Source organism: Cervus elaphus, chromosome X (assembly GCF_910594005.1).
Source record: "Cervus elaphus chromosome X, mCerEla1.1, whole genome shotgun sequence".
Lineage (NCBI taxonomy): Eukaryota > Metazoa > Chordata > Mammalia > Artiodactyla > Cervidae > Cervus > Cervus elaphus.
Window position 1 is genome coordinate 36,641,527 of NC_057848.1, and position 72,089 is coordinate 36,713,615.

The 72,089-nt window shown below is 37.2% G+C and overlaps 1 pseudogene; it reads left to right on the forward strand.

The window, feature by feature from the left end:
* Positions 1–5,384: 5,384 nt before the first annotated feature.
* Positions 5,385–56,476, forward strand: LOC122689468 (annotated as a pseudogene).
* The last annotated feature ends 15,613 nt before the right edge of the window (positions 56,477–72,089 follow it).

Sequence of the window (72,089 nt, forward strand, 5' to 3'; positions counted from 1 at the left end):
GATTTCTTTCAGTTTTTGCAGGATATTCAGGTATTAAAAGGAAGGGGGGGAGGAAAAAGACCAAAAAAAAAAAAAAAGTGTGACTTTTTTTCTCTTTGTTTCTAGTCGCCTTTCCATCTTTGAAAGATTTTTCTCCCTTTTTGAAAATCCAGGACATAAATGTTGTTTACTTAAGGTGATGTGAGCAGTTTGATGGTGCATTTTCTTTAAAGGGCTATGCCACAATTCTGCATTTTGTCAGAAGCACATTATTTTATTTGTCAAAAGCTTATTTTCTCTCTGTTAGGAAAAGACAGGTAAAGGATTTCTCTCCTATGTGCTCAACATGTGTGGCCTGTTGTGTTTTGTTTAGCTGTGTGGAGAGTTTGCAATGAGATTCTTTGAAACCATTGTTAATTGTACAATAAATTGGAGTAAAGGAGAGTCTATACCTCTGATCAATGATATAATTGACGTAGGAAAACTTAAAATGGAGAATAAAGCAAAGAAAAAGTACTGAGACCTATACCAGATTTAGAAGCTCCTTTAAGCTTCCTTGGAACATCTGGTCTTTTAGTTTGAGGATAAGCACAGTGCATAATGTAGATTATCGTGGGGCATTTTGCAGAGTCAGTGCTGTGCTGTGGGAATAATGTCAACATGAAGGACATTGAGGTCAGAAATTAGCCTGGTTCAAGGACATTTTGCTACAAAAAGATTTTTACTTGTTAAAAAATGAGCTGAGGGTTATTTGTAAACTCAATAATAATTTAGAGTCAACAAATATTTTTTGAGTATCTAGGAAGTGCTAACATGAGCTAGATACTGCCAGAGATATGAAACTAAACAGTTCATTATCTAATATGGATTTAAAAATGTAAAATAAAAATGAACCAAGACCAGCATGTCCTCTTGGAAACTGAGTTTGGCGTTAAAGTGACATTTTGTACTGCTGGACTCAACAACTGTAGTTGGATTCACTGCTACTCTATCTACAGGATCCCCACCCCCCCATTCAAAAACCAAGATTCTGAGATACACTCAGGGTACCTAGAACATATCCAAAAGACACTTGTGAAAGCACGGTGTTGTTCAGTCGCTCAGTCATGTCTGACTCTTTGTGACCCCATGGACTGCAGCATGTCAGGCTTCATTGTCCTTCACTATCTTCCAGAGCTTGCTCAAACTCATGTCCATTGAGTTGGTGATGTCATACAACGATTTTGTCCTCTGTTCCCTTCTCCTCCTGCCTTCAGTCTTTCCCAGCCTCAGGATCTTTTCTAATGAGTCGGCTCTTTGCATCAGGGATTGGAGCTTCAGCATGAAGCACAGTAGCCTTGCTGTTTTATCTCAGAAAATGTGAGAGCACATTTTGCATTCTACTCTTCATTTATGTGTGTTTATATATGAAATGTTTCCAATTAGTTAAGATAAAAAATTATTCACAAAGATGTTGTAAGTTTGTCCTGTGGCATCATGTATCTCCTAGTGTAATTCAGGGAACTCTATGCATAATTTAGTTTGAAACACGTAATTCTTCAGTTAAACCTCAAATTACAGAGTAGACATGCTCACACACACACATAATTAGCTATACTTTGTTTTACAGCATACTATTTCCCTGTTATTTTTCATTATAGAATTTGAGATCACTTCATTTGAAATAATTGTAAAATCATAGCATATATCTTTAGCAGCCTAATAAATAGAATAGAGAGGAACAATGAGCATGTTCATTGTATAGAGCTGTTTATGTTGTCAGTGGTAGCTACTTAAGAACGATCTGTTGCTGTGACTAGAAGTATGAACATATGAAAATATTCACTTATCTGGTTCCTGGGTAGAGAATGTGAAACAATTTGCAAAAATTAAAAAATATTTATGAAATGCAAACATTCTTATTGTTGTATATGATGGAAATAACAAAGTACAATTTCTTTGCTAATGACTTGGAAATAATGATGATATTTAATAGCCAACCCAGTTGAACTCACATGGAATTAATGTGAATACCCATCTAGTAGATGATGAATCACAATGTTATATGGTTAAACCAATAAGGAAGTCCCCAAAACTCCTAATCAAAATAATCTGGGAACAATTACAAGAATACAGAACTTGAATGTGACTGTAATTTAAGTAACAGAAAACTAATCAACTTTATTATATACTATTTGGAAAGAAGACTGCATATAAAAGGGCATGAATTACCCTAGAAAAGTTATTCTAAAAAGTGGTTGACAACCTCCTGTCTGATTTGCAAGGAGTCCTAATGGGCCAAGAGATGATACATAATGAAATTTTGTTTTTCAGTTCTTATAGATCAATATCATGCAATTTCAAAAGCTTTATTTTTTATATATGCTCTATATAGTTTTATGTATTTTTTTTTAAGAATTCAATAGTATGAGTTAGAATATCTGGACAAATTAGCATAGTACTAAAGTTGGGTATTTTAATTTAGTATTGTGCTAAGAAGTTCTTAGAGTACCTAAATATATCACATGGCCATTATGAAATGCTTGGCAATTGTGCAAAGCCTTCAGTGAAGTCCTTAAAAGTTTTAGGAAGGATGCTCCATTTCTCTGCATCAATCAGTGCTTTCTCATTTTAGTAATGGAGTTAAATTGCTATTATCATTAATTTTACATTTGTTTATCGTTTTCTTCTTTGGTCATGGTTTTAATGTTATTTTCTTTCTAATTCCTTGTTATCACTGAAGTTACCCCCTCCCTTCCCCCCCCCCCCCAAATGAGAATGCATGCACCTTTGGATAAGTCAGCCTGGGGGGCAGATTAAGAGTTGGAGTAACACTGGTCATAAGGACAAACAGGGGAGCCTAAAGAGCCAGTAAGTCAGCATTGTCCAGAGGTTAAATTTGCAGAGCATTGTTTATAGTCAGTAGAGAAATTCATTCTGTGTTGGAGCACGGATGATAGACTGGACTTTGTTGTGGCCTATGTGAAGCAGTCCTCCATTTTACCAGGTTTCCCTGGTAGCTCAGTTGGTAAAAAAAATCCACCTGCAATGCAGGAGACCCCAGTTTGATTCCTGGGTTGGGAAGATCCCCTGGAGAAGGGATAGGCTACCCACTCCAGTATTCTTGGGCTTCTTTGATGGCTCAGCTGGTAAAGAATCTGCCTGCAATGCAGGAGACTTGGGTTTGATCCCTGGGTTGGGAAGATCCCCTGGAGAAGGGAATGGCTACCCACTCCAGTATTCTGGCCTGGAGAATTCCATGGACTGTATAGTCCATGGGGTTGCAAATAGTTGGATACGACTGAGCAACTTTCACTTTCACTTTGTTGTGATTCCGTGTTTACTAAGTAACACCCTAATTACTCTTCATTTCCTGGAGTTTTGAAATTCCAGGAAGGGGTATCCTGGTAGAGGCACAAGTATTACAGCAATTGGAAAAGATTGTCTATTGTTACTTTTCGTATGAATCTGACTACTAGTTTGACAGGGATTCCCAAGTGGTGCTAGTGATAAAAAAAACCACCTGCCAAAGCAGGAAATGCCAGAGATGCGAATTTGATCCCTGAGATCCCCTGGAGAAGGGCTTGGCAGCCCACTCCAGTATTCTTGCCTATAGAATCCCATGGATAGAGGAGCCTGGCTTGCTAAAGTCTGTGGGGTTGCAAGAGTAGGACACGACTGAAGTGAGTTACCATGCATGCACTGGTTTGACAAGGGTCAGATCCTAAACAGAAGTAAAGTCACTACAAATGGTGCCATTTGCCAAACAGTCATCTTAACAATTTCTGTTGATATCTGGACATATTGCCATCTATTATCAACTATTATCAACCTATAGGAATTTTCACTTACTATCAACCATGGTGAAATTATGAATGCTAATATAATTTTTAAAAATATTCTTATAAAAAGGAACTACCAGTGCAACAATCTTTCTTTGTATGTTCCCGCTGGTATCATTTAGTTTGCAAATTGTTCCTCAAAACTACTCCAGCCATTGATCTAAATCTACTCTAGAAATGCTAAATCCTGCCCTAAACACTAAACCACTTGGAGTTTGTTCTGATTGCCTAATATAGTAGAGGTTAAGGATTTCCTTTTTTTTAAATGTTTTCTCTTTCACCAAGAAGTCAGTTGAAAAAGTCAATGCTTCTTTCTGCTTTCTGGCAGCATTCACCAAAATACAATTCTAGCATTATTAGTATAAGTATTCTGATATTTCTTATGACTTAGCAGCAATATTTCATACCAAATCAATGTAGTCCTGAAGTTATAAGAATTGACCACTCACCACAGGGTGACTGACTTCCAGTTTCAACTTTCTTTGATGATGGAGGCAGTTTCAGAATTTGAAAGTTGCTCACTCTCCATTTAACATTATAGCTAAGTAGAATTACAATCACCTTGAAATAAAGTCCTATCAGAGACAAGTTTTTTAATGGAGCACCTATCTTTTGGAATTATTGATCACATTGATTACATTATCCTTAGGAATTCCTTCCATTTCGCATTTGTGGTCCTTCTTTTAGCACTTTGGATAGCATTTTGGAAGATGAAATACAATAATAATAGAAGGGTTATTTTCTAGAATGTGGTGGCATTTGTCATGTTTTACATTCATAAACCATAGCACCATTCATTTGTCATATTACCCATTTAAAAATGAACTCATTTCTTTACAGCTTTATGCCAAAGTTAAAATGTCAGCTACACATTAATATCTAAAAGTTTAAAATGAAATTTGGTGGTGGTGACAGGAACTCTAAAGATATTGGTTCTGCTCAGGTCATTCTTCAAAGGTGTATTCCTTTAACTGCACTGAAAAAACCATCTTCTAAGAGGATGGGGATTTAGTAATTCTAGTCTGTATGAAATTAGTTCACTACTCATGATTTATTACCTCAAATATTTGTTTTCTACTCTTCTTTCACCTTTTATTCACACTGTAAGGCACTCTGGTCCTTTTCCAGGGCATGTTTTCTAAAAAAGTATTGAAATGTGTATAGTTTGTTTAGGAAAGTGCTGTGTTCTCCCTTCTTCTAATATCCTGAATGATTCATTTGAGGGCCTTCCAAGTTGACAAAAGAAACAAAGTTTTAAAAAAAGAGGATGTACAAGATTTGTCACAAAATTTGTACATCATTGAGAATAATCCTTTTTTTTTTCTTCTTCTTTTGGCTCTTCTCAGTGTGTATGTAAAGATTTGCACTAATTCATCAAACACTGGGTATCTTCTCTATTCATAGTACACAGTAAGGTGAACCAGATAGAAATAAGTTTCAAGGTGAAATAATAGTTTCAAGGTGAAATCCTCTTTTAAATAACAATTTGGTAAAGGCAGTAATTACTAAGAGTGTAGCTATATGGAATGACATCAGATGGTGAGTAATAAAGGATATAGATGGCATTGAATTGGGCCTTGAAGGATGGGTGGACTTCAGATAGATGGAAAAGATGATGGAGAACATTCAAAATATGATTATATGAGCAATTATGCAGACAGAGGTGTAAGCACTCAATGGCCAGTGAACACATCTGCCCGAATGCAGCAAGGAGTTCACTCTGGGAAGTAAGAAAGAATAAAACTGGAGACAGAGACTGGATAATATAGAGGTATTTTTTAAATACAAAGATGAGGATGTCCTCACTAAGACTGGCTGGACCATGGGAGTTTTATGTCCTTAACAAGTGGGGAATGGAATTGGTCTTGCAGCTTAAAATCTGGTAGAGCTTGTCTAAGAAAACCTGAGCCTCTACCTGCCTACTGAGCAGATTTGTGAAATCTTGGATACTGCCTTGGTTCTCTCATTTGATCTGTAATTTCTCTTGTTAGATTAGAGTTCTATTGTTAATCATTGTCTCTTTGGCTGACCCCTTCCTTTTAGGTGGGCTTCCCTGATAGCTCAATTGGTAAAGAATCCGCCTGCAATGCAGGAGACCCCAATTCGATTCCTGGGTCGGGAAGATCTCCTGGAGAAGGGATAGGCTACCCACTCCAGTATTCTTGGGCTTTCCTGGTGGCTCAGCTGGTAAAGAATCTGCCTGCAATGCAGAAGGCCTGGGTTTGATCACTGGGTTGGAAAGATTTCCTGGAGAAGGGAAAGGCTACTCACTCCAGTATTCTGGCCTGCAGAATTCCATAGTCCACGGGGTTGCAGAGAGTCAGACACGACTGAGTGACTTTCACTTTCACTTTCCTTTTTACAGACTGTGTCTAGCGTTTTGTGTTCCCAGACTAGTATATCATGTTCTAAACTTAGAACTATGGTAAGGAAACCCATCTGATTCTAAAAATCACCACTACTTTGAAATTACTGCTGCCATACCACAACCACTATATCAAATAATTCCTAAGTATCACTAATACAGGTTACACCCAAGATTGCTTTGCCCCTTTTGTGTTGTAACTTTAACATACTCCTCCCTCCAACCTCTATTTCCTCACAGAGCCTTATAGCCTGTTTCCTGCTCCTTCCTCTTCACTATGGGTTTGATGCTGTCCCAGTGTGTCTCACAACTGAGGCAAAACATGATCAAGTCCTCTGTCTTATAAAGACCTCTGGTTTAGAGACAACAGAACAAAGTCATAGAATGGCAGATGTGTGGAAAACCTTAGAGTTAGGCCAGCAAATCTAAACCCTTCATTTTACATAGAAGAACATCTAAGACTCAGAAGAGTTTAATTGACTTGTCCACTTTCTGTTTATGTCTCCAGATGTTTGTAAAGAGCAAATAAGCAATGGGGTTAGCAGAATATCCCTCTTATATGTCTTTGATACATGGAAGAAATTTGTCCCTATCTTCCACCAAAGGTGTTTCACATTTTCACCACTGTCCTCAACTACCTCCTTTCTAGCTGGTGACCATGTCTCCTACATCACAGAGAAAATATATGTGACTCAGTAAGTGTCAGAGGTTGATAAATGTCAGCTACGATTACTTCTCTTGTTTCTTCTAGTCTTAGTAGCCAGGCCTTTGGATCTCTCAGAGATTTCTATCCCATTTACCACTGATCTACATAATGTAAAGCTCTTCAGTTCACTTCAGTTGCTCAGTCGTGTCCAACTCTTTGAGAACCCATGGACTGCAGCACTCCAGGCTTCCCTGTAAATCACCAGTTCCTGGAGGCTGCTCAAGCTGATGTTCATTGACTTGGTGATGGCATCCAATCATCTCATCCTCTGTTGTTCTATTCTCCTGCCCTCAATCTTCCCCAGCATCAGGGTCTTCTCTAATGAGTCAGCTCTTTGCATCAGGTGGCCAAAGTATTGGGGTTTCAGCTTCAGTATCAGTCCTTCCAGTGAATATTCAGGACTGATTTCCCTTAGGATGGACTGGTTGGATCTTCTTGCTGTCCAAGGGACTCTCATGAGTCTTCACCAACACCACAGTTCAAAAGCATCATTTCTTCAGCGCTCAGCTTTCTTTTTGGTCCAACTCCCACATCCATTGGAGAAAGAAATGGCAACCCACTCCAGTATTTTTGCCTGGAAAATCCCATGGGCGGAGGAGCCTTGTAGGCTGCTGTCTATGGGGTTGCACAGGGTCAGACACAACTGAAGCGACTTAGCAGCAGCAGCAGCCCACATCCAAACATGACTACTGGAAGAACCAAATCTTTGACTAGACAGACCTTTATCGGCAAAGTAATGTCTCTGCTTTTTAATATGCTGTCTAGATGTGTCATAGCTTTTCTTTCAAGGAGCAAATGTCTTTGAATTTCATGGCTGCAGTCACCATCTGCAGTGATTTTGGAGTCCAAGAAAATAAAGTCCATCACTCTTTCCATTGTTTCCCCATCTATCTGCCATGAAATGATGGGACCAGATGCCATGATCTTAGTTTTTTGAATGTTGAGTTCTAAGCCAACTTTTTCACTGTCCTCTTTCACTTTCATCAAGAGTCTCTCTAGTTCCTCTTCACTTTCTGCCATAAGGATGGCGTCATCTGCATATCTGAGTTTATTGTTATTTCCCCCGGCAATCTTGATTCCAGCTTGTGCTTCTTCCAGCCCAGCGTTTCTCATGATGTACTCTGCATCTAAGTTAAATAAGCAGGGTGACAAAATACAGCCTTGTCATACTCCTTTCTCAGTTTGGAACTAGTCTGTTGTTCCATGTCCAGTTCTAACTGTTGCTTCTTGACCTGCATACAGATTTCTCGGGAGGCAGGTCAGGTCGTCTGGTATTCCCATCTCTTTAAGAATGTTTCACAGTTTGTTGTAATCTACATAGTCAAAGGGTTTGGTGTAGTCAATAAAGCAGAAGTAGATGTATTTCTGAAATTCTCTTGCTTTTCTCTATGATCCAGTGGATGTTGGCAGTTTGATCTCTGGTTCCTCTGCCTTTTCTAAATCCAGTTTGAATATCTGGAAGTTCTCAGATCACATACTATTTAAGCCTAGCTTGGGGAATTTTGAGGATCTCTTTGCTGGCATGTGAGATGAGAGCAATTGTGCAGTAGTTTGAACATTTTTTGGCATTGCCTTTCTTTGGGATTAGAAAAAAACTGACCTTTTCCAGTCCTCTGGCCGCTGCTGAGTTTTCCAAATTCGCTGGCATATTGAGTGCAGCACTTTGGCAGCATCATCTTTTAGGATTTGAAATAACTCAGCTGGAATTCCATCACCTCCACTAGCTTTGTTTTGTAGTGATGCCTCCTAAGGCCCACTTTATTTTCCCATTCCAGGATGTCTGGCTCTAGGTGAGTGATCACACCATCATGGTTGTCTGTGTCATTAAAATCTTTTTTGTATAGTTCTGTGTATTCTTGCTGCCACTTCTTAATGTCTTCTGCTTCCGTTAGGTCCATATCATTTCTGGCATCTATTGTGCCCATCTTTGCATGAAATATTCCCTTGATATCTCCAATTTTCTTGAAGAGATCTCTAGTCTTTCCCATTCTATTGTTTTCTTTATTTCTTTGCATTGTTCACTTAGGAAGGCTTTCTTATCTCTCCATGCTATCCTTTGGAACTCTGCATTCAGATGGATGTATCTTTTCTCCTTTGCTTTTCGTTTCTCTTCCTTTCTCAGCTATTTGTAAGGCCTCCTCAGACAATCATTTTGCCTTTTTGCATTTCTTTTTCTTGAGGATGGTTTTATTCACTGCCTCCTGTACATTGTCAGAAACCTCTGTTCATAGTTCTTCAGGTACTCTGTCTATCAGAACTAATCCCTTAAATCTATTTGTCACTTCCACTGTATAATCATAAGGAATTTGATTTAGATCATACCTGGATGGTCTAGTGGTTTTCCCTACTTTCTGCAATTTAAGTTTGAATTGTGCAATAAGGAGTTCATGATCTGAGCCACAGTCAACTCTCTGTCTTGTTTTTGCTGACTGTATAGAGTTTCTCTAAAGCTGTGCCTATCCTTAAAATTGAGGAGAACATTTTCTTGTCACTAATCCATTTACCTCTTTTCTGGATTCTAGTCCTCATAGTTTCAGGGACCTCTACTCTTTTAATATATTTTAATATTTATTAAATGTAGCTACTCCATTTCCATTCTGGTCTTTTAGTATATATACATATACATATTCAAGCTGCTCTCATTTTTAAAAATTCCTATTATTCTGTCCCTTCTTCCCTTGGATGACAGCCTTCTAATAAGTATAGTCTACTCTAACATATCTGTTTTCATCTCTAATTTTTTTCCATTACTTCTGTTTGGATTATATCTCTTGAACTCCACTGGCTGTTCTTGCCAAGATTCCCGGTGGCTTCTTCATTGCTATGTTACAGTCCATGAAACTCTTCTCCCTTGACATTTTGATGTCAAACTCTCCTACCTTTTGAAATGTTTCACTTTTTATCTCCTCTGTGATATGCCTTCCTGCCTCTCAATATAAATCTTACATGTTAGCTTTGCCATATGCTATTTCAGTTCAGTTCAGTCACTCAGTCATGTCTGACTCTTTACGACCCCATGGGCTGCAGCATGCCAGGCTTCCCTGTCCATCACCAACTCCTGGAGCTTACTCAAACTCATGTCCATTGAGTTGGTGATGCCATTCAACCATCTCATCCTCTGTCATCCCCTTCTCCTTCTGCCTTCAATCTTTCCTACCATCAGAGTCTTTTCCAATGAGTTTGTTCTTCGAATCAGGTGGCCAAAGTATTGGACTTTCATCTTCAGCTTCAGTCTTTCCAATGAATATTCAAGACTGATTTCCTTTAGAATGGACTGGTTGGATCTCCTTGCTGTCAAAGGGGCTCTCAAGAGTCTTCTCCAACACCACACTTCAAAAGCATCATTTTTTTTGGTGCTCAGCTTTCTTTATAGACCAACTCCCACATCCATACATGACTACTGGAAAAACCATAGCTTTGACTAGATGGATCTTTGTTGGCAAAGTAATATCTCTGCTTTTTAATATGCTGTCTAGGTTGACTATAGACTTAAATTTTCTTTTACTCTGCGCACTTTCTTTGGGTGATCTCATCAGTTACTATGGCTTCACATATCACAGTAAGTGGATGATTCCCACATGTTTCCTTTCATTGTGAAAATGTCACTTGGTCTTCAAAATTACCTATCATAACATCTACACAACTGGACTAAGTATATTGACTCAATATCTTAAAACTTTCCCTCCAAACCTTTTCATCATCACATGTTCCCTTTCTTATTATCTGCTACGATTCATGTATTTGCTGAAGACAAAAATCTAGAAGTTACCCCTAAATCTTGTCTATTAGTATACCTTTTATCCAATTACTCACCAGACTTCCTGTTTCTTCTACCATATTAATATAGTTTCTTTTTCTTTTCCCATTTTCACTGCCTTAGTTCTGTCCCGCATCATTTCATTCCTATATTATGAGGATATTTATTCAAAAAAATGTTTACTGACAGCCTACTATGTGTCAGCCACTGTTTTAAGTGCTGGCAGTATAATAATAAACAGACTAATCCCCATTCTCACCAGACTTACTTTCTACTGGAAGACAATATACAAGTGAATAAATAATAGAATTTTTGACAAGTGTTATTAAGAAAGTAGGGGCTTCCCCAGTGGCTCAGTGGTAAAGCGTTACCTTGCTAATGCAGGAGACACAGGAGACGGGGGTTCAATCCCTGGGTTGGGACAATCCCCTGGAGAATGGAATGGCAGCACACTCCAGTATTCTTGCCTTGAGAATCACATGGACAGAGGAGCCTGGTGGGCTACAGCCCATAGAGTTGCAAAGAGTTGCACGCGACTGAAGCAACTTAGTATATACTCACATTAAGAAAGTAATGCAAGAGAATCAGGATTGGGTGAGCATGTGTGTGTGTATTTCAGACAGAGTTGCCAGGTGGGACACTTACTAGGAATTGTAATTTGAATGGAAATCTGAATGATGACAAGGAAGCAGTCAAGTGAATGGAGGAAGAACTGTCTTGAAAGAAACAAGTGTAACCCTGAATGAAGAATGACGTTAATGATTTCCACGTAGAACAAAAGGGTCACTGTGACAGAAGCTTAGTAGAGAAAAGTGAGAGGACATGAAGTTAGAAGCCCAGATAAGATCACATAGGCCCTTTTGGGCTGTGCTACTGAGCTTGTATTTCTAGTCTAGGTTTAATGGAAATACAAATCAAGGAATTATTGTGATCTGATATATATATATATTTGTTTCTGTGTAGGGAACAGGCTAGTATAGAGGAGAAAGTATAGATGTGGGGAGATTGGATAGGAAGCTAATGCAGGTGTCCAGGTGAAAGATGACTAGAATGATAGAAACTGGAATGGTAAGAAATAGATTTCAGATATATTTTAGAGTTGGAGCTGACAGAAGTTGCTGATGAAGAGATGAGGAAAAAAGAAATCAGAATGTTTCTTCATAACTGGCCTTTCTTCTTCCAGTTTTACTTCCTTAAAATCCATTCTCATAAATAGTGTCAGTGTTGTTTTTGTAATAGTTTCATTATCATAATATTCTATCTGTGTGGTTATCAAACATGTGTGCTATTTGCCTCCAGGACATGTTTGGCCATGTCTAGAGACAGTTTATGGGCTTCCCTTGTGGTTCAGCTGGTAAAGAATATGCCTGCAATGCGGGAGACCTGGGTTCGATCCCTGGATTGGGAAGATCCCCTGGAGAAGGGAATGGCTACCCACTCCAGTATTCTTGCCTGGAGAACACCATGGACTATAGTCCATGGGCTGTTGCAACTTGGAAGAGGGGTTGTTACTGGAGGAGTGGGTAGAGAGAAGCCATGGATGCTGCTAAACATTTTTCAAAGCATAAATCATCCCCCCACAACAAAGAATTATTTGGCTTAAAAGACCAAAAGTGATGAGGTTGATAAATCTTGCTCCACTCAATTAGTGCCACCTCCTCTGAAAAGCCTATCCCAGTTTAATAATATGGTAATAAAGGCTAACATTATTTGAACACATACTGTGTTTTCCTCTAGCATCAAGAGTACACATTAGTAAATCTGGAATTGTTATTACCCCATTTCACAGATAGGGAAACTGAGGCTTAGACTGATGGAAAATTTGCCTAAAAACACAATGTTAGACAATGTTAGATAGAGCTGAGATTTGAACCCAGATGTATTTTTCTGAAAAGTTCTTAAAACTATACAATATTATCTCATTCCCAAGACTTAAGTGGAAGAATTCCTTCACGGTGAATGGTTTGATTTTAGAGCTAATTGCATTGTATTTTAACTGTTCGTTTGCCTGTCCCCGACCCTGTCCCAGACACTAAACAACATGTTCCTTGAGGGGAGGCATTATGCCTTTTGCCTATGTGTCTGTGTTACTTAGAGCAGTGTCTGGCACACTATAAATCTTCAATAAATGTTTACTGAATGAATACTTACATTCTAGAAATGTGTGCACAGTTTATTATTTCCCAAGAGTGATTCCCCAGTTAAATTCACAGATTCATTTAACAAGTTTTACAGATGGGGATTAATCTCTAAGGGAGATAGCAACTGGCAAAATTTACGTTTGTAATCTCCATTGAGATTCTGTTGGTGGTAGGGTGGTGGGAGTAGAGGAGATACACAGTTGTTTTGCATTTTATTTTCTTTTTTTTTTCTTTTTTTTTTTAATTATTATTATTTTTTTATTAGTTGGAGGCTAATTACTTCACAACATTTCAGTGGGTTTTGTCATACATTGATATGAATCAGCCATAGATTTACACTTATTCCCCATCCCGATCCCCCCTCCCATCTCCCTCTCCACCCGATTCCTCTGGGTCTTCCCAGTGCACCAGGCCCAAGCACTTGTCTCATGCATCCCACCTGGGCTGGTGATCTGTTTCACCATAGATAGTATACATGCTGTTCTTTTGAAACATCCCACCCTCACCTTCTCCCACAGAGTTCAAAAGTCTGTTCTGTATTTCTGTGTCTCTTTTTCTGTTTTGCATATAGGGTTATTGTTACCATCTTTCTAAATTCCATATATATGTGTTAGTATGCTGTAATGTTCTTTATCTTTCTGGCTTACTTCACTCTGTATAATGGGCTCCAGTTTCATCCATCTCATTAGGACTGGTTCAAATGAATTCTTTTTAACAGCTGAGTAATATTCCATGGTGTATATGTACCACAGCTTCCTTATCCATTCATCTGCTGATGGGCATCTAGGTTAAAGTGTGACTTCAGAGAACTGACAACTTCCTTTTTTTGTTGCAGAAATTTAGCAGCATTATATTTCCTAAATGGTTCTCTAAGAAAAAACTGACTTCCATCTTTGACCCAAGGTTCACTTAAATAAGAAAATACATGAAGGAGCAATTAGGACTAAGTTCATATTTTCAGAAGAATGATTTTGGCTTCATAAAATTAGAGACAGATATGGGAAGCTAGATATAGTTGATAGAATACTACTATACTAACCACAAGTATACAAAATTAAAGAATACTTGTGTGGATTTATTTTAGAACTAGGTTTGTCGAATAGTGCACAACTGTGCTGATTAAATATGTCTGTTTTTCTAATCCTTGCCTAATTCTGCCCTGGCAGGTTCCAGAGATTGTTGATTTTAAGAAAGAAATGCAGAAGCTATTGTAACTTTCTTCCTGGGCCATAGGCTCTCTGGACCCAGAGTATAATGCAGGTTGTCTTTCTTGGCTTGGCTACAGACAAAGACTGTATCCTTTGAACAAAGTTTGGGTAGACTCCTCTGAGGCCTCTTTATGACAAAGCCTCACCTTTGAACTTTGTCCTTGGCCTATTTATTTCAGTATTAGGAAAAACCCTGCTGGGTCAGTTTAATGAAATTCACCCAAGCTTGACAGAGCAAATTCCTCATTCTCCCATCCTCAATATGTTATCATACTGGTCAACCTTCAGCAAAAATCGTTTCTTGTCAGTTGAACCAAAATCCTCCTACCTCAGAGGTTTCCTCTCATTAATTTTCCGTTCACTGACTCCCCCCCTACTCTTTGTCTATCAATTCCTACTTGCCCTTGTAGGAGGTGATCTCAATCTCTCTCCTCTGCTGTAAAAACCCCATCATAGTAGCCCCCCCCCAATAAAAATCTGCCTTACCATTTTTAACAAGTGTCATGAATAATTTTTTATTTAGCACTATGATACCCAATTTTGAGGATTTAGATGATTAGGTGATCTTACTAAACAAGATTATAGATCCACAAATAAATAACCATTATTCTAGCTACCTAATGTAACTTTTCTAAATAGCTAGTAATAGTGATAACCTGGGATTTGTAAAGTAAGAAAACACTACAGAGGAAGGAAGAGGGCAGATCTAGGACAGTAAGGAGAACTTTAGGGAGGGGCAGACAATTATGATCACAATCTCAGAGGTATAAACAACAATCATAGAGGAGAAAGTAAAGCCACTGTTGGAAATATCCAGGAAGAGGTGGCAGGGAAAAAGTTTTGAAGGTTGAATTCAAGTAAGAAATTCCTAGGATAATTGGCAAAAAAAGAAAAAATAGAAATGGGAAGGAACAGGGGGTTTTGAGAATAAGGCAACAGAATTAGAGTGCAAATTTAGAGTGGTATCAATAACTAGATTGACATGATCATGAATTCCTGAAGTAGTGGTTTAAAACACCCTTCTATTCACCCTGACTAGGAATAATACTGGCTCCAAAACCAAGAGAAAAAAGTGGCTAGTATCTGTCAGCTATAAATTTTAAAAGAATTTAGTGACAGGAAGCCCATTATATCATTTTACACTCTCCTCTCCAAGGTACACAAAACAAATTGGATGACTGATCCCTTTACCCCGTGGGGTGACTCACTCTGGGGGATAAGAAGGTCTGGTGGCTTCCAGGTAGAAAGATTTTCGTTAGATCAATGCTTTATCTTCTGATTGATGTCCCTTAATACATTTTTCCTCTATGTAGAGCTCCAGATATCCTGTCCATTGACTGTTCTCAATGTCATAAGATCTTTCTTCTGACATAACTTCTAAGGTGTTAGGCCCATCGTATGTCTTCTTAGAATGATGTTTGGCATTTCCGAGGTTGCCTTCCTCTATGTACAGATGGCCAATATCCTATGTCCATTGATTGCATCTACAGGATGCTGGTCAGCATCACCAAAATCTCTTCCTGGTTGTGTCGGTCTCCCAGCACCTTTCCAGGATAGCCAGTACCAATGCTCCTACTGAGCCCTCTAGTGACAACTATGGAAATACTCAGATTTTTCAGGGGTTAGCTCACCTAAATTAACTCAGTACCCTTTGATTTAGCCCAGGCAATTAAATCTAAGCCAAAGCAGAGTGTAGACCTAGTGAACATTTCCTGGTCTCCAAATGAACCCTCATGCATTCAAATGTAGTTTTTCTGTGGTGTGACAGGGTAAAGTACATTATTTCTTCTCTCAATTTATCTAATAGATTCGATAACAGGCTCCAGAATATCTCCTGAAGACAAATGGTAGCTCTAGAAAAGATATCTCATTTACAGAAGCAAGTGACTCTAAAATGTCAGTTTTTTTTTTTTTTTTTTTAAGTAAATCTGTGAGGCTATAAAGGTGTTAATTCAACTGAGGGGATCTTTTTCACAATAAATACATGTATCAAATCATCATGTTGTATACTTTAAATATTTTATGATTTTATCAACTATAGTAAAGCTGGAAAAAATCAGGTATTTATTAAAGCACTCTTTAGTAAAATGTCTCCAATAATAAGTCAGAAAAATCCTCCACATTTTCTTTGTAATTTTTATTTAATATTTAAGTACAGTTGATTTATAATGCTGTGTTTCAGGAGTACAGCAAAGTGATTCAGTAGTACATACTCATATATCTATTCTTTTTCAGATTCATTTCCCATATAAGTTATTATAAGATATTGAGTAGAGTTCCCTGTGCTATACAGTAGGTTCTTGTTCATTATCTATTTTATATGTGTGCTGATGTGCCCAGTTGTGACCGACCCTTTGTGACCCCATGGACTGTAGCCCACCAGGTTCCTCTGTCCATGGAATTTTCCAGGCAAGAATACTGGAGTGGGTTGCCATTTCCTTCTCCAATTTTATCTATAATAAAGTGTATATGTTAAACCCAAACTCCTAATTTATCCCCCTCCCCTAGCTTTCACCTTTGGCAACCATAAATTTGTTTTCAAAGTCTGTGAGTCTGTTTACATTTTGTAAATAAGTTCCTTTGTATCATTTTTTTAGATTCCACATGTAAGTGATATCATATGATGTTTGTCTTTCTCTGACTTCACTTAGTATGATAATCTGTAAATCCGCCCATATTACTGCAAATGGAATTATTTTATTCTTTTTATGACTGAGTAATCTTCCACATCTTCAACAGCTACAGCCTTGTTTGTGATCACTGATATTGACAATGATAATCTGAGACCTTTTATGAGCTTCAATATTTAATGAAGTATTACTAAGCATGTTAAGGCAGAGGAGCTTCAGTGAGTTCAGCAGAGGCTTGCAGAAATTTTTCAGAGAGAGATTCAGAATGTGGTTGGTATGGTGGAAGCAGGAGCAATTACTCACAATTGGGGCCAGGCCTGGGGCAACTGGGAAGGCTCTGTGCAAGAACTGATAAGCAAGCTGAGTTTTGAACTGTAAGTCATATTTTCGTGGGTGAAGGAAGTAGAACATTTGAGGTTGAGTGAATACCATGAGTAAAGTCATTGGAGGAATGAAATTTCATGGTGAGTAATTTAATTTAGCTAGAACCTAAAAAACACATGAAGGGAAATATTATCTTAAAGGTATAAAGAAAAGTTGGGGCCAGACCACAGAGAATACCCATGGAATAATAGAGTAAAAAATCTATCCAACATAACATTTTCAAAGAATTGAAATTGCCCTGATTTTATGATTGCATTTGATCTCAAGCCCCCACGCCTGCTGATAGGAAACTTGAACTTGGTCAAAGGCTATCTAAACTCTTGTAAATATCAAGCCAATTCAATATGAAGCTTGCCTGTCAGTATATATCTTCTATTTCAAGGGATGTCTTTTTCTTTTCCTTCTTAGGACAGTGTCTGGATGCACAGGAAAGTGTATGTGTTCTTTTAGCATGGAGAAGAAAATGCAACTTTCCATTCTGTCTTCTGAGTCTTCTTTGACATCTTAACAAAAATTCTCCTTATCATGTCCAGTCACTAGTGAGCCTTGGATGGTGCCTGCTGAAGTGTTACTTGTCAACATTTCCAGTCATGAAGTCTCTATCCTATGCATCTTCTTATCCAGACCCCACAACTTTGGCTTCTTCAGGAGCTCTGTAACCCTTCTCTAAGGTGTGTGGGGACTTCTGGATTTCCTGTATATGTCTACACCTCTATTAACACAATTCCATTGGGTTAGAGTAGAAGATAAATACCAGTTATTTTGAAAATAAAGTAAATAATACTTTATGGCTGAGGGAGAAGTTGATTTTTAGCCTCTTTGACTAGAGTAACTAAGATCATGGTGAAGCTTCCGAGGTGGCTCTAGTGGTAAAGAACCCACCTACCAATACAGGAGGCATAAGAGATGTGGATTTGATCCCTGGGTTGGGAAGATCCCCTGGAGAAGGAAATGGCAACCCACTCCAGTATTCTTGCCTAGAAAATCCCATGGACAGAAGAGCCTGGTAGAGCACAGTCCATAGTGGGGCAGAGAGTCGGACATGACTGAAGCGACTTAGCACACATGATGCTATTGGCCTGATCTAAGAAACACAGTTCAGGAGCAGCAAAGGAGTAGGGAAAAGTGATACTGGATTGGACATGGTGTGATTTTTTTTAGCCAATCATGAGGAGTTACAGAGCAATTACTTGGAGATTAAATTGTGGAATTCAGGGGTAAGATTGGGGCTGGAGATAGAGTTATTAAAATTATAGAAGTGGGTCATGTTATGAGGCAGAGAATATAGGCCAAGCAGAACACGTGCATGCAAGCTCAGTTGTGTCTGATTCTTTGTGACCCCATGGACTATAGCCTGCCAGGTTTCTCTCTCCAGGCAAGAATACTGGAGTGGGTTTCTATTTCCTCCTCCAGGGGATCTTCCCAACACAGGGATCGAATCCAAGTCTCTTGTGCTCCTGCATTGTAGTCAGACGTTTTTTTACCACTGAGCCACCTGGGAATCCCAAGCAGAACACAGAACCAAGCAATAATAGAATTTTTAGAGATGCTTAATTTTTAAAAAATTTAATTTTTTTAACACCCAAAACGTTTTGTGAGAGATGCTTAAAGAATGGAAATAGGTTTAAAAGGATCCAGTTAAAGAGATTGAGGAAAAATTTAAATTAGAAGGAGAAACAGGAGATAAGGGTGCCACAGAGCTTAAAGAGGAGACAGGTGGAAGAAGAAACCACAGAAGACTATTATTAATGGATATTACTGATCTTTGAGAGGGTTGTTTCATTGACGTGGCATCAAGATGTCAGTAAAATGGTTTTGAAGGATAGCTAGAGAGAGAGAGAGCTTCTCTGAAAGAAGGATAACTAGAAAGGGGAGTAAAGTTAGGGGAATTGCTTTTTGTTAGGGGCATAGACTTGATCTGCTTCAAAGTGCTTGTAGGTAGAGAGCAAGCTTGCATGGAATGTGAAAATTGAAGATAGAGGAGAGAAAAATGGACAGCTGATGATATGAGTTATCAGAGAATATACTGGTAGGATGGGATAATGAGCTCTGGGGAAGAGGTTAGCTTTTTCAAGAAAGAGAGATCCTTTTATTTCTCTTTCTTTGAGACAAGAGCAGAAGAGTTTAATATCAGGAAGACATGGAAAGTTTTTCAACCATGGAAGAGTCATGTTATCTCAATCCTTAGTTAAGTATAATACATTTTAAAGTCTTTCTGCCTAGTCAAAGCTTTACAGTATTCAGTTTATTACCATAGAAGAGTAAGCATCTGAGTTGAGTACTTGGTAAGTGTATATATAGGAAATTTACAGATACATTCCTATTGGGGAAGACAGTTACTTATGTGTAGTCTTTTGACCTGTGTAGTCACATGTGAATATTCAGGCCTTTGGCCTGGAACATTTTTTTGCAAGGAGATAAAGAAGTCTTAACCATAAGTTGGACATATCTCTTTATTTGGGAATATTTTTCCCCATTCCCTATTTCAGGCTTGATATGAATTTATTTGTTATCTTTAAGTACCTGTGGCCTATGGTGCCTGGCCAGCCCACTGCTATATTTTTTAAGGGGAGGGACAGCATCCTTCCTTTTCAAGACAAAAGGAGTTTGTGTAAACCTTCTATCTTTGGCTGCGGGGTTAGACCCACTGACCAGGGGAGACCAACACTCACTATTGAAGTTGATCTTGCTCTGGCTCTTCTCTATATAAGTGAAGCGTTTTTCCGTCCAGTGCCTATGTCATTCTTGTTTCTTGACCCTGACACCTACACACCATGCAATGAGTTGACATCCTGAGACTGCTGCTCCTGGTGGTGAGCAACAGGTGTCACTTGCTTGACAATTTCAATCTGGTCAGTCCTTTATAAATAAAGCAGATTATCAGCATTTGCTTTATGTGATAATGATTTCCTGAGAGCCAGGCACATTTTAGGACCTTGTTACAGTCTTCCTGGTCCAGATTTTTCCGCTGAAATTGCATTTCCCAAGATCAATTTCTTTTCTGGGTTACTCTTGTGATATGTGACATCTCTGAAATAATAGAAATGAATCTTTCCCTTTGAAAAGAGTAACGTGTGACTTGCACTAAGGCTTATGTGTAAGATACTGAAGTGCCCCAACGAAGTTCTAAATCAACATTGATAGAGTTTCCCTCATGCTGAAAAGTTACCTTTGCAGCCATTGAGAGGCTATATGTGTGTTAGGGGTGTAAATAAAGCCAGGGTGGGGGAATGGGGAAGCATTACTGTCATCTAGGGCTGTGTATATCAAAAGATTTAACATGTTATTTTTTTCTGTATTTTCTAGGTTTTGTTGTTTGAATTCACAAATAGTCTCCATTTCTAGATTGGTCATTATTGTAAGACAATAGACTATGTAGATGTACATATATTAATTCAGTTTCTCCTCAAATAATACTACAGGGTAAGCGTTATGTTCCTGAGGCAGACTGGTAAGGAATAGTCAAATTCTGAATGTAAATCTATGTGGCTTCAAAGTTCATGCTTTTATCTGATATTCCATCCCATTCTTTCTAAGGCCTCATTAACCATCAGAATCACCTAGAAAGCTTTAGAAATGAAGATTCTCACATAAACCAAGTATGAAAACCTCTGTGCTCTATTAAGGAGGAAAGAAAGACCAACCATATACACCATCCTTCTCCCACCTCCTGACTACCACACAACACTGCAATATTTTGCAACATCAAAGACATCAATAAAATCCTGTGGGTCATGGTTGAATGTGTAGTCAAAAGAATAGTAATAACATTCTTGGACCCTGTTCTAGTGGAATCCTAGCCAGATTTCTATTTTAACAGTTATTTTTTTCTACCATTTGTTATTGAGAAAATAAAGAGAGATCTTTCTGCTATATACACATGTCAAGATGAGAGCACAAAAACAATAAGAAAATGAAGACCACTGTTTTAAGTAGGTTGAGAATCCTACTTAATAAGATATGAGTAAGAATTTAAGTATGTCTGTGTTAAGACCTTGGATGGTGTTGTGGTGGCTAGAATACCATGGTTTTCATAGGTTCTTATAACTTTAGAGAGCCCAATTCATTCTGTGGAAACAGTATTTTCTCCTATTAAATTGTCCATGAAGCTATTCTGTGAAATAAACTGCAAGTTTCTATTCCAAAGTTAGTAATACTCTCTTAGCTCCATTGAGCTAAAATAATAAAATAGGTAGGTAGGTATAGATAAATATGTAGATGGATGGATGATAAATCAGTTTTCAACAAAGCAAAGACAGCATTAATAACTTTTGAATAGAAAGTTGTAGTTTATATTTTATAGAATAATTATAGTGTGTCTATGATTTATATATTTTAAATAACCAGAAATTAAGTGGACATATAAATGGTGGTGTCCTCAGGCTACTATCATATTAAAATTGAGAACTGGACCTTGATTTGGTTTTATGTGTAGAGACAAAGAGCAATAGGATATGGCAAAGCACCTATTAAATGATTGATTTGTTCCCATTTTTTCAAAGATTTGGATTATAACAGATATATAATTATATAACACCACCATTTGTACTTGACAAATCATTTAGAGACCGTCACTTAAAATTTCTTGAGGGGCTCTTTATTAAAAGGGTTTTTTTTTTCACCTACAGAGCAGCATGGACATATCTCAGTCTATGATAGGTAAGAAAAGGAAATATTTTTAAACAAATTGTGTATAAAAAAAGCTCTTGTTATCTCTAACATTGTAACAAAAGAGTCATTCATTAATTACATATTTATTGAGATATTACTATATTACTAGTACTATTATAGGAACACTAGAGCCAATGCTTTTATTTTTATTATTTTTTAAAGTCTTTATTGAGTTTGTTACAATATTGCTTCTGTTGTATGTTGTGTTTTTTTGGCCACAAGGCATGTGGGATCTTAGTTCCCCTACCAGGGATTGAACCCACACCCCCTGCGTTGAAAGGTGAAGTCTTAACCTCTGGACCACCAGGGAAGTCCTAGAGCTAGGGCTTTTAAATCACCTGGTGCCTAGTTACAATCTTTGCTGTACTCTTCAATGGCATTTCCATTTTACCATTGTTGGGGTTATTTTACCCAAGCCTGACTTTACAGCTAATGCTGCAAGTCTGTTTTTAATCTTTTTTCAAGCATGAACTCAGTTGCAGTTTGCCTGCATGAAGAGAAAAGAATTTTAAATCTTTCCTATAAGGTGTAGGAGAGAAATTAACAGAGACCTTCAGAGATGGAAGGTCACCATGAGAAATCTTGTTGCCTTACAAAGTAAGGGGAAGAAAAAGGACATAAGCACTTTGTTTACTTTTATAAGTCATTTCTAAGGGAAGTATTGAATTTTGGGACTGCTACACATACCTTCACAATTTGCTGTAGTTCTTTTGTCTGTTTCCTGAAAAAATAAGGAGGTTATGTTTTATTTGACAGGCCAGTGTTGTACTTTTTCCATATAAAATTGAAGGTAAATGCTAGTTATTGGTTTAATTTCTCCTAATTTTCCATTCTTTCTTGCTAGAAATTGTCAGACTTCTTGGATTGATCCTATAATTATTGTATAGTTCTTTACCTTTTATTTCCTTTTCTCTAAGAAGGCAGTATAGTATTTATATAAGCATTTACTCTGAAGCTAAACTGCCTGCATTCTAAATCTAGCTTCACTATTTACTAGGTTTTTACTTTGGACAAGTCACATACACTCTCTGTGACTCATTTTTCTCATATGGGAAGGTAATAATGTCCATCTTATAGCTTGTTTTGAAGAGAAAATGGATTTATACATGTAAAGTGCTCAAAACAGTGACTGACACATTATAAGAGCTGTATAGAATTTGCTGTTATTATTGTAATTATTATTTTATCACTTGGAGTTTTTTGTTCTACCTTCTGTATATGTGTTCAATTTCTCTTTTCACTTCTTTTGATAAAATAAAAAAAAGGATATTGTTTGGTTTCTAAGATATTATTCTTATTCTCATTCCTCTTTTTATATTGCACGCTTTTTTTTCATGGCCATTAAATCTTCCGTCTAAGGTGTGAATTCAGTTCAGTCGTATCCGACTGACCCCATGGACTGCAGCATGCCATGCCTCCCTGTCTCTTGTGACTACTATTGCCCTCGTAGTCACAAGACAGCGGCAGCAGTTTCACATATCTCATGCAGATATGACAATGTCCAGAGGGAGAAATGGGGCCATGCCATTGGTGTCTTCTGAGGAATAAGGGAATATTCCTCAGAAGCTCCCAACAAATCTTCACTTATGTCTCATTGGCCACAATTAGTGATTACCCTTAAACCAAACACTGGCAATGAGAATATAGGACCACATGGTTGTTCCTATGAATTGATCAAGGTTTATGCCTGAGGCTAAGCCTCTGAGTCATGTGGGGAAGGAGTGGAAACATGAAATAAATTGTGTCTTTGCAAGGGAAAAGAGGGAGGAGTGGATATTTGTAGGCAACCAATTAGTACCTATAGCTTTGATGAGTATATCAGGAAAGAAAAAATTGATTTCCCCAATGATACTTTGTCTAGTAAGTATTCTGCTGTGTCTAATACTAGGCTTATTGGCATTCAAATCAAATTTCTATTGCAACGAAAGGCTTGCTTATCACAGTTTTGCATGTAACCAGTTTCATAATTTGGGCTCAAATAAAAACGATACATCTCCCCAAATTGACTGCTTCCTTCCTCTTCAGGCATTATGTATGAGAGAAATTAAAATTGCATAAAAGAAATACAATCATATTTTACAATCAGAAGTGAATATCAGTTCAGTTTCTTGACTTCTACCAACGCCCAAAGAGTATCCTAGTAAAAGTTCGTGAGTCCCCTTCCTGACTTCCTATCTTCCCTAGTCTTTAGAAAATGAATTATAATTCTTCAATTTGCCTTGTGTTCTTTAGTGAGCTAATTGCAACAACACTTTATAATTAAGAGTGCTTAAAAATCAAACTGTGGAAGTTGTGATAAATAAGCCTATTGGCAATGAAGAGACAGCAAAATGGATTATCAGATGCTCATAGGACTTCTTGAAATTTGAAGAGTCACATCTGTTTCTGCTATACTTCGTATTTTTCCTTTCCTTGTGAAAGTGCTTTGTGTCCCTGTTGACTTGCAGATATGTAAATAAACCTTATCCAAGCATGCTTAGTTTCTGGGAAAGTTTTCAGGCAGATATACAGCAAAAAGTTATGGTATATTCACTTTCAGAGCCTGAAAAATGTATTCTTAAGATTCATAGGCAAACTTTCAATTTTAGAGAGATACACTGAAAGCTTATGCTATGTTTCAGAGTGTTCTGAATTGGAAGGAGGTTAAAAAAAATGTTTCTAGTATGGAATGCACTGATGAGAATAAAAACTAATATCTCTAAACAAGTTCAGTAAGACCTTGAATATTCTTTGAGTTTTCTACTTTTCCTTCATTCAAGTGTTCTAAAAATATTCATATAATTCAGCACTAGAAGCACATAATCCAAAATACAATCTGTAGAGATATTCTTTGGCATAGATTCTTTTCAGCTTTAAAGATTAAAATGTTTTTTTTAATTAAATTTTTGTTTATCCACATGTCTGTGGTTATCAGTCATATTGACTTTACCATTTTAGATGGATTTGAATTAAAAGTCAGAGAAATGATAACTGTGGCATCAGAAGAACAACATAGTTATTTCTGTAACTAAAATAAGTGAACCAACCAAATATATTCCTTCATATGTACTTGACATTCATCAACACTGTGTCAAACCTCCAAACCAACAGAAAATAGTTAATTCATTTTATCTCAAATACTACACACTTGACCCCATTTAAGTTCATTGACTAGAGCTTTGAATTTCACTACTTGTAGGAAATTTTAATTCTTTACTGTTGAAATTTATCACTTGAGATTATGATAGATGTTCAGTCCTAGATACATTAGTATAAGAAACTAAGCCTATGCTGATTTATTATTCAGTTGTATGCACCGGAGAGCCGTATGCTTGTGTACAATCAGTTAACCAAAGCACATTTGCAACGTGCTGTGTATCTAGTACAGTGTTAAGTGTGAAGCACGTTAGGGAAGAGTTAGAATACATGATCCCTACTGCTTATTCCAGGTTAGACATCTTTGAGAGAAGTGTAGTGTCTGGAATGAAATCAGTAGTTTGTTTCAACTACATGATGATTCACCTATACTAGGTTCATTTCTGGTAGTCATACTTGGAAATTCATCTAGGTGCTAGAACTGTGTATGTAGAATAAAGAGGACCTCAGAAGGTGAGAATTGTCATTGGCATGTATGGAAGAAAGATTGTACTTGTTTTGTGTGATAGAGAATATAACTGGGACCAAAGAGTTGGTAGATGTTGCACAGAAAATGAATTCACCTTATTTTAAGAACATTTTTTTTCTTAACTGCATCTATTGTGGAGGATTGAGTTATTCATACTTCTCATTGATGGCACATTGACATCATTGCTGCTTGCAAGGCCCATACTTGTTTATTTTTACCTATTTCCATTTCTCAACCCCCCAAGTAATTGTTCTAATCTTTTAATGTTTAAGTCTGTGCTTATACTCAGTCGTGTCTGACTCTTTGTGGCCTCAAGGACTGTAGTCTGCCAGGCTCCTCTGTCCATGGAATTTTCTGGGCAAGAATACTGGAGTGGGTTGCCATTTCCTACTCCAGGGGATCTTCTTGACCCAGGGATCGATCTGCATCTCTTGCATCTCCTACATTGACAGGTGGATTCTTTACCACTGGTGCCAGCTGGGAAACCCAATGTCTAAGTGTACTTATAAAATGTTTTTTTTTTTTCTTTCTGTTTTTGTTGTTTTGTCCTCATGTATTTTTAGTTTACATAAATGGTATTGAGATAAAGGTCTTCTATTTAAGGTTCTTTTTACCTATAGAACACCAAGTGATGCACATCCCAATCACCTTTAACAACATTGAAAATAATAAAACCCTTTTGTACTTACTTTTGTCAGAGCATATATCCAGGCTTACACAGTGTCCGTGTACTTAGTTTGACTAAGTAGTTCCAAATTGCCCTCAAGTATGGCTCCTTACATGAACAGTGTGTGACAGATCCTGGAGTGCAGGGGTTAGCAAACTTTATCTGTAAAGGATCAAATAGTAAATAGTTTAGGCTTTTCAGGCCACATAAAGCATTTTTTAAAAATTGAGTTATAGTTGATTTGGAATACTTGAAATTATCCAAATAATTGTAGGAAATTTTAATTCTCTACCATTTGCTGAAATTTATCACTTGATATTATGATACATTGGTTTTATTCAATGTATTTCCAGTACAGCTAGTAAGCATCAGGTGTACAACATAGTGATTCACAATTTTTAAAGGTTATACTCCATTATAGTTAAAATGAAATATTGGCTATATTCCTTGTTCTGTACTGTCGTGTGTTTATTGTATACATAAAAGTTTGTACTTCTTAATAATGCTAACCCAATCCTGTGCCTCCCCCCTTCTCTATCCCCCTGGTAACCACTAATTTGTTCTCTGTGAGTCTGTTTCCTTTTTGTTACATTAACTAGTCAATTTTGTTTTTTAGATTCCACATAAATGATATAGTATTGTCTTTCTCTAACTGACTCATTTCACTAAACCTAACACACTATATTTTTCCATGTTGTTTCAAATGGCAAAATCTTATTCTTTTTTATGGCTGAGTGGTAGTCCGTTGTATAAATGTACACATCTTCTTTACCCATTCATCTATGGGCACTTAGGTTGTATCCATGTTTTGGCTATTGTAAATAAGTCTGCTATGAACATGATAGTGCATGTAACTTTTCAAAGTAGTGTTTTTGTTTCTCGGTTATACACCCAGGAGTGGAGCTGCTGGATCATATGGTAGTTCTATTTTTACTGTTTTAAGGAAACTTCATACTGATTTCCACAGTGGCTACATCATCTTACATTCCTACCAACAATATGCAAGGGTTCATATTCTCCACATCCTCTCCAACATTTGTTTATGCTCTTTCATTAATAGCCATTCTGACAGGTGTGAGGCAATATCTCATCGTGGTTTTGATCTGCATTTCCCAGATGATTAGCAGTGTTGAGCATCTTGTCATATGCCTGCTGGCCATCTGTATGTCTTTGGAAAAAAAGTCTATCTGGGTCTTCTGCCCAGTTTTCAATGAGGTTGGTTGTTTTATGTTGAGTTGTATGAACTGTTTATATATTTTAGATATTAACCCCTATTGGTTATATCATTTGCAAATATCTTTTCCCAATCAGCAAATTATATTTTCATTGTGTTGATGGTTTCCTTTTCTATGCAAACACCTTTAAGTTTAATTAGGGTCCAGTTGTTTATTTTTGCTTTTGTTTCCTTTGCCTGAGGCGATAGATCCAAAAAAATATTGCTGTGATTTATGTCAGACTATTTTGCCTATGTTTTCTTCTTGGAATTTTACGTTTTCAGGTCTTACATTTTGGTATCTAATCCACTTTGAGTTTATTTTTGTATATAGTATAATAAAATGTTCTAATTTCATTCTTTTACATGTGGCTGTTCAGTTTTCCAACTGCACTTAATGAAGACACTGTCTTTTCTCCATTGTATATTCATATTTTTTTTTCTTAGATTAACTGACCATATAAGCATAGGCTTGGGCTTCTCTGGTGACTCAGACAGTAAAGAATCCACCTGCAATGTGGGAGACCTGGGTTCAATCCCTGGTTTGAGAAGATCCCCTGAAGGAGGGCATGGCAACTCACTTCAGTATTCTTGCCTGGAGAATCCCTATGAACAGAGAAGTCTGGCAGGCTACAGTCCATGGGGTCGCAAAGAGTCAGACATGACTGAGTGGCTAAGCACAAACATAAGCTAATTACTGAGCTCTTTACTCTGTTCCGTTGATCAGTGTACCTATTTTTGTGTCAGTAACATATAATTAGCTCAGTTGATAAAGAATCTGCCTGCAGTGCAGGAGACCTGGATTCGATCCCTGGGTTGGGAAGATCCCCTGGAGAAGGAAATGGCGACCCACTCCAGTATCCTCGCCTGGAAGATCTCGTGGACAGAGGAACCTGGTGAGCTGCAGTCCATGGGGTCTCAAAGAGTTGGGCATGACTAAGTGACTAACAGTAACGTATTATTTGAATTATTGTAGCTTTGTAGTGTAGTCTGAAAACAGTGTACATGATACCTCCAGCTCTGTTCTTCTTTTTCAGTGTTGTTTTGGCTCTTTGGGGTCTTCTGCATTTCCATACAAATTTTAAAACTATTGGTTCTAGTTCTATGAAAAATGCCACTAGTATTTTGATAAAGATTGCATCAAATCTACAGATTACCTTGGGTAGTATGATCATATTAACAGTATTAATTCTTCCAATCCACAAACACAGTATATCTTTTTATCTGTTTGCATCATGTTCAATTTCTTTCATCATGTCTTATAGTTTTCCAAGTATAAGCCTTTTTTTACCTCCTTAGGCAGATTTATTCCTAGGTATTTTATTATTTTGGTTTCAATGATAAATGGGATCTTTTCCTTAATTTGTCTTTTAGTTCATTGTTAGTATATAGACATGTAACAGATTTCTGCATATTAATTTTATATCCTGCAACTTTACCAAAGTAGTTTTTGGGTAGTGTCTTTAGAATTTTCTATGAATATATAGTATTATTAGTATTTTATATAGTATAATATATAGTATTATTTCATCAGCACACAGTGAGAATTTTACCTATTCCTTCCCAATTTAGGTTGCTCTTATTTCTTTTCTTGTCCAAATGCTGTAACTAGGACTTACAATTCTTTTTTTTTTTTCTTTTTTTATTAACACCTGAAAGTGAAAGTGAAGTCGCTCTGTCCTGTCCCGCTCTTTGCGACCCCATGGACTGTAGCCTACCAGGCTCCTCCCTCCATGGGATTCTCCAGGCAAGAGTACTGGAGTGGGTTGCCATTTCCTTCTCCACTTACACTTTTATATTGAGTAAAAGTGGTGAGAATGGGCATCCTTGTCTTATTCCTGGTCTTAGAAGAAATGCTTTCAACTTTTAACCATTGGGTATGATATTAATTGTGGACTTATCATGTATGATCTTTGTTATAATATGTTGACATATGTTCCTTTTATACCCACCTTCTGGAGAGTTTTTGTTATAAATGGATGTTGAATTTTGTCAAAAGCTTTCTCTGCATCAGTTGAGATGGTCATATGGTTTTTATTCATTTTGTTAATTCAGTGTATCACATTTGTAGTTCTTTTATTCCTTCTTTTGTTTTCTTGTGATTCCATGACTATTTTTAGTGTTATGTTTGGATTCCTTTTTCTTTTGTGTTTGTATATCTATTATGTATTTTTGGTCTGTGGTTACCATGAGGTTTCTGTATAATAGTCTATGTATATATACATTATTTTTTAAGTTGCTAATCTCTTAATTTCAAATGCATTTTAACAAGCCTGCTTTTGTACTCTCCTTCATGATTACTGTTGACATCATATTTTATATCTAATTGTGTTGTGTATTTCTTAACAGCTTATTGTAGGTATAGATAATTTTACTATTTTTAATTTTTTACTAAAATTTTACTAAATTTAATTTGTCTTTTAAACTTCTTACTAGCTTTGTGCATGGAAAGTTTACTAATAACTTCACTGGTATATTTGTCTTTACTGAAGGGTTTTTTCCTTTCATAATTGTCATGTTTCTAGTAGTGGCTTTTTTTTTTTTTTTCACTTAGAGAAGTCCCTTTAACATTTCTTGTAAAGCTGGTTTGTTGGTGTCAAAGTCTTGGCTTTTGTTTGTCTTAAAACTTATGCCCTCTCCATCAAATCTGAATAAAAACCTTACCTTGTAGAATACTCTTTTGCTGTAGTTTTTTTTTTTTCCCTTTTATCACTGTAAATATACTGTGTCACTCTCTTCTGGCTGCAGAATTTCTGCTGAAAAGTCAACTTATGGGAACCTTATGGGAGTTCCTTTGTATGTTATTTGTTCCTTTTTTTCCTTGCTGCCTTTAATAGTCTTTCTTTATCTTTAATTTATGCCATTTTAATTATAATGTGTCTTGGTGTACTCCTCTTTGGATTCATCCTGTGTGGGACTCTGTACCTCCTGGACTTGGATGTCCAATTCTTTCCCCAGTTTAGGCAAGTTTTCAGCTATTATGTCTTCAAATATTTCCTCAGCCCCTTTGTCTCTCTCTTCTCCTTCTGGGACCCCCATAATGCAAGTATTAGCAGATTTAATGTTGTCCCAGAAGTCTCTTAAACTGTTCTCATTTCTTTTCCTTCTTTTTTGTGTTCAGTGTCATTGATTTCAACTACTCTGTCTTCCAGCTCACTAATCCACTCTTCATCATTTAGTCTATTGTTAATCCCTTCTAGTGTATTTTTCATTAAGTTATTGTATACATCTGTTTGGTTGTTCTTTATATTTTATAACTCTTTGTTAAACTTTCAATTTCTCCTTCTGTGCATCCATTCTTCTCCTGAGTTCTTTGACCACCTGTACAATAATTTTCCTGGGCTCTTTCTTGGGTAGACTGCCTATTTCCACTTCACTTATGTCCTGTTCTGGAGTTTTGTCCTTTGGACATGTTACTCTGTCACCTCATTTTGCCTAACTTGCTGCTTTTATTTCTTTACATTTCCTGAAACTGGAGAAGTTGCTTTTGTAGGAGACAACCTATGTGTTGCCTCTTTGAGGATTTCTAGGTCTTTTTGTTGTGGCAGGCAGACTACTGTGGGCAATCTGGTTGGCTTTTTTAGCTTCTAGTCCAGTTGGTTGCCAGGCCCTGCCTTGTGCAGAGGCTGCTGGTTACTGTTTAATGGGGCTGGGTCACCATACAGTTGGCTTCATAACCCTGGAGGACCTTGGGGCTAGTGCTGGATCACTGATGGGTAGAGTCAGGGTCCAGGAGATCCTGGAGCTGGTGCCCACTCACTGGTAGATGAATCCAAGTCCTAGAGCTAGTGCCAGCCTATTAGTGGGCAGAGCCAGGTCCTGTGTTCTGGCTGCAGGATCCCAGAGCTGGTTCAGACCACTGGTGGGTGGGGTCAGTTCCTGACAGGTGGCTACGGGGTTCATGCTGTTCTGAAGCTTGTGTTAATCTGCTAGTGGTTGGGGCTAGGGCCCAGCAGGACCCAAGATATAAAGTTTCCGTTGCATGTATTTTTGTTCTTCTTGTTCTTTGCTGCTGCTGCTGCTGCTAAGTCACTTCAGTTGTGTCCGACCCTGTGCAACCCCATAGACTGCAGCCCATCAGGCTCCCCTATCCCTGGGATTCTCCAGGCAAGAATACTGGAGTGGGTTGCCGTTTCCTTCTCCAATGCATGAAAGTGAAAAGTCAAAGTGAAGTTGCTCAGTTGTGTCTGACTTGTAGTGACCCCGTGGACTGCAGCCTACCAGGCTCCTCCGTCCATGGGATTCTCCAGGCAAGAGTACTGGAGTGGGGAGCCATTGCCTTCTCCCTGTTCTTTTCTATCACCCATCAAAAATTAAAAACCACTCTTGTTGATTGTTCGTAATTGGGCAAGGATTTCATTTGTCCCTCAGGCTATCCAGAGACCTAATCAACTCTCCCATCCCTGGCAACACATGGCAGATTATTCACTATTCTGACTTTGGTCAGTGTAATGGATGTAAACTGAGAACTTACCATTTTAAGTTCACTTCTCTGATTACTAATCAGTTAGATAAACTCTTCAATTTTTTAATATTTTGATTTCCTCATCAGTATACTTCCTGTTTGAATAATTTGCTGAGTTTCTGTTGTGATTTCTATAGTTTCCTTGCTTATTTTCAGTAGTTTCTTATATATTGGATATTAATAATTTTCAGGTTTAGGCACTTTATCTTTTTCCAATGAGCTATCTGCTCATTAACACTGTCCATACAGTCTTTCATTGAACATAAATAGTTAATTTTGAGTATTTTTACAACTTTTTAATAGTCTGAAATATAAACCAATGGAAGGGACCACCATGAAAGATAGTGATTTTCTGAAAACTGAATTGTTTCTGAAAAGGCTGAATAGTCATTTGGCATCGATGTTATAGTGTAGTATTTCAAATATTGGATGTGTATGTTGACTAGATTATTAAGACCTTTTCAACCCTAGGATTATTTGATACACATGAAGCAGTCTGAGAACAATATTTGGAAATAATAGGATTTGAGAGAGAGAGGGGATATTAAGTGATTCATCTAATCCATACTTCTCATTTTCCATGGTAAAAAAAAACAAAAAAACAGGTAGAATAGTGGAGGTGCTTGCTCAAATTCCCCATAGTTGGTGGCAAGGGTGGATCAGAAATTCCTGCTTCATAGTCCACTGCTCTTTTCATTGCTGATGCTGCTAGGTCGCCTCAGTTGTTTCCGACTCTGTGCGACCCCATGGACGGCAGCCCACCAGGCTCCCTGGGATTCTCTAGGCAAGAACACTGGAGTGGGCTGCCATTTCCTTCTCCAATGCATGAAAGTACCTGCAGATAAATTCTAAATTGAATGATTCAACAGTAAACACTGTAGGTGGCTCCAGAGGTGGGAGGATGTCACAGAGGTAGAAAAACTATGCAGAAATGGATATCTACAAGTTTTCCTAAGACTGACTGGTTCATGGTAAATGACTTAAAAATGTATAATCTATTTAGTTGTCATTTATAGAAATTACTAAAGTCATTATCAAATTACGTGTCCTCCAAATTATAATCTTTCCCATACGCCCCCCCCCCACAACCACACAAACTATTCTCTCTCTTCTCTCTAGTATCAAATACTAAATACCACTGTGCCTTTCCAGCTCAGCTAGGACTGTGTAATGAACCAAAACATTGCAGAATCCTTGACATTATGCCTTCTAGAGAGCTGCTAGGCTGGGGTCCAGCTGTTGTTGCCTGATATGTATATATAAGAAAATCAGTCCCTCCCACAGTATTTAGTAACAAATCCTTTTAACATCTGTGCCCCATTTCTATTCTAATGGAAAAGCTTGTGAGAAAACACGGAGTTGTTTAAATGCTATGCCACCCTAGGTAAAATCGGTTCATTTGTATTCAGTCTTATTTAGATCCACCTTGGCACAGAGGGATAGTATCTTTAGACATAGTTTCTTTTCATTCCAAGGATTGCAGACTTTGGGAGTTTTACATATTGGTAGACCACAAAATAAGATATTGCTGTTTAGTCACAAAGTCATGTCTGCTCTTTGCAACCCATGGACTGAAACACACCAGGCTCCTCTATGAGATTTCCCAGGCAAGAGGCAAGAATACTGGAGTGGGTAGCTGTTCCCTTCTCCAGGGGATTTTCCTGGCCCAGGGATTGAACCCGTGTCTCCTGAATTGACAGGCATATTCTTTACCACTGAGCCACTAGGGAAGCCCCAAATAAGATGACAGGACCCTTATATAAGGCTGCATCAACTATGCCTAACAACGCTTACATTGTTCTAATGTTGATATATTATTTTATGGCATTAGAGACTTTTATATTGGTAGAGGATAAGGGGCAGGGGATTGATAGGCTGTCATTTATAGGCACACATACATATTAGTTTAGTTAAGATGCTCCAGATTTTTTTCCTCAATAAAAATATTCCCAAAACAGTGTGGAGATTCCTTAAAAAACTGGAAATAGAACTGCCATATGACCCAGCAATACCACTTCTGGGCATACACACTGAGGAAACCAGATCTGAAAGAGACACGTGCACCCCAATGTTCATCGCAGCACTGTTTATAATAGCCAGGACATGGAAGCAACCTAGATGCCCATCAGCAGATGAATGGATAAGGAAGCTGTGGTACATATACACCATGGAATATTACTCAGCCGTTAAAAAGAATTCATTTGAATCAGTCCTAATGAGATGGATGAAACTGGAGCCCCTTATACAGAGTGAAGTAAGCCAGAAAGATAAAGAACATTACAGCATACTAACACATATATATGGAATTTAGAAAGGTGATAACGATAACCCTATATGCAAAATGGAAAAAGAGACACAGAAATACAGAACAGACTTTTGAACTCTGTGGGAGAAGGTGAGGGTGGGATATTTCAAAAGAACAACATGTATACTATTTATGGTGAAACAGATCACCAGCCCAGGTGGGATGCATGAGACAAATGCTTGGGCCTGGTACACTGGGAAGACCCAGAGGAATCGGGTAGAGAGGGAGGTGGGAGGGGGGATCGGGATGGGGAATAAGTGTAAATCTATGGCTGATTCATATCAATGTATGACAAAACCCACTGAAATGTTGTGAAGTAATTAGCCTCCAACTAATAAAAAACTTAAAAAAAAAAAAATATTCCCAGAGCTAGCATATTTCCTTTTTTGAGCATAGTGGGAGATTTCCAGTTTTCTCTGAGGCCTTTTCCAGTCTTGACAGCTAATAGAAGGGTACAAAGGCTACTTTCAAAATCTTTGCTCAGTTGTACTTTTTCCCTCTCATCTGCCTCCCTGTGCAGTGTATCTCATGCTCCTGTACAAAAGTATGTGTTTGCTGCAACTTGAGTACCCTGACTGTCCTGACAAGATATCCAAAGGCTGGCAAAGTAGTGACAGAGAAGAGTTCTTTATACTATGTGTTCTTAGGGACTGGCTGCCATGCTGAAGCTATTTCTATTCCCCATTTTCTTTCCCCACATAAAATACTATTCTGCATTAATAGCTTTCTCCCTCTGCTTCCCCTAGCACTATACCTGCTTCTGTTATAGTCTTTCTCTTTGCTTTTTAGCCTGGGGACACAATTTAAATACCCTGCTTATTTCTCTGCAAGAACATATTCCCTGCTTGAATGGAGAGGAGATGAGAAAAGGGAGGGTGGAAGAAGGAAAGGGTCTGTCTTCATTTTACCTTCCTCAGGCAGCAAATGGCCTATATGAGAAGCCCTAGTAGGAAAGCATTACAGATGTGTACACTGTCATCTCCCTACAGGAGTTGAACAATTTTAATTCAGTTCCATTTCCCTTCCAGAAGCTCAATAAACTAATAAGTAGCCAGCAATCTTTGCAGTATGGTGAAGTTACACAAGCAAATGAACTCTTCAGGGTCACTCAGACCACTTCCGCTGCGGCACATGGTTGACCTGAAGCATCTCATTCTACTCTCAAGGAGAGAGACACCAACTTGTCATAGTCCTCCAAACTCTCCTTTAGGATTTGAACTCCCAGCTCTAGCTCATCACAGTATGGATGAAGCCTAAATAAAGATTGAGATGATGATCAGGGACACAATAACAGGTACTTCAAGAAAGGCAGAATAGGCTACCAAAGCATAACATAATCACTTGCTGGTACTATGATAAATTAATATAAGATGTTAATTAGGTGAGTAATAAAATATCAGTGGTGCTAAACATGACTCCTGCAGGTTACCCCTCTGTATAGTTTTAACCTCTAATCTTAGGGGAAAACTAGAGAAGATAACACATTTATTAAGGTACAGCATGTGTAATAACTAGAAATCCTGAATAAAACAGAAGAGATCCCTTTTACTTGTATTAAGATATTAAATTGATATAAGAAACATAAAAAATATGGTCCTTCCCAACCAACCCTAGTAAGAATAAATACTATTTTTCCAGCAGTTCACAGTGCTTTTCTTATCAGTATCCAACTTGTGCAAAAAGTCTATGTCTCACTATTAGGCTTCCTCTCATCATAAGAACTTGCTTGCCCATCCTGGCATGGTTCTGCACACTCATTTATGAATGTGAGAGCAATTCTTCCCACATTGGAAAAGCTAAAAGAGTATTAGATGTAGTATCAGTTGACTATCAGGTAAGTTGACCCAGCTGTCAGTATTAGAAGTCATTTATTATCCATGGGTCTTCTTCTCCCAGAGAAAAGTAATTTCTGTCTCTGAGGACAGTAAGGAGACAAATGGCATGAGGAGTCATTGTTGGGATTTCTTTTCATGAAGATATTAAATATAATCATGAACACCAGAGAAAGTAAATCAAACCTTGCTCTAGTATCTTTCTTCATGAAAGTAGTACAACACCCAGATTAGGATTTGTCAGTGGTGAAAATTGATGTTTCTGTTTGCCATTGGCTATTTCAGGGTATGAAGCATAGAAGTGATTTTCTTCCCCTTTATGAATTCAAATGAAGTCTTAAAGTTCTATCCCTATCTATTTCAGTGGGCTAATGGTCTGTTTCAGATTCATTAACTCCAAAGTTGCCATTTTCAGTGACCACAGGCTGGAATTGGTCTAGAGATATTATCTTGAAATGTAGTACACATTGCTATCTGTTCATGGTGGATGAAAAGCCAATTGCAAATATTTTACTCAGCTAGGTCACTACATGCCTTGGAAACTCATGGTTACAAAAAGCTAGATGACCTGTATCAGATGTTTGTCATTGTAATGCCATGCACATTAAGTATTTATTGGTCAATTAGTGTGTATGTATGGATGTGAGAGTTGGACTATAAAGAAAGTTGAGCGCTGAAGAATTGATGCTTTTGAACTGTGGTGTTGGAGAGGACTCTTGAGAGTCCCTTGGACTGCAAGGAGTTCCAACCAGTCCATCCTAAAGGAGATCAGTCCTGGGTGTTCATTGGAAGGACTGATGTTGAAGCTGAAACTCCAGTACTTTGGCCACCTGATGTGAAGAGCTGACTCATTTGAAAAGACCCTGATGCTGAGAAAGATTGAGGGCAGGAGGAGAAGGGGATGACAGAGGATAAGATGGTTGGATGGCATCACTGACTCAATGGACACAGGTTTGGGTGGACTCTGGGAGTTGGTGATGGACAGGGAGGCCTGGAGTGCTGCGGTTCACTGGGGTCGCAAAGAGTCGGACACGGCTGAGCGACTGAACTGAACTGAGTGTGTCTAGCATTGAAATCATGTTTGTTTTTGTTTTAGCACATTTGATATAGCCAGAATAGATTACAAAGAAGTTTCTGTGCAGAATTATTTCTTTTAAAATGTTCCCTCCATTGGCCTGTTATTCTATTGGATACTTTGGTTTGGATTTAAAATGTTGTTTTTCAAATTCTCTGAAGGTAATCAAGAAGCCCTGGCTATCAGTTAGAGCAAGCATCTTAGTTGGAGTTGGTAGGAAACAAAAGCCAGAGTTGGAATTGTGATCAACGTAGGAGAGAAAGAGTTGTAGTTGGACCAAGTTGCACACTACATAGAAAGAGAGCAGAAGGAGAGGGCAGCCACTGAGTAGCCTTCTTTCCCTCTTACGTTTGCTAATAACTTGCCTTTCCTGTGGGATAGGGAAGCTCTATGTAAGTTAGTATGACATTGAGTTAAGGAATGTAAACTTACAGAAAGAAGCAGATTCAGTTACATTCAAGTTGAGGCAAAAAAGAAAAAAACACCACCAGATTTTACTGTCAAGCACTTGTTGTTTGATTATCTATGCCACTGTTTTTCTCTTAACGTGGATGGTGTGAGAAAGTTCAGAATGTAGTCAGTTCTTGAAATGTCACTTTGGAAAAAGTATATGCCAAACAGTTCAGAGGCACAATTAACAAAAATATCTATAATGCGATGATTGAACATTCTTAACTGATCTGTCCCTTTTCCTTCTCATTCCTTCAGGTAAGAATATGAATAAGTTAGAACACTGAAATTGCATGCAGATTTTAAAGACACCAATGCATAATTTAATAGCATCTCCTATTGTTTTTAAATACTAAGGCTCCGCTACTAATTTTTTCATGGAGAAATCATTCCCATATTTGCCATTCACAGGGAAGGCACAAGGTAGCCGCCATTGCAGTGCTTTTCATGAGGAAATGAGGGAACATATTAAGGAGAAAAGTTCTCATGAGTTTTATTTGTACCAGTCTGTCTGTCTGCCTGAACTCTCACAGTTGAAAACTCCAGAAAAGAAGATTGTGGAGAGAGAAAGCTATGAAATATAGAAATGATTTTTTTCAGTAGTATACAATGTAGCCAGACTCTGAAAATTGGGAGTACTTGGGAGTAGAGAGGGTCAGATAGAATATTCATGTGCTTTATGGTAGGCTTACAGTGTTGTCAAATATTTCATAACAGCATGTTACCACCTTCTAGGATGACGTTGTCCTGGGTGTGACAGACCACTTACCCTGTGTCAGTGTTGACCACCAATACAGTAGTATTGTGTAAGTGTAAGGCTCCACCCTAAGCCATTCAAAGTGGCTTGGAAATACAGATTAGCTGATATTTGAAAGTAGACTGGAATCATAACTTTCTTGTTTAAGAAAACTATGTCACCTTCTTGAAGGATTATTTTCACTTAAAAATTCTTTTTTTTTTCAATTTCTCTGTATAATTTAGCATCATTATTCTTCTCTAATCTTGAAAGAACTAATCTTTATATGTAATGGTCATTACTTTGGGGTATTCCTTTGAAGGTGCCTGTGTAATAATGATTGTACATTTTTAGATTTGTTATCAAGGTTTGACATTTTAGAGCTATGTCGATTCTGATTTTATAATATATAGTACTCAGAAGAATGAACTCTCAGGAACACTATGCAGTTTGGATTATGAGACATTTACACTCTTCCCTCAGTAGTATCTGTGAGTAGATTGCATCCACGACCTCTGACAGATACCAAAGTCTGCAGATACTCAAGTTATATTAAATGACATAGTATTTGTATATGACCTGCACACATCCTCCTATATACTTTAAATCATTTCTAGATTACTTGCAGCACTTAATGCAGTGTACATGTTATATAAATAGTTGTAACTACAATGTAAGTGCTATGTAAGTATCTATTTGCTGGCATGCAACAAATTCAAGTTTTGCTTTTTGGAACTTCCTGGAATTTTCTGAACATTAAAAAAATTGCTATTTAAATTTGTATTGGAGTGTAGTTGATTTAAAATGTTAGTTTCAGGTACACAGCACAGTGAATCAATTATACATATACATATACATATATCCACTCGTTTAAGGTTCTTTTTTCTGAATATTTTTCTGTTGTGTTAGTCACTGAGTCATGTCGGACTCTTTCTGACCCATGAACTGTAGACCACCAGGCTCCTCTGTCCATGGAATTCTCCAGCCAAGAATACTGGAGTGGGTTGCCATTTCCTTCTCCAGGGGATCTTCCCGACCCAGGGATCGAATCCAGCTCTCCCGCATTGCAGGCCGACTCTACTGACTGAGCCACCAGGGAAGCCCTTCTTGACCTGCAGTTAATTCTATGGATATAGAAATCACAGTTACAGAGGTCCATCTGTATATCCTATCTATTCTCAGAGTTTCTGTAAGAAAGTGCTTACTGTGCAGAAGCAACCAGAATAGCTTATAAATGAGTACTTGAAAAGATCTCCAAGGTCTTTATCATTCATATTGTTGGATAACTGCCACCTTATTGTTGATAAGTAAAGGACAGTGTTCTTTTTTTTTTTTTTTAGAGTCTTTTATTTTTTTTTATTTTTATTTATTTTTTTAAATTTTTTTATTAGTTGGAGGCTAATTACTTCACAACATTTCAGTGGGTTTTGTCATACATTGATATGAATCAGCCATAGATTTACACTTATTCCCCATCCCGATCCCCCCTCCCACCTCCCTCTCCACTCGATTCCTCTGGGTCTTCCCAGTGTACCAGGCCCGAGCACTTGTCTCATGCATCCCACCTGGGCTGGTGATCTGTTTCACCATAGATAGTATACATGCTGTTCTTTTGAAACATCCCACCCTCACCTTCTCCCACAGAGTTCAAAAGTCTGTTCTGTATTTCTGTGTCTCTTTTTCTGTTTTGCATATAGGGTTATCGTTACCATCTTTCTAAATTCCATATATATGTGTTAGTATGCTGTAATGTTCTTTATCTTTCTGGCTTACTTCACTCTGTATAAGGGGCTCCAGTTTCATCCATCTCATTAGGACTGGTTCAAATGAATTCTTTTTGACGGCTGAGTAATATTCCATGGTGTATATGTACCACAGCTTCCTTATCCATTCATCTGCTGATGGGCATCTAGGTTGCTTCCATGTCCTGGCTATTATAAACAGTGCTGCGATGAACATTGGGGTGCACATGTCTCTTTCAGATCTGGTTTCCTCTGTGTGTATGCCCAGAAGTGGTATTGCTGGGTCATATGGCAGTTCTATTTCCAGTTTTTTAAGAAATCTCCACACTGTTTTCCATAGCGGCTGTACTAGTTTGCATTCCCACCAACAGAGAAATGCAAATCAAAACCACAATGAGGTACCATTACACACCAGTCAGGATGGCTGCTATCCAAAAGTCTACAAGCAATAAATGCTGGAGAGGGTGTGGAGAAAAGGGAACCCTCTTACACTGTTGGTGGGAAGGACAGTGTTCTTAGAGCAATGTTAGAAGTTTACTTTACTTTAAAATTTAAGAGAACATTCTAGAAAATTAGTCATGAACCATGTATTTAGCTGTTACTACATGATGGAAACAAAAGATGGGTACACTTACATAATTAGGAGGGAAGATGTTTTTTAATTTGGAATGAAAACTACAAATGGGAGAGATACCATACAGGGTATTTGTGCATCAGTGTTTGAAATGGAGAAAGGTTCTCATGAAGAATAGAAATTGGAAGGTCAGAATTAGGCTGTAAAAAGACTTGAATGTTGAACTAAGCAAAGTGTTTTATTCTGTAGGCTGTGGGGAGCCATAGAATACCGTCAGTAATTCACTTCCTTTTAGGAATGAAGCATTTCATCATTCCATTTACTATGATTTAATATGGAATGCAGACATTTATTTGGAAGTACAATAGTAGGTTAATTATTAGCATGAGAACTCATGATGATACACATTAAATTTTCTCTATATGAAACCGCATACAAAGAATGAAATTGTTTCATGTTTCTTTATACTTGAGGATGGTAGTAAACATGTGATCTTGATCTTTAGAAGTTGATACTGCTCATTATCATTTACTAAATTTTATTAAATTCCAAGAATGTGCCAAGGGAAGTGTAAAAAAAAATTTGGCAGGACAGTCCTTGGCATGTTTGATAACAATTGTATGTATTCCATGGTAAATTATAAAACTGTAAATGTCTTTGAGTTGTTTGTTCTTATTTTGGCTAGAATCATAAAAAGAACTTGTATCTGAGATTCAGAGCTTTTTGAGGGCAGAAACTATGACATATTTCCTCTACTATGCTAACATCCAGTACATAATTATGTGCCTGACACATACTGAAGGGCTCAAAATGAACATACAGAATGAATAAATGAAGGAATGCATGAATGAATGGTATTCTGAACTTTTGTGATTCTCTCTAAGGTGATTTCACCACCTTAGTCATCCACTGGCATTTATACATTGTTATCATTTAAAACAGCAGTCCCCAGTCTTTTTGGCACCAGGGACTGGTTTTGTGAAAGACAGTTTTCCATGGACCAGGGGTGGTGGGGATGGTTTCAGGATGATTCAGGCACATTATATTTATTGTGCACTTTGTTTCTATTACTATTACATCAGCTCCACTTCAGTCATCAGGTACTAGATCCCCAAGCCCCTGATTTAAGGCAGTGCATGATCCTGGTATGGATCTTGATCAAGAAAGGGGACATTAGGAGGAAAATTGGTGATACTGGAGTAATATCTTCAGATTAGACCATAGAATTGTATTCATTACTAGTTTTGTGACTTGGATCATTGTACTTTGATTACAAAAGATGGTAGCATTTACAAAATCTGGATAAGGGTACACAGGACTTATTTTTATTATTTTTTCAATGTTTGTTAAAGTCTCAAATTATTTCAAGATAATAATTTAAACATTTAAAGCAAAAATTAAAAATAAACCACTTTCGACCTTAAGATTATATTAATATTGTTCATGTCACTCCTCCCACCCCCAGTCTTATTCTTCCTTACACTCTCATTATAATCATTTATCCCTTGATCTCATGGTATTTTCCACATCTATAAGAACACTCTCAGATATCATTTACTTCCCTATCAGGCCTGTAAAAGCAAGTCAACCTTTAACTGAAATCTTTGCCTGGTTCCTAGAATTGACCAGATTTTGGACTTTTCATGATTACCATGATGCCAATCTGCAAACCTGAGTACCTGACTTCCACCTTCTGTTTTTAGAATGCTAAGAGCTATTAAGGAATTAACAAACTTCCGTGGTAAAATCTACCACTTACTACATTTAACTGAAGCTATTCTAAATGCTTTGTAATCCTCTTATGTGTATTTTACTGATTTTCAGCTACAGTCTACTTTTTCTACAATGCTCAAACACCCTTAATCCTGCCACATAGAGATAACTACAGTTAACCTTGTTGTTCAGTTGCTCAGTCATGTCTGACTCTTTGTGACCCCATGGACTGCAGCATGCCAGGCTTCCCTGTCCTTCACCATTCCCTGGAGCTTGCTCAAACTCATGTTCATCAAGTCGGTGATGCCATCCAACCATCTCGTCCTCTGTGAGCCCCTTCTCCTCCCTCCTTCAATCTTTTCCAGCATCAGGGCTTTTCTAATGAGTCAGCACTTCGCATCAGGTGGCCAAAGTATAGGAGCTTCAGCTTCAGCATCAGTCCTTCCAATGAATACTCAGGATTGATTTCCTTTAGGATGGACTGGTTTGATCTCCTTGCATCCAAGGGACTCTCAAGAGTCTTCTCCAACACCACACTTCAAAAGCATAAATTCTTCAGTGCTCAACCTTCTTTATGGTCCAACTCTCACATTCATACATGACTACTGGAAAAACCATAGCTTTGACTAGACGGACCTTTGTTGGCAAAGTAATGTCTCTGCTTTTTAATATGCTGTTTAGGTTGGTCATAGCTTCTCTTCCAAAGAGTATGCGTCTTTTAATTTCATGGCTGCAGTCACCATCTGCAGAGATTTTGGAGCCCAAGAAAGTAAAGTCTGTCACTGTTTTCATTGTTTCCCCATCTATTTGCCATGAAGTGATGGGACCGGATGCCATGATCTTTGTTTTTTGAATGTTGAGTTTGAGGCCAGCTCTTTCACTCTCCTATTTCACTTTCATCAAGAGTCTCTTTAGTTCCTCTTCACTTTCTGCCATGAGGGTGGTGTATTGTGTGTGGTGTATTGTATATGTGTGTAATAGATTAGTAGCAGAAACTTTCAAAATGAGTTTAACATCAAACTTGACATACTCTTTGTAATTTAGTTTTCTCAATAATATAAATTGAGAATTTCTAATATTATCAAATATTACTGAGATGGTAATTTTAAATTATTATATTTCATGTCACAAATGGTGTTGCAGGGAATGTCTACATGTTTGTGATACTTAATATAAATGCTCAGTAATGGAATAACTGGAATAAAGTTAAAAATGTTCATATTTAAGATTTAACAATTTACTTTGCCAAATTCTTTAAGTTTGGACAAATTTGCATTCTTGCCAGCAGTGTAAGAACACGCCTATTACAGAGAAAGTGCATTATTATTTTTTAATTTAACATTCTGAAATTTAAAGAAAGAACAATGATAATTAATATATTAAAAATTCATTCATTCCCTTGGTTGAAAATTTATTTTATATTCATTGGCTATTTGTCTATTTTACCTTTCTTTTCAACCTTTTTTTCTTTTTTGCGTGAAATTGCCTTCTATGCCCATAGTTTATTTTGAGGGATCTTAGATGTGGGATAAGATGAGCAATGTTCTAATACTTAATATGTTTCATATATATTTACTATGAAAGATAGTAACTTTTAGTCTATAATACATAAATTATCTGTCCTAATATTTTAATTTGAGTTTATGATATTTCATATATAATTTTTAATGTTAGCATAGCTTTTAATATTTGATTTATCTCATATTTTTGTGTTTGAAATTAATACTTATGAATTGATATGACACACAAAGCATAATAGTATTTTTACAGATTTTTAAAAATATATTTTCTCCACTGTTTAAATGATACTATTGAATGAATTTTGATAGGTTTATAAACTTCTGTTTTCATTAATTTTTCCTCTTTAAGTCACATGCCATAGGCTCTGCTATAGACTATTTAATCAATTATATTTTTTACTTACTTTTAATATGTCATAGTGCAAATATCCACTCAGTAATTTTTAAAACCTTTGACAAGTCTTACAAATGTAATCCTCCCTTGAAACATTTATAATTATTTTGAAAAGTTAAGGAAAAAATTCTTTTCATTAATATGTTAACTTTGGAAAAGTTTCCATAGGTATGTTATAATACCATTCTCCTTCAGGAAAATGATGTCTTTCCATTACTTCTGTCTCATTTTATGCAACTCTGAATTTTGTAGTTTCTTCCACATAGGTTCTGTTAAGTTTTGTGCTAAAGATTTATTTTTTTTATTTTGTTTTTTTTTTTATTATTATTTTTTTATTTATTTATTTATTTATTTTTTTCCAGTGGGTTTTGTCATACATTGATATGAATCAGCCATGGATTTACATGTATTCCCAATCCCTATCCCCCCTCCCACCTCCCTCTCCACCCGATTCCTCTGGGTCTTCCCAGTGCACCAGGCCGGAGCACTTGTCTCATGCATCCCACCTGGGCTGGTGATCTGTTTCACCATAGATAGTATACATGCTGTTCTTTTGAAATATCCCACCCTCACATTCTCCCACAAAGTTCAAAAGTCTGTTCTGTATTTCTGTGTCTCTTTTTCTGTTTTGCATATACGGTTATCATTATCACCTTTCTAAATTCCATATATATGTGTTAGTATGCTGTAATGTTCTTTATCTTTCTGGCTTACTTCACTCTGTATAATGGGCTCCAGCTTCATCCATCTCATTAGGACTGGTTCAAATGAATTCTTTTTAATGGCTGAGTAATATTCCATGGTGTATAGGTACCACAGCTTCCTTATCCATTCATCTGCTGATGGGCATCTAGGTTGCTTCCATGTCCTGGCTATTATAAACAGTGCTGCGATGAACATTGGGGTGCACGTGTCTCTTTCAGATCTGGTTTCCTCAGTGTGTATGCCCAGAAGTGGGATTGCTGGGTCATATGGCAGTTCTATTTCCAGTTTTTTAAGAAATCTCCACACTGTTTTCCATAGCGGCTGTACTAGTTTGCATTCCCACCAACAGCAGAAGAGGGTTCCCTTTTCTCCACACCCTCCCCAGCATTTATTGCTTGTAGACTTTTGGATAGCAGCCATCCTGACTGGCGTGTAATGGTACCTCATTGTGGTTTTGATTTGCATTTCTCTAATAATGAGTGATGTTGAGCATCTTTTCATGTGTTTGTTAGCCATCTGTATGTCTTCTTTGGAGAAATGTCTGTTTAGTTCTTTGGCCCATTTTTTGATTGGGTCATTTATTTTTCTGGAATTGAGCTGCAGGAGTTGCTTGTATATTTTTTAGATTAATCCTTTGTCTGTTGCTTCATTTGCTATTATTTTCTCCCATTCTGAGGGCTGTCTTTTCACCTTGCTTATAGTTTCCTTTGTAGTGCAAAAGCTTTTAAGTTTCATTAGGTCCCATTTGTTTAGTTTTGCTTTTATTTCCAATATTCTGGGAGGTGGGTCATAGAGGATCTTGCTGTGATTTATGTCGGAGAGTGTTTTGCCTATGTTCTCCTCTAGGAGTTTTATAGTTTCTGGTCTTACATTTAGATCTTTAATCCATTTTGAGTTTATTTTTGTGTATGGTGTTAGAAAGTGTTCTAGTTTCATTCTTTTACAAGTGGTTGCCCAGTTTTCCCAGCACCACTTGTTAAAGAGGTTGTCTTTTTTCCATTGTATATCCTTGCCTCCTTTGTCAAAGATAAGGTGTCCATAGGTTCGTGGATTTATCTCTGGGCTTTCTATTCTGTTCCATTGATCTATATTTCTGTCTTTGTGCCAGTACCATACTGTCTGATGACTGTGGCTTTGTAGTAGTGTCTGAAGTCAGGCAGGTTGATTCCTCCAGTTCCATTCTTCTTTCTCAAGATTATTTTGGCTATTCGAGGTTTTTTGTATTTCCATACAAATTGTGAAATTCTTTGGTCTAGTTCTGTGAAAAATACCGTTGGTAGCTTGATAGGGATTGCATTGAATCTATAGACTGCTTTGGGTAGAATAGCCATTTTGACAATATTGATTCTTCCAATCCATGAACACGGTATGTTTCTCCATCTGTTTGTGTCCTCTTTGATTTCTTTCATCAGTGTTTTATAGTTTTCTATGTATAGGTCCTTTGTTTCTTTAGGTAGATATACTCCTAAGTATTTTATTCTTTTTGTTGCAATGGTGAATGGTATTGTTTCCTTAATTTCTCTTTCTGTTTTTTCATTGTTAGTATATAGGAATGCAAGGGATTTCTGTGTGTTAATTTTATATCCTGCAACTTTACTATATTCGTTGATTAGCTCTAGTAATTTTCTGGTAGAGTCTTTAGGGTTTTCTATGTAGAGGATCATGTCATCTGCAAACAGTGAGAGTTTTACTTCTTCTTTTCCTATCTGGATTCCTTTTACTTCTTTTTCTGCTCTGATTGCTGTGGCCAGAACTTCCAACACTATGTTGAATAGTAGTGGTGAGAGTGGGCACCCTTGTCTTGTTCCTGATTTCAGGGGAAATGCCTTCAATTTTTCACCATTGAGGGTGATGCTTGCTGTGGGTTTGTCATATATAGCTTTTATTATGTTGAGGTATGTTCCTTCTATTCCTGCTTTTTGGAGAGTTTTAATCATAAATGGGTGTTGAATTTTGTCAAAGGCTTTCTCTGCATCTATTGAGATAATCATATGGTTTTTATCTTTCAATTTGTTAATGTGGTGTATTACATTGATTGATTTGCGGATATTAAAGAATCCTTGCATTCCTGGGATAAAGCCCACTTGGTCATGGTGTATGATTTTTTTAATATGTTGTTGGATTCTGTTTGCTAGAATTTTGTTAAGGATTTTTGCATCTATGTTCATCAGTGATATTGGCCTGTAGTTTTCTTTTTTTGTGGCATCTTTGTCTGGTTTTGGAATTAGGGTGATGGTGGCCTCATAGAATGAGTTTGGAAGCTTACCTTCATCTGCAATTTTCTGGAAGAGTTTGAGTAAGATAGGTGTTATCTCCTTTGGCCAGAATACAGAAAGCCCACTCCAGATACAGCAATCTAAACAAGATGAAAAGGCAAAGAAATACCCAACAGGTAAAGGAACATGAAAAATGCCCACCAAGTCAAACAAAAGAGCAGGAGATAGGGAATCTACCTGAAAAAGAATTTAGAATAATGATAATAAAAATGATCCAAAATCTTGAAAACAAAATGGAGTTACAGATAAATAGCCTGGAAACAAAGATTGAAAAGATTCAAGAACTGTTTAATAAAGACCTAGAAGAAATAAAAAAGAGTCAATTAAAAATGAATAATGCAATGAATGAGATCAAAAACACTTTGGAGGGAACCAAGAGTAGAATAACGGAGGCAGAAGATAGGATAAGTGAGGTAGAAGATAAAATGGTGGAAATAAATGAAGCAGAGAGGAAAAAAGAAAAAAGGATCAAAAGAAATGAGGACAACCTCAGGGACCTCTGGGACACTGTGAAACGCCCCAACATTCGAATCATAGGAGTTCCAGAAGAAGAAGACAAAAAGAAAGGCCATGAGAAAATACTCGAGGAGATAATAGCTGAAAACTTCCCTAAAATGGGGAAGGAAATAGCCACCCAAATCCAAGAAACCCAGAGAGTCCCAAACAGGATAAACCCAAGGCGAAACACCCCAAGACACATATTAATCAAATTAACAAAGATCAAACACAAAGAACAAATATTAAAAGCAGCAAGGGAAAAACAACAAATAACACACAAAGGGATTCCCATAAGGATAACAGCTGATCTATCAATAGAAACCCTCCAGGCCAGAAGGGAATGGCAGGACGTACTGAAAGTAATGAAAGAGAATAACCTACAACCTAGATTACTGTACCCAGCAAGGATCTCATTCAGATATGAAGGAGAATTCAAAAGCTTTACAGATAAGCAAAAGCTGAGAGAATTCAGCACCACCAAACCAGCTCTTTAACAAATGCTAAAGGATCTTCTCTAGACAGGAAATGCAGAAAGGTTGTATAAACGTGAACCCAAAACAACAAAGTAAATGGCAACGGGACCACACCTATCAATAATTACCCTAAATGTAAATGGGTTGAATGCCCCAACCAAAAGACAAAGATTGGCTGAATGGATACAAAAACAAGACCCCTATATATGCTGTCTACAAGAGACCCACCTCAAAACAAGAGACACACACAGACTAAAAGTGAAGGGCTGGAAAAAAATATTTCATGCAAACGGAGACCAAAAGAAAGCAGGAGTTGCAATACTCATATCAGATAAAATAGACTTTCAAATAAAGGATGTGAAAAGAGACAAAGAAGGACACTACATAATGATCAAAGGATCAATCAAAGAAGAAGATATAACAATTATAAATATATATGCACCCAACATAGGAGCACCGCAATATGTACGGCAAACGCTAACGAGTATGAAAGAGGAAATTAATAGTAACACAATAATAGTGGGAGACTTTAATACCCCACTCACAACTATGGATAGATCAACTAAACAGAAAATTAACAAGGAAACACAAACCTCAAATGACACAATGGACCAGCTAGACCTAATTGATATCTATAGGACATTTCACCCCAAAACAATCAACTTCACCTTTTTCTCAAGTGCACACGGAACCTTCTCCAGAATAGATCACATCCTAGGCCATAAATCTGGTCTTGGAAAATTCAAAAAAATTGAAATCATTCCAGTCATCTTTTCTGACCACAGTGCAGTAAGATTAGATCTCAATTACAGGAAAAAAATTGTTAAAACTTCAAACATATGGAGGCTAAATAACACACTTCTGAATAACCAACAAATCATAGAAGAAATCAAAAAAGAAATCAAAATATGTATAGAAATGAATGAAAATGAAAACACAACAACCCAAAACCTATGGGACACTGTAAAAGCAGTGGTAAGGGGAAGGTTCATAGCATTACAGGCTTACATCAAGAAACAAGAAAAAAGCCAAATAAATAACCTAACTCTACACCTAAAGCAATTAGAGAAGGAAGAAATGAAGAACCCCAGAGTTATTTTTTTTATTTTGAATGTAGTTAATGATTTTGAGAAATTATCTCTATACTTTAAATCTTTTTTTTGGGTAGAGTTTGAATTTTCAATTGTATAAATTACTTTTCAGACTTTTATCAAAGTCATATGTGATGAATTATACTAATAGACTACCTCATATTGAAACTTCATGTTGAAATTTCATAGCATGCCTGGATTAAACCTGGTCTTGGTATAATAAAATTTTAATTGTTCTTAAAAAATTTCCACACATTAAAATTCACCCTTTTTAGTGATACAGTTCCTCTGATTTTTAACAATCCACACATCCATGTAATCATTACCAAAATAAAAATATAGAATTTGGCTATCACACTAGAACATTTGCTCATATTTTTCAATCACCTTTCCCCACTCTCAACTTCTGACAAGTATTGATCTCTATCCTTCCTTGATAGTTTTGATTTTTCCAGAGTGACATATAAATGTAACCATACAGTATATAGCTTTACAGTCTGACACCTTTCACTTGAGCTTCCTTGTTGACTTAGGCGGTAAAGAATCAGCCTGCAATGTGGGAGATCTGGGTTCAATCCCAGGGTTGGGAAGATTCTCTGAAGAAGGGAATGGCGATCCTCTGGAGAAGGGGATGGTACTCCACTCCAGTATTCTTGCCTGGAGAATTTCTTTCACTTAGCACATTTCATTTGAGATTCTTGCTGTTTCATGGAACCTTTCTGATTGGTTTAAATTATACAGATATACCACATTTTTTCTATTCATTAAGAGGGTAATGGACATTTGGGTAATGTCCTGATGTTTGAATTGTAAATAAAGCAACTATAACATTTCTTATGCAGGTTTGTTTGGACTTACACTTTCATATCTGTTGCATAGTACTTATAAATGAAATTGCTGACAAATGTGACAGGTAAATATTTGACTTTATAAGGGATTGCCAAACTCCCAAAAGTGGCTGTAATATTTTGCATTTTTCACAACAATGAACAAAAATTCCAGTTGCTTCACATCCTTGTTGATACTTTGTAATGTCAGAGTTTTTTAAAAATATATTTTAGTCATTCTTATCATGTTGTGGATGGCTTTATTGACTTACTGTTTTTGTGTTTTACATTTTTCTCTTTTGCTGTATATCTTATAATTTTAAGCTATGTTGCCATGACCCTCTCCAGGGGATCTTCCCGACCCAGGGATCGAACCAGGGTCTCCCACATTGCAGGCAGACACTTTAACCTCTGAGTCACCAGGGAAGCCTTAGTAGGCGATAAATTGTGAAAACCATGGACTCAGCTCTGTTCCTTGGAAGAGAGCTGGTTTTTTTTCACAAACCATTGTTGTGACTGGATTCAAACTTCTAAACCTGTCTCATCTCTGATGGATACCAGATAAAATCATCATTTAGTTTGTCTTTAAGACTAGTTGTGCTAGAGCACTTGGGGTCTCCTGTACATAAGTATCTTTTTGTGTTTATCCAAGTTTGGGGCAGGTTTCATGCACTGATGGGGCTTCCCAGGTGGCACTAGTTGTAAAGAACCCACCAGCCAATGTAGGTGACTTAAGACACATGGGTTTGATCCCTGGGTTGGGAAGATCCCCTGGAGAGGGTCATGGCAACCCATTCCAATATTCTTGTCTGGAGAATCCCACAGAGAGAGGAGCTTAGTGGGCTATAGTCCATAGGGCTGCAAAAGAGTCGGATACGACTGAAGTGAATTAGCACACATACACTGATGTGAGGACTCAGCCCTCTGTATTTTCCTTCTTCCCAGAATTAGTTACCTTAATTTTCCAGCTATTTTGCTATCACTAAACTCCTCATCTAACATCTTAACACAGTAAGAGTAAGGTTTTCTGCTACAACAAGCCACATGGTTCAGGAAGTATTGTTGCTGTTCAGTCACTAAGTCGTGTCCAACACTTTGTGACGCCATGGACTGCAGCAAGCCAGGCCCCTCCGTCCTCAACTATCTTCTGGAGATTGCTCACATTCATGTCCATTGAGTTGGTGGTGCTACCTAACCATCTCATCCTCTGCAGCCCCTTCTCCTTATGCCTTCAATCTTTCCCAGCATCAGGATTGTTCCCAATGAGCTGTCCCTTTGCATCACATGGCCAAAGTATAGCAGCTTCAGCTTCAGTATCAGTCCTTCCAATGAATAATCAGGACTGATTTCCTTTAGGATGGACTGGTTGGTTCTCCTTGCAGTCCAAGGGACTCTTAAGAGTCTTCTCTAGCACCACAGTTCAAAAGCATCAATTCTTCAGTGTCCAGCTTTCTTTAAGGTCCAACTCTCACATCTGTACATGACTACTGGAAAAACCATAGTTTTAACTATACAAACCTCTGTCGGCAAAGAAGTGTCTCTCCTTTTTAATATGCTGTCTAGGTTTGTCATAGCTTTGCCATGAAGTGATGGGACCGGATGCCATGATCTTAGTTTTCTGAATGTTGAGCTTTAAGACAACTTTTTCACTCTCCTCTTTCACTTTCATCAAGAGGCTTTTTAGTTCCTCTTCGCTTTCTGCCATAAGGGTGGTGTCATCTGCATATCTGAGGTTGTTGACATTTCTCCTGGCAATCTTCATTCCAACTTGTGACTCATCCAGCCCGGCATTTTGCATGATATACTCAGCATATAAGTTAAATAAATAGGGTGACAATATACAACTTTGTCACACTCCTTTCCCAATGTGGAACCAGTCCATTGTTCTATGTCTGGTTCTAATTGTTAATTCTTGACCCACATACAGGCTTCTCAGGAGGCAGGTAAGATTGTCTAGTATTTACATCTTTTTAGGAATTTTCCAGTTTGTTATGATCTGCAAGTCATAAGTTGACAATTTGATCACTGTCTACCTTGTACATCTGGAAATTCTTGGTTCACATGATTCTGAAGCCTAGCTTGAAGGACTTTTGAACATTACCCTTGCTAGCGTGTGAAATGAGTACAATTGTACAGTAGTTTGAAAGCTCTTTGGCATTGCCTTTCTTTGGGATTGGAATGAAATTTGACATTTTCCAGTCCTGTGGCCACTGCTGAGCTTTCCAAATTTGCTGGCATACTGAGTGCAGCACTTCAACTGCATCATCTTTCAGGATTTGAAATAGCTCAGCTGGGATTCCACCCACTCCACTAGCTTTTTTCCTAGTAATGGTTCCTAAGGCCCACATGGAAGTGCCCTTAGACAAAAAGGTACAAAGACCCAAACAAGACTATGTGCAGTTTCTGTCTTTCAGTAGTTGAATTCTGTTCAGTTTTTGCCTGGTTTTTTAAAAAATGTTTTATTAGTTTACTTCTGGCTGTGCCGGGTCTTCGTTGCTGTGTGGTCTTTTCTCTAGTTGTGGTGAATGGAGCCTACTCTCTATTTGCGGTGTGGGGGCTTTTCATTGTGGTGGCTTCTCTTGTTGCAGGGCATGGGCTCTAGGGCATGCTGGCTTCAGTAGTTGCAGCTCCTGGGCTATAGAATACAGGCTCAGTAGTTGTGGTGCACAGGCGCAGTTGCTCCATGGTATGTGGCATCTTCCCAGACCAGGGATCCTACCCATGTCTCCTGCATTAGTAGGTAGATTCTTTACCACTGAACGACCAGGGAAGCCCAGTTTCTGCCTTTCTGTTGCTTCCCACTATATTCAAATAGTTGTATAAAATTGTTTTTAGTCTTGCTCCATATTTTGTAATTTTTGTATTCTATAGTGTTATTATGACTAAAGTGCTATGCCATTAATGGAAGCTGGGATTCTGTACATAGTTTTAAATTTCTTATACCTTTATTCCTAAGAAATTTTAATTGAATAGTTTTATATCTGTTGGTTTTTATCATCACTTATTCTGAATCCCAGGGACGGGGGAGCCTGGTGGGCTGCCGTCTATGGGTTCGCACAGAGTCGGACATGACTGAAGCGACTTAGCAGCAGCAGCATTCTGATACAGTTTAATTCTTTGATTCATTTTTTAAAATATTTTAGACACACATGTTTCTGATATTAATATTTAAGTTGTTTCTGAATCTATTTCTTATATTTGTTTCACTCATAGTGCCTTGTTTCTTTGTGTGTTTTATTATTTTTTACTATGAGCTCAAAACTGTCAGAACATTTGGGAAATTTTTGATACCTGGAAAAGGGAGTAGTCCATAATACCTACCATCTTTCCTTTTTGAGCACCTATGGAAGTTTATTCTTTCATTAATGAACTTATGTCATTTCACTGTACATTTGTTCTTTTACATATCTGTTTCAGTTAAGATTGAGGTCGCCTGTGCAGGACAGAAGACTCAAAATTAGCAGCTTAAACATTTGATCCTATTTCTCACTGTATGAACATAGGTAAAAGAAATATAGTCCAGGTTTATTATGTGATTCCACTGTATCAGAAAAGTGACATCATCCTTTATTACCCTCCAATCACCCTTAGTCTATGTCTCCCACTGTATTGTTTAGGATATCTAGTTCAGTTCTAGCTATCGTGTCTACATTCCAGCAAGCAGAATGAAGAAGAAATAAAGAGAAGGCACGTTCCCTCTATTTGCTCTCTCTGCTGTGCTCAGTTATGTCCAACTCTTTGCAACTCCAGTGGACTGTAGCCCACTGGCTCCTCTGTCCATGGAATTTTCCAGGCAAGAATACTGGAGTAGGTTGCCATTTCCTATTTTAAGAGATCTTCTGGACCCAGGGAAGTAGCCGATGTCCCTTGAGTCTCCAGCATTGGCAGACGGATTCTTTACCACTGCGCCACCTAATGGCAGCTACTATGTATTCAGTGCTTAGTCAGTGCTTTCCATGCATTGTCTCCTTTACTTCTTAACAGCTATCCTATAATGCAGAAACTATTATTATTCTCTATTGCCCAGATGAGGAAACCGAGGCTAAGAAAAGTTAAGAGGATGATGATAATTGAATGTAGAAGGTGCTATAATAGATAAGTGCCATAGGAATACATCCTGCACTGGCAGGCAGATTTTTCCCAAAATGGATCTTAGAACACTTGGTATCTGTCACTTCCTGAAACTAATTAACATGAGAATACCTACCTCAAAAGAGGCTCAGAAATGCAGTTTTTATTCTGGAGGATGAGATGCTTACTAAAAATTGGTAGTATAGTATTAAATATGATGGACATAACCTATATTTGGAGAAAATTAATAATCCCTCTCACAATGCCTCACCTAAACTATTATATAATAGTTTCATTGATTGAAAGGACATCTTATTAATAATCTTATAGCTTAAAGAAGCAAGTATTCAATGCCTTCCATATAACTTGTGCTCAGTTACTTTTTGCTGAATGGATGACTGAAGATTGTTTTACAGGATGGAGTCCCTTAAGATTTTCTGCCCCTCCTAGTATTTTTGTATGACTCTGCTTCAAATGAGTTGAGTTAACTTGTGAAACACTAAAACTCCCACGGTAGGACTTGCCTGGTGGTCTAGTGGTAAACGTTCTGTGCTTCTACTGCTGGGGGCATGAGTTTGATCCCTGGTCAGGGAACTAAGATCCTGCATGCCATGTTATGTAGCCAAATTATAATTACAAAATTAAAAATTAAGAAATGAAGAGTAGGCTACAAAATATAAAAACCAACCCATCATATTGATGAGCCCATGAATTGATATGTTTGGCACATTTCTCTCAAGTCAGAGCTTTCTAAAATTGTTCTTCATGTGTTGAGGGATTTGGGGGAGGAAAGAGAAATACAGAGGGGAGAGGTTAAGGATAGACAGGGAAATTGTAGGCAACTCCATCCTTGGAGGCTGAGTGGGTCTTCGGGACCTAGTATTTCCATTCCCTGGTTCAGAACATGCATAACAAGCTCTTCTAATCAAAGATTTATGGATTTACGTCAAAGATTTACATCATTGTTTCTTTCAGATTTTGGGAGTATCATTTCTTTTAGACCCTTTCAGCTAACAGAACAAAGAAATATTTGTATGTATGCTCATGTGCCACCTCTTTAATTGTTCAATCCAGGTAGACATGTATAACAGTATCAGGATTGTTGACCTGTACCCTTCCGAGAAAGAACACTATCTCCTAGATTACAGTTCTTTTTTCTTTTGCTTTTAGTCTTGCAACCTCCGTTCCTTTTCCAAGTTACTTAAGTCAGGGGATCTTAGTGAGATGGTTTCATGCATTCGTAATATAATTATATTGTTTAGTCAAATTCTGCATTCCATTCTTGATGTCAAAATGTTTTTTTTTTTAATATGCATACATCGATTCATTTTTTTTGTGCTGTAAGGTTCTACGAGTTTTGACAAATACGTAGTATGTATTTACCATAACATCATACAGAATAGTTTCACTGCCCTAAAAAATCCTTTATACCTGGAGAAGGAAAGGCGACCCACTCCAGTATTCCTGCCTGGGAAATGCCATGGACAGAGGAGCCTGGTGGGCTACAGTCCATGGTGTCAAAGAGTCAGACGGGACCTAGTGACTGAACACAGTCATTTTTAGGAACAGCGTAACCACATAGAACACATCAGTGGCTCCTAGTTTGTGGCCTCTGGTTTAATATCTTTCTTGCCCTCTTGGCTCTCTGTTCCACAGGGACACATGTCCCTGGGTCTGTTCTGCTCACCACAGTGTCTGGATTCAACAAATGGAAAAATAAAAATAAAAGATGGACTCACCCTCCCAGTAAAGCACCAGGTTCAGAAAGAATACACTGACAAGGAGATAGCATTTTGTCACTCCCCACCTCTTTTTTGAATGCCCGCTGGAAATGTCGGCATTTCCCTTTAAACCCTACTCCCAGTTGACCCCCTCAGGCCTCCTTATCCTCTGCTCTGAAGTCATCACAGTGGCCAGATGGAGGCTGGCTGGGGTGCCTTCTATGATGTCATCAAAGGCCCAGCCATGCCTGGTCCTCAGTCTCCAAGTGCCAGGGCAGACCAGCACACCAGGAGTCACTTCTTCTCAGCTTACTATGCGGTCGGTCTGTAATATGGTTCTTTTTCTGGCCTACATGCGTCTCCTTTTTGAGTGCCTATGTGTTTTATGTTCTGAGAGACGAAGCCATAGAGCTCCCGGGGAAGATGCCCTGTGGAAGGCACTTTTGAATTTGGCAGAATCAACCAGAGCATGCCCCAGGCTGGCTTGGGAGCAAGTCAACACAGGCTTCTCCTCCTTGTGTTGTTGGTGATGCTGAAGTTTCCAGGAAACAGTGACTAGAGTAAAGTTCGCACTCCTTGTGCCTGTCGGGGCTGTTTATTAGGCTCTACGGAAAAGAAAAAGAAAAAGGCTTCCCCCAACAAAAACTGTATGTTCAGTACCTTAACCCAGCTCGAGAGGGACCTTGTGAACTTTGTATCCAGGGTGTGGAATCTGAAACTCACCGCTGCAACCTGTTGTAACTGCAAACGTCCCAATCTCGAGGCTCCTGCAGATGCACACAATAACATTACAATATATGAGGTATGGGGCAAGGAAGACCCCGATCGAATAGATTTGTGTGTTGAAGTGGAAGAGGCGTAGTTGAGTGTTGACAAACTGTATGCAAACTAATAAAAGTATTCTGAAGCAAAAGAAAAAAGCCTGTGATATTTTTTATTTGCTCTATGGTTTTACCTTTTCCAGAATGTCGTGTAATTGGCATCATCCAGTGTATAACTTTTTCCAGACTACCTTATTTTACTTAATAGCATTCATTCAAGTTGCATCCATTTCTTTTTGTGATTTCTATTTCTATTGTGATAATTGTGATTTCACATTTCTATTGTGATAAATAGAAGGTCACTTCTATTTATTCTTGAATAGTATTCTGTTATGTTGATGTACCATGGGTTTGCTTATCCACTCGTCTATTAAAGGACACTTTGATTCCTTTGTGTGTGTGTGTGTCTGTGTGAGAGAGAGTGTGAATTAAGCCGTTATAAAATTTATGTGCATGTTTTTGCGTGGGCATTAGCTTCAAATCATTGGGTTAATTGTCTAGAAGAATAATTGCTAGATCATATGGTATGACTGTGTTTAGCTATGTAAGAAATTGCTTCTGAATTGACTGTACCATTTTGCATTGCCACGCAGGAACAAAGAAGGAGAGTTCCTGTTGTTCCTCGTCTTTGCAGTAATTGGTATTGTCACATTTTTGTGTTTGACCATTCCAATGAGTGTGTAATGGTATCACATTGTTTTAACTTCACCAGTCTACTTTAAATGATTATCTTATTTCCATATTTCCATTGTAGCATTTCCATTGTGTTTTATTACCATAAATTCTTCAGGTGCTTTATTTGCATTGTTTTATTACCATAAATTCCTCAGTTTTAATCAGATCTGCTGAGGTTTAAATAGATCTGCTGCTCATTGAAACTGCTACTGCTGTTTATACCATCACTGAATAGTTAAAATTTTACATAATCTCCTTCTCCTTCTGCCTCTGTAATTTAGCTTACCCCTTGCAAAATCTAGATCACGTAGGTCATGTAGTTTCAGAAAGTGGGGACTTGGAATACTAGAAACTGGAGTTTATCTCACTCACCCTTGTCCTGCTCTTTGCAATTGCCCAGCCCCTGCAAACCTGCTTAATCATGCCTGTCCAGGCCAGGCACCCCCCTCCCCATCTTGCACTGTTCCCGTGCACACAAAAACCCTTAGTTTAAACCAGTCTATTGACAGCTAGTGTTGCCCACTACAGTCTGTCTATAAAAACTCTGTAATCCCTTTGTTCGAGGCTCAGAGATTGGAGTGTTAACTTCTCTGGGCCCGCCAGCATAATAAATCTGTTTCTCCAACTCTCTGAGTGTGGTGCTTGGTTTCTCGAGTACTGGTTTCTGCAACACTCTTAATAATTTTTTCATGAAGGCTCGATAACTTGAGATTGTGTATATTGGAAAATGTTTATCTTTAATTGAACAACACTGACCACATTTTCTTTTCCTAAGTATTGCTTTGTCCATGAATGTTTAGTGCCTCCACACAAAAGTTTGAGTTCAGCATGAACTTCTCCCCTTTTTTTTGTTTGATTTTCTTATATACATACTAGATGTTAACCAAATCTGTATTTGTACCACTTGCAGTTGTACATTTACTCTGAAGTTTTACTTAGAAGCATCTATGTATTTTATCTGAATCTTAACTTTATTATGTGTCTTCTATGGTTTTGAAAAACTATATGCTCATTATTCATGTGTTTTTATAGTCTGTGCCTCTTCTCCATCGAGATTCAAATGAATCCATTTATATAATGTTAGAAAGAAGGAACAATCATGAAATATGTTGATACAGTTGCTGAAGAAAACAAATTTTAAAAGGAACAATAACAGAATATTTGCTAGCAAAACTAATTTTCTCTGTGTATTTTGTAATTATGAATGTCCAAATGATCCTGCATGTAGTTTATAAACAGACAAGATAAATTAGCAAGCAACTCAATCAAACAGTTTCCCTTGTAGCTCAGTCTGTAAATAATCTGGCTGCAATGCAGGAGATGTGGGTTCAATCCCTCGGTTGGGAAGATCCCCTGGAGAAGGGAAAGGCTACACACTGCACTATTGTTGCCTGGGAAATCCCAAGGACAGAGGAGCCAGGCAGGGTACAGTTCATGGGTTTGCAAGAGTCGGACATGACTTAGTGACTCAACCACCTACCACCAAAGAGTGGAAATAAGGCCATAAATTCCAACAACTATTTTCAAAGGGATGTTGGATATAATACTTTTATTAAACCTTTCCAATTATAAGAAACTCTTGCGTTTTTTCTTTCTTAATCATTTTTAATTTTATAATTTAAAAATTTTATAATTTTAATTATAAATTCACAGTAAGTTACAACAAATATACAGGTAACTGCTGTCCATCTTTCCCTCCCTCTCCCAATGTTAACATCTATACACACCTATAGTACTTTCAACTGAAAGAAAAACACACAACCTAAAATTTGAGAGTTAAATTTTATTTGGGCAAGTTACTAAAGACTATAGCCTGGGAGACCACTTCTCAGCTCTAAGGAGAGGGAAGGGAAGAGTCAGGATATATAGGAGGGTTTTTTGGTTTTTTTGTTTTTAATGGGAAAAAACATGGAAACATCCAAAGATTATTGCTAATCTTAAAGAAGGGGATGACAGAGGATGAGATGGCTAGATGGCATCACCAACTCTATGGACATGAGTTTGAGTAAGCTCCGGGAGTTGGTGGTGGACAGGGAGATCTGGCGTGCTGTGATTCATGGGGTCGCAGAGAGTCGGACATGACTGAATGACTGGACTGAACTGAACTGAACTGAACTGAATCTTAAAGAACAGACATCTAAGTTAATAATTTTAGTGCTTCCTATATATGACAAGATGCAAGAATCTGAGTTCATTGAAATTATTTCTTAGATATAAATCTTAACTATCTAGAGCCATTATCCAAGGCATAGAATGCTTCCTGTTTTATGTTTGGTTTTTTTCTGTCCTGAATTCCCCTCACAGTGTATTGATAGTGACTGACTGTGGTAACTAATGGCTTGATGCCTGTGGAATTGGAATGGCAGCAACACTCTGTGTTCACAGTAGAATATCAAAACCAGGAAACTGATACTGGTACAATCCTCATTTTTTTCAGATTTCATCAGTTATACATACACTGATGTATGTATGTATGTGCATGCATGTATTCCCACAGCTCTCTGAAATTTTGTCATATGTATAGCTTCACATAATCACAGCCACAATCAAGTTACATATTTTATTATCACCACAAAACACCCTCATTCTACCTTTTTGTAGCTATATACCTCATCCTTAAATCATTGCAGCCACTAAACTATTCATCTCTGTAATTGTTATTTCCTAAATCTTATAAAATAAGATCTTACTATATATTCTGAGATTATTATTATTTTTTTCATTCAGCATGATTCTCTTGAGGTTCATCCATTTGGTATAGGTTGATGTACCAAAATTTATTTAACCATTCACCCACTGAAATGTATTTGGAGAGTTTCCAGGTTTTTACTGCAATGAATAAAGTTGAATATATGATTTTAACATTTCTTTTCCTTTGGAAGTAAAGTGCCACTTCCAACATAATCTTTGTGGCTTCAGATGTGAAATTTGCTGTCATTTTGAGTCAGTGTTCCTTTATAGGTAACATGTCATTTTTTCTGATGTTTTGAGACTTCTTGTTTTTAGTTTTCAGAAGTCTAATTATGATGTCTCTTGGTATGTGTTCTTTGGGCTTATCCTATGTGTGTTTTGCTCAACTTCTAGAATCTAAATTAAAGTATTTCACCAAATTTTGGTAATTTTCAGCCATTTTTCAAATATATTTCAACTCCATACTTTCTCTTCTCCTTTTATGACTCCAATGATACAACTGTTAGATATTTCTTATTATCTCATATATCCCTGAAGTTCTGTTCATTTTTAAAAGCCTGCTTTCTTCCTGTTACTCAGAATGTGTAAGCCCCATCAGTCCTCCAATTCACCGATTATATCTTCTACCATATCTACTCTACTAGTGTGCTTGGCCAGTGAATTTTTTTAAAAAGAAATACAGCTATTTTATTTTTATGTTCTATAATTTCCAACTGGTTATTTTTTATGACCTCTATTTCTTTAGGCTTCCTATTTTTTATATTTGTTTCAACAGAATTTATAATTATTTATAGAAATGCATGTACAATGCCTGTTTAAAATCCCAGTCAATCTTAGCATCTCTTTCATCTCATTGTTGGTGTCAGTTATCATCTTTAGTAGTGTTTTTCATTGTTTTACATGATTAGTGATGTACATTGTATCTTAGATATTTTATGTATAATGTTAGAAGTCTCTTGAACCCATTTAAATCTCTTTCAGCAGGAGGTCATCCTACTTAGGCTTTGTGTGTAGGACCATGCCTACTCTGGTGAGTTGTAGTTTCAACAATAATTTAACTTTCAGAACCTCTACATTTATTCTGATTGGCTTTCTACTTCTGGTTCCACTGGCGCTCCTGCCCAGTTCCTGCATGAACTGCCTGATGTCCTTCAGTGTGGCATTCAGGAATCTCTTGGCTTTGACTGCTGTCACTTTGTAGAATTAGTCTTATAAATCTCCCAGGTGTTTGACAGGAACACCTCTATGCTCTTATTGTTGTGGCAGATTGTGTTGCCACTGAGTCCAGTCAGAATTGAAGAATTGAAGTCAGAATTGAAGAATTGAAGGACTGGCCCTGCTAATACTCTTACTGTGGAAGATACTGCTGCTGTTGCTCTGGGTATAGGAAAAGGATCCCACTGTTGTTGCTTCTGTGATGGATTGAGTGCTCACTCATTTGGGTGTGCTGTGTTAGACGGGTCCCTTATTTGATGCTGCTGCTGCAGATCTGGGCATTGCTTCCTCCTGACACTCACTCTATGGCAGAACAGGCCACCTGACTCAGTGTATAGTGCTGTGCTATGCTTAGTCACTCAGTCATGTCTGACTCTTTGTGACCCCATGGAATGTAGCCTGCCAGGCTCCTCTGTCCATGGGGATTCTCCAGGCAAGAATACTGGAGTGGGTTGCCATACCCTCCTCCAGGGGATCTTGCCAACTCAGGGATCGGACCCAGGTCTCCCACATTGCAGGCGGATTCTTTACTGTTTGAGCCACCAGGGAAGCACCAGTGTATTGTAGACATTGCTGTCATTACTACTGTCATTTTGTTTGAGTCTGCTCTTGCTCCATATGTGAAGTTATTGATGTCCATATTGGACCCTTCTGCTCCTACTGTTGTTCTTTGGATCTGGCCAATGCTGCCCTGGGTGTTTCACATGGATAACATTGATACTGCTGCTATGGTAGATTGGGCTGTGAACTGCCCTGAATGTAGGATATGGATGGATCTCTCTACTAGGTCTCTGCTGAGCTACCTGTTTTGGGTTCTTTGGCAACAGAAATCAGAATTTTCTTGTTGTCTTGTTTTTCTTCTGTGCCGATTGGATTTCCAAATTGCAGCCCTCTCTAGAGCTCAGTTTAGAATATGTGGGAAATAAAAAGTAAAACCTATGAAACTCACTATCATGTTATCAGGTTCTGAGATTTCTATACAGTTTGCCTTTTTCTTTCCAACTTTTAGGGTCCTTTTATGATTGTCTGTTGAATTATTTCCAGAGTATTTAGAGGAGAAGAATAGGGTAAAGTGAGTCTGTGTCATCTTTTCCTGGAACTGGAAGATCTATGCCTTTTTATGATGTTTAATGACAGTGGGATGAAGGCTTAAGTATTTTGTAAGGTATATAACACTAACCTACTAGTAATCATGTTGAAACAAAATATTAAAAAATTAATTTCTGTGCTCCTTTCTCCCTTCAAATTTAATACTATAATTGTGAAGAGGATTAGAGATTTGACTTTTTTCTCTTACTAAATGAGGTATCAATTATAAGCAATATGGAATCAAGCTCACTGGGTATATTAGCTCCCTCTCAAAGAGCTATACATCAGTTATCATTACTGTAAGAGAATGGGGCATTTCTTTTAATTTTGAGATTTTCTCATTCTTTTTTATAGAGAACCTTAATGATGTTTGCATTCTAGATTTTAATATTAAATTATGCAAAAAGAAAACATAATAATTTGGAAATTCCAGAAAAATTTGCCAGTGAACGCAGAGTGAACAATTATTTCAATGCCTAATGAGGTTTTTAACCCACTAAGTTTCTAATAAATTTTGCCTACCATTTTGACTAACATGAAAAGATAAAGGACTTAATTAAGCATAGTATTTTTTGAAAGATTGTTGCTTCAGTAAGCTTTCATCTTAGCTCCAGACTTCCTTATCGCTTGTGATATAATAAGGCATCTATCTGTATATATTTGTTCTTTGTTCCTGGTTTCCTACAGGGACCTACCATGTAAAACCCTTGGAATCTCCTGAGTGATAAAGGTGACAGGAACATCTTTTGTTATTCATAGCAAGCCCCATTCAACCCTGCCTGCGGTTATGCTAATGAAGTGACTCTTGTTGGGCCCCTAGATAGCTTTAGAATGGGGACTGTTTGCCAGAGAAACCAACATTGTGATTAGAGGTTTGAAGTTTTCCACCCAAGTGCCTCCTTAGCGGTAAAGAATCCACTGGTCAGTGCAGGAGACTCAGGTTCAATCCCTGGGTCTGAAAGATACCCTGGAGAAAGAAATGACTACCCACTCCAGTATTTTTGCCTGGGAAATCCCATGGACACAGGAGCCTGGTGGGCTGCAGCCAGTGGGGTTGCAAGAGTCAGATATGACTGAGGACTAAACCACAACCACAACCACCTGACCCCTGGACTTCAGAGAGGGGACAAGAACTGATGGTTGAGTTCAGTTTCCGATGGTCAATGATTTAAGCAATCTTGCTTGCATAATAGAACCTCTGCCCAAACCCCTAAATGATGGGATTCAAAGAGTTCCCAGGTTACTAAACATATCCTAATACTTGGAGGGTGGCACACCTCAACTCTGCGATGACAGAATCTCCTGATTTCAGGACCCTTGTGGATCTCTTCATCTAGCTGTTCATTTCTATCCTTTCTAATATCTTTTATTGTAAGCTGGTAATCGTAAGTAAAGTACTTTCCTGTGTTCTATAAGCCATTCTATCAATTTCTTTAACTTGATGAGAGGGTTGTGGAAAGCCCCAGCTTTATTGATGAGAGGGTTGTGGAAAGCCCCAGCTTTATAGCTGTTAGGTCAGAAGTACAGGACAATCAGCTGAATTTGGAGGAGTCTGATAGGACTGTACCCATAATCTGTGGGTTCTGCGCTTACTCCATATAGTAACAGAATTAAATTGAATCACAGGACACCAGTTTGGTGTACAGAGAGTGAAGAATTGGTTGCCATGAGGGAAAAACTATTCATTTGGTGTCAGAAGTGGTGCTGGAAAACACTGCAGGCCATAGACCTCCATGGCTTCCCTTAAATGGATGTAGATTAGAATTGCAGTTAGTGAAATATAGTAGAATAGTAAGAAGTGTTAAATAACTAGCTTTTATGTTATCTGGATTGTTTTGAATAGCATATGATCTTTTCTAGCCCTAAGACGTCTTATTCAAATGGGAAGTCCACATTAAAAAAAAAAAAAGAAAGAAACTTAAAGAATACATGCATTCTGAAGAGAATATATTCTAGGCTATGTTGTAAAGAGACTTCCTCTCATGGGAAAAGAATCATGTTTTATGCCTTTCTGTGTTCTAAGGCCTTAGCCCACTGCCCTCCACTATGAAGTGCTCAATAAATGTTTGCTCTTGATGATATAAATGAAATAATCATTCCTGCAAAGGACAACCTATACCCTCTGATATGGAACAAATATACCACCACTTTGAACTCTTTGCAGGAAGAATGCTTTTTACGTGACAATTACAAGTAGTAGCTATCTGAGTATTTGTTAACCTTTACCATGAAAGTAGATTAAAACCCCCCAGAGTGTAATGAGTCCCTGTTCTACTTATTACAAATTTTCTTCATTTATATCATTACCTGAAATGACATTTAGCATCTTGCTCAGTTGGAATAATTTGATCTAATGCACATTATCTTTCTTATGAATGATGATGGTTCTAGGGAAAGATGAAAGCTCAGTTATAGCAACAGCATTTTATCAAATGTGCACAATATTGCCAAAAATGTTGTAAACAATAATTTAAGGATAACGTTTTATCCATTTTGAACTACCATATTATTTTTTCCAGGCTCTTTTCACCTTGTTATCTCAAAAACGGTGTGCCTGTTTTTCTATATAATGAATATCTCGACTCTATTATCCATTGTTCTGACTTTTTAACTTCCCTGATTTGATACGATGCCTTATCTGCTATCTGAGCTGATGAGGTACAAGGTTGGCTATAAAGGAGGTAACGAAATTGAGGTCTGTCATGGGAATATGTCCAGTCATTATCACATCTTTGGTATTGTCTCTTGTCAGACCAGCTCCTTCTATTACATTCTGGATTCCATAATATGGTTTGATTATTTCTTCTAATGTTCTCTTTGGATTAAAACACAGTTCTCTACATGCTTGATTCTAGTTTGTTAACCACCGGATTTCTTGAGTGGACCCTGATTGTGACAATATACCGGGCATTTGCAGCCACTACTTTCTATAAATTATTTGAAAAACACATGCTTCACCTGGAGGAGGCATCCTCACTTCCTAGAGATCAGGTTCTAGAGCTTTCCCAGGATTTTCAATGCTTGATTACCTTGGCTTTTCATTAACCATGTATCTTTTATATACAGCCAAGGAATGGTAATACCTCTAAAACCTAATGTAAGTAAATGGAAACATCTATTAACAGCCTAGATTTATCCTAGGAAATATGGAGTGCCTTCTCTCCATGTGATGGTTAGTTTTATGTGTCAACTTGACTCGATTATTGAACCCATATATTTGGTCAAACATTACTGTAGATGTTTCTTTGAAAGTATTTTAAAAATGGGATTAACATACAAATCAGTAGACTTTGAGTAAAGCATATTCTTTTCCACTATGTTGGTAGATTTCATCCAATAAGTTGAAGGCCTTAATAACTAAAGTTCAGCCTCCCCCAAAGAAGATGAAATTCTGCTACAGATTGATTTTAGACTCAAACTGCAACTCTTCTCTGGCCTATCCTATTCCAATCTTCTGGCCTATCCTGTGGATTTTGAACTTACCAACCTTAATAATCAAAGGAGGCAATTCTTTAAAATAAATCTCCCTCTCTCTATATATGTGCATCTATCTAAGCTTTCTGAAATAATTGCTGAATTGTTGAGAAGGAAGAAACCACATTCTTTTATTTCCATTTTGATACTTCTAATGAAATGAATGATGATGACACCATTTTTAAAACTTTATATATGCCACTTTGCTGTTACAAGCACCAATCTTATGAGGTAACGTAATATCCCACTTTATAGATATAGAAAATGTATTTTAGTAGTTACATTATTTTTCTCATTGACACTCAGCTAGTGAATGCTGGATTCAGGTTTCAAACTCTGCTTTTCCTCAAAGCTCATGTTGTTCAATTTGACCCACTAATTGAACCCTGTATATTGCTATATACAATGATTAAGTCACTTTGTCCCTTATACAGAGGTCTTGGAAAGTGATAGGGATTTTTTACCTAGAAACAGATTTTTGTTCATGTCACGAGAATTTCATCCTCTAAGATTGGTCAAATTGTTACATATATATTTCATGTAAAAATCATGGACTAATGCCTAACCATAGGAATTAGGCAAGCTTTGGCATGAGGTTTGCCTGAAATGGTCCTGGTTTTAGTACTGAAAGCCTTATAGGCCAGGAAACCCATCGGTCCCTAGCAAACCTACAGAGTTGGTCACCTTAGGTTAATGAAAATAGTCTGACAGAAAATAGAACAGTCAATAGAGAAGAGGCTTCCTTTGCAGTAAATTAACCAAAATTTTATGTGTAATTTAAAACAAACCTTAGATACAAGTAAGTTACTTGTTTATTTCCTTAAAATTGGTCTATTAATATTTATTAAGATTTTGATGTCATATATGGCTCCTTGAATTTTTACTGCCCTGAATTTCAAATGTGTACAATTAAACATGTTTGCTATTATTAAATAACTGACAAGGAAAATCAACTTACCTTATATGTCTAATTTGTAATCAGTACATTCTTTTTTTCTGTAAAAAGTAAACTTTGTAACTTCTTTTAAAAAATGTACAGTCCAATGACCCTTGACCTTTCTAGAATTTTTAAAATCTCATTTTAATTTTAGCATTTAGGCTTCTCTGGGTTTGTTTACTATTTCCAGGTAATGGATTCCTTAAAAGCAAAATAGCGTTAGGGGAGTCCAAAAGCATGAAATTCATTAGTCTGGTAAAGCATCAGACTATATACACAGGCATAACATCAGAACAGCTAGGTGAAAACTAAAACATTCAGTAAATAAATTGGTCATTTTGGCAAAACACCAAGGAACAATGGATATTTTGGGTTTGAACATTTTCCCTCAGTTTAATCTGGCCAAAGACACAGAAAAAAAATACATTTTAGGTAAATTGTGATTTTATCATAGAATTTCTTTACTATCACAACCTGAATTTCCTTAAAACTCTGGATATTATAACACAATGATGGGGGAATAAATTTGATCTGGAGGAAAGTGAAAATGAAGAAGAATAAAAATTTGCCTTGAAAAACTTTCTGAGTTCTTTCCATTTGTACTTGCACAACCCTTACCATATTGATTTATCCATGAGGAAGATCTCTGGATATGAGGAACTTTTTCCTTTTTGTAGAAGGCTTCCTTTTCCTTTGCTCTGCTGCCTCCTCCATGGTGTTCCTATGTTCCATCAAATACACTTATATGCAGTTGTTGTTGCTGTTCAGTCACTAAGTTGTGTCTGACTATTTGCAACTCCATGGACTGTAGCACACTAGACTGCTTTGTCCTTCACCATTTGCTCAAATTCATGTACCTTGAGTTGGTGATGCCTTCCAACTATCTCATCCTCTGTTCCCCCTTCTTCTTTTGCCTTCAATCTTTCCCAGCATCAGGAACTTTTCCAATGAGTCAGCTCTTCCCATCAGATGGCCAAAGTATTGGAGCTTCAGCTTCAGCATCAGTCCTTCCAATGAATATTCAGGGTTGATTTCCTTTAGGATAGACTGGTTTGATCTCCTTGCAGTCCAAAGGACTCTCAAGAGTCTTCTCCAACACCACAGTTCAAAAGCATCAATTCTTCAGTGCTCAGCTTTCTTTATGGTCCAACTCTCACATCCATACATGACTACTGGAAAAATCATAGCTTTGACTATATGGACCTTTGTCACCAAAGTGTTGCCTCTGCTTTTTAATACACTGTCTAGATTTGTCATAGCTTTGCTTTCAAGGAGCATGTATCTTTTAATTTCATGGCTCCAGTCACTGTCCACATTGATTTTAGAGCCCAAGAAAAGAAGATCTGTCCTGGCTTCCACTTTTCCCCCTATCTATTTGCCATGCAGTAATGGGACCAGGTGTCATTGTCTTAGTTTTTTTAATGTTGCGTTTCAAGCCTACTTTTTCACTGTCTTCTTTCACCTTCATCAAGAGGCTCTTTAGTTCCTCTTCACTTTCTGACATATACTTACATACAGCCCCATAACACCCGAGACTCCTCTAATCCCAAAGTAACCCTTCCAGTGCCATGCTATATTATGCACCTTCCTCTGGCAAAGAGTTGTCAGCTCTATGTATTACAGCCAGTCCCATCTTCTAAACTATGCTAAACTCTTGAATTATCCTTTTGATGGTATTCCGTGCTCTGTCTGTGGATTATCACAAAAGAAGAGAATGCTTGAACATTTTGTAGGATTTGCTCAGACCACATAGCAGAGAGGATTCTAGGTAATGGAAACCACATACATAAGACAGTAGAAAGAACAGAGAAGCCTATCACTGGATCATAGACAGTGAGATGACAAGTGTCACAAGAAGAGTATGTAATTTTAGTTGAAAGCAGTGAGTAAAATGGACATTTCAAGAAATGTCTAATTTGGGAGATACTTAAGAGTCAAGGATCTTTTATTCATAGTTTTCCTTATCATATCTTTTGTGCCTATGAAAATAGAGAGCTCCATTCAAAACTTCTTTTATTCCCCAAAGAACTTTTAAAGACCCTTTCAATAAGTAACACTTTCTTTGGAGTGTGGATTTCTTCATCCATAAGGGCTATTGTTATATATTTAAAGGGCAGAAAATCCTGGAGGTTATTTTTGAGCTTGCTTCCTTGAAAATACCTGGGTGCTGGAGATAGTGTATTTTGAAGGGAATAGTAAAGAGGAATTTTTTGTATATATTTCAGACCTCATTTAGAATCTAGATGCTACTTGAGCTGGTGTCAAGGATGCATGAAATTAAATTTAGGAAAGCTCAACTTTAAGAAATATGAATTTCTTCCTGCATCAAGTAGTTAGATGCTGGGTAGGAATTAAAAATGGGCATTTTCCCATGGAAACTAATGACACTGGTGAGAGTTTTTTCATAATTCTGTACATCAAATATGTACAGATGATCTAAGGAGCTGAGGTTAGATTCAAGGAATCTTATAAAAAGGAAAGTGGAAGGTCTGTCATATGAAAAAACATCTAATGGGAATTTGTTACTTTCTGACTTAGGGGCAAATTCAGATTTTTAAGCATGTCTGCAAAAGTTATCCTCATAGAAACTATGTTTTCAACAGGGTGATAAAGCATATCTTTAAAACAGTATTCAACTAGGTATTTTAATTTAAAATAATAGAAAACTATATAGTATATTCTCTGAATAACCTGGAGTTTAAATAAGTTTTCAAATCAAATTATATTTTATTGTTGAATTTAAAGATTCAGGTTTTAAAATAAAGATTATAGTGGTTTCCATATGTATTTTTATTCATGTTTTATGTGATATATTAAACTATCTGAGGAAGATTATTATTCCATTTGATAAATATGTTGCAATGTGAGTTATAAAATGGAACAAATATCACCAGTACCTCCCAATATATTCTAAAATATGAAGTTGTTTTATGCAATGGGGATTGTATACAGAAGGTAAAACTATTTACTTTTTCCTATATTACAAAATATCTAAAGTTTAGATCAGACAGTCCTTTCATCAAACTGTTCTCTGCATTATAAAACTGACTTTTTAAGTTGTTTGCACATCTCTTGTCATTTGACATTTTCAGCAACCCTACAAAATAATTAGTATTAACATGATTGATCACAGATGAGGAAATTCTGGAAAGAATTTCATTATCTAAAAGTATATGGAAGCAGACTAATAACCTTCAGATCTTGTCTGGTGAGCTCTCTGGATCTCACCTGATGAAACAACTTTTCTTTAAAAGTACAGAAAGAAACCAGAAAGTTGGTGACAGCTATTCTTACACTTTATAATATCCAGAGACAGTAATAACAAAAATATAACAGGGCAAGAACAAAGGCATATGTTTCCTAGGAATAAAGTTCTGTTGTGGAGAGAATCAAGGAGGGATAAGAAGGACAGAGAGGAGGAGTCCTGAGAGCAGTATAGTCAGTTGGTGTGTGTCAAGAAACCAGGTGAAGTAGTAGAAAATTATTCCACTTCCAAATATCAGAATTGTACTAAGTGATTGCTGTTGAAAGTGAGTTTGAGATGGAAACTGTGCATATCAACCAACCACCAAAATTGATTTTATAAAGTAATTTACCTATAAATCAAATGAGTAGAAGGCAGCCTTAAGGACATCTATGGTGGCTCAGATGGTAAAACGTCTGCCTACAATGTGGGAGACTTGGCTTCAATCCCTGGGTCAGGAAGACCCTCTGGCAAAGGAAGTGGCAACCCACTCCAGTACTCTTGCCTGGAAAATCCCATGGACGGAGGAGTGTGGTAGGCTACAGTCCAGGGGATTGCAAAGAGTCAGACACGACTGAGCGACTTCACTTTCTTTCTTTCTTTATGGACTATCAAATGGATCCAAATAAAGCTTTACTTTAGGAAAGGAAAAGCAGAGATAAAATGTAATAACCACAACCACAAGCACTTCAGGTTTATGGGAAGTATATAGACAAAGAGAATGGGAACACAAACCCACAATTTCAAAGGAAGCATATATATTTTAAAAATAAATGGCCAACTAAATAATTATGAAGACATTTCTAAAGATGTTTAGCATTATCAATAGATTGCAAGGAAGAATGTTCTTTTGAAAAAAGGTGTAGAAAATTATGGGAAGAAACAAGCTTAGATGTAAATGAAAGTGGCTGAAAAGGAAAGAATTGCAAGAAAACTATAGTGTAATGATCAAATTAACACCCACATCGAATTGAATAAAGGAAATAATTAAGGCCGTCAAAAATCATTTGTCCTATAAATGATCAGAATAAAACACTATTTCATACAACAGAAGAAAATGACAAAGACAAAAAAATAAAACAAGCTATAAGAAGATAATTACAGAGGAAAGGGAAAGAGAATTGTGATATAATCTAAGAAGTGTTAGTATTCCTGAGGAAGAAGTAGAAACAGTAGAAATAATGACTTCATTTTTTAAAATACGAAATGAAAGAAATGTATTTAAAGATTGAAGCTCTCACAATTTTTTTTGCAAAATAAATGGAAGCTGAACTATATTAATACACAGTCTTGGAAATTAATCACAAAGTAAAGAATATATCCTACGAGTATCCAAGAAAATGTCATAGTTTGCTATATTAAGAGCCATATATATGGTGACCTTAATGAATGCTGAAAACATTGATAAAATTCAATATCCATATTAATGTAAAAATTCTTAGCAATGCTACAAAATGCTACTGACAAAAATGAAGTATGAATATAGTTGTAAAAATCCTAAATAAAATATTAGATAATGGAGTCTAGCATTATCTGTAAAGGACTAATGCAACATAAACAATATGGTTTATTCCAGGAGTTCAATAAGGATTCTAGATAATGAAATCTATTAATAAAAATCTGAACAGAAATAGTTCAAATGACAGATAATCCTAATCTTTATCATGCAGAAGAGGTAGTTGATATAAGCCAACATTTATTCTTGAAAGAGAAAAAAATCTAGAAAACTAGAAATAGAAATTTTTCACAGTATATTAATATATGTCAGCCTGCATCATATATACTGTTGAAATTCTAATCATATAATCATAAGGTATTAGGCAAATCTTCCTGCAAGTATACTTAATATTTTTTATCATTATACCAATATTAATATATTAGAACATAAGTAGGAAAGTAAAATCATGGTTTTTGGAGTGAAGGAAACAAAGATATAATTATTTGCAGATATGTTTAACTGAAAAACTCAGGGCAAAAATAACTGAAAAATAGGTATTGTACTGTGCCTGGTAATATATATACACATCAGTTTATAAAATTCAATAATCAGTACATAAAATTAAAAATCATGTTTGCCATGATACATATGCAATATCTAGAAGTAAAAATATTTTATAGCATCTGTCTATATCTGTAGACATATATCTCTTAATATATACAGCTTTACTAAATAATTCAGTAGTGAATACAAAATCATATTTATAGATAAAATGATTCTGTATGGAAAATATATCCCTTCTCACCAAATTAATCTATGTAACTGGCTAAGCTGCTACTGCTAAGTCGCTTCAGTCATGTCTGACTCTGTGACCTCATAGACGGCAGCCCA